The sequence below is a fragment of the Vicugna pacos genome, unplaced genomic scaffold, assembly GCF_048564905.1.
Source record: "Vicugna pacos unplaced genomic scaffold, VicPac4 scaffold_20, whole genome shotgun sequence".
In the NCBI taxonomy this organism is placed as follows: Eukaryota; Metazoa; Chordata; class Mammalia; order Artiodactyla; family Camelidae; genus Vicugna; species Vicugna pacos.
The window spans coordinates 41,616,696-41,688,115 of record NW_027328741.1 but is presented as its reverse complement, the minus strand read 5'-3'; the positions used below and the strand labels follow the sequence as shown (position 1 = coordinate 41,688,115).

General features: G+C 45.5%; 1 protein-coding gene and 1 long non-coding RNA gene across 2 annotated transcripts; one reads left to right on the top strand and one right to left on the bottom strand.

Annotated features, from left to right (window-relative positions):
* Positions 1 to 5,138: 5,138 nt before the first annotated feature.
* On the bottom strand, positions 5,139 to 7,359 carry LOC140694010 (uncharacterized). Its single transcript, XR_012069735.1, has 3 exons — positions 7,183 to 7,359; positions 5,542 to 5,792; positions 5,139 to 5,394 (listed from the first exon to the last, which is right to left on the bottom strand). It is a non-coding gene; the product is annotated as an uncharacterized lncRNA (long non-coding RNA).
* Positions 7,360 to 32,141: 24,782 nt separating this feature from the next.
* LOC140693985 (uncharacterized) lies at positions 32,142 to 66,177 on the top strand. Its single transcript, XM_072957485.1, has 9 exons — positions 32,142 to 32,281; positions 32,684 to 32,957; positions 35,354 to 36,238; positions 59,293 to 59,410; positions 59,947 to 60,070; positions 64,643 to 64,702; positions 64,868 to 64,958; positions 65,237 to 65,357; positions 66,068 to 66,177. Exons 2-8 carry the CDS (start codon positions 32,885 to 32,887, stop codon positions 65,329 to 65,331), a joined length of 1,446 nt encoding a protein of 481 aa, XP_072813586.1. The 5' UTR covers positions 32,142 to 32,281; positions 32,684 to 32,884; the 3' UTR covers positions 65,332 to 65,357; positions 66,068 to 66,177.
* The last annotated feature ends 5,243 nt before the right edge of the window (positions 66,178 to 71,420 follow it).

The following is a 71,420-nucleotide window of genomic DNA, read 5'->3' as shown; positions in this document are numbered from 1 at the left end:
ATATTATTTATTAAATAATACATAATAGTAGATATACTAGCATGTTATGTTCTGTTTATTTATTATCAGATAGTATATAATACATATGTAGTTATTTATATACATAATATATAATTCATGCATCTATATAATATATAACACATAACAATGTAGGATTATGAATATTATATTTTATAACAAGATTACATAACAATAATGATGTAATATTATCCATTGTATATCTTGGCTCATGACACATTCTCACCTTAGGTGCCTGTCAGAAGTATTTATGTATTAAAATTAATATTATAAGAAACAGTTGTGAACCTGTCACCCAGCACCAGAACAGGACTATTGACAGTGACATACTGTGTCCTATCCTGCCCTAGGCCTCTTCTCACAGGAAGTAACCAGCATCCTGAATCCTGGCTTACACTTGCCTTGTGTTACTTTCACACACACAACATTTAAGATCAGTTAAAACAAATGAACTGCAGGTACATGCAACGAAGTGGATGCATCATACACCCTATGTTAAATTGAAAAAGTAAGCCCAAGAAGGTAGCCTATAGTGTGCTAAGCTTTTAACTGTGTATATATATGTCAACTAAACTCACTAAATTAAGAACAACTACAGCTAGAGTCCAGGTGGGAGAGGGACAGATAAAAGGTGAGGTGAGCAGATTTGCTGCAGGTGAGCGAGTTCCCTTCAAGTCACATGTCATTCTCTCTGAAGCAGGAGGCAAGGCCATCTGCTGGGAGTCAGGGAAGAGACAGAGGGAAGCTTAGAGGTGTGCAGAGAGCATAGAATGTTGACACCACTGTGTGGCAAGTGGGGAAATGTGCTCACTAGAGAAATCCTGGAGGATTGCCTGGCAGTGGCAACATGCTGGGCATTGATTTGTAGTCTTAGAAATCTGTGCTGGGAGAGCCTGCTGCCTGCAGGCTCAGAACAAATAGAGCTGGGTGAACCGAGATGGAAGTCATCCTGGTGAGGAAATGAAAAGATCAAGGGTCAAGGGAGTTTTGTTTGTCATAAAGAGAGTGCTGACTGTGGATGCAGAGCTGGAAGGTGGGGAAGTGGAAGTCAGAGGAACGTGGACAGGTAGGAAAGCAGAGGAGTCAGTGCATGATGCCCCAGTGAGGGTGAAGGAGGGCCAACGAGGCTGGTGGAGAAGCAGCTGGATGGCTAGAGTTGGGCACATAAAGGAGAGAGGCTGGACCTGGGGTGGAGACACGCCCGGGTATGAGCCCGGGGGTAGGGTGAATGGGAGGTGTCTGGCTCAGGCTGACGGAGAAGAAGACCCTACAATGACCATACTGGGTGGTGGAGGGAGAATCAACATTGACGTCTTGATGGTAGGTGGTGAGGCAATACAGAGTTGGTGGTCCAGCTGCTCCTGACTGAGGCAGATGAGCAGGGAGGCCAGGGTGGCAGGCACTGCTAGGAATGGACTGGGTTTTCCAGGTGTTCCCAAGAGAGGAGGAGAAATCACCTCATGGGGGAAAGTGAGCACAAGGAGGTCAACCCAGGCTCCTGATCAAACGGAGAGTGTGAGGGGGCAAATCGTCAACTCCAGAGATGGTGGCCTAGGAAGCAGGGACCATGGGTGAAGTGAGGGGACACTCAGAGAAGAGAGAGAGATGAGTCTTCTGGGTGTAGGGGGAAGAGAGGCCCCAGGACAAAGGAGCACAGGGGCACAGTGATGAGGATGGACTGGCTCTGTTGTGACACTGCAGGAATGGCTGGATCTTTGTCCTGAGGGCTTAGTTTGGGGGGGCTACTGGCCTCATGAGGGCCCCCCTCTCAGCAGCCTGGACAGATGCTCCCGCTCCTGATAGCTCTGTGGCCACCACTGTTCCCGGAAGGTCTCTGCCTCCATCTTCTATCAGACATTCCTGCCCAGTCCCCGACTGCCAGCGAGGGAGCCTGGGCCTCAAAGCCGTTTGCCGTGGAGGGACACAGGCTCCTTGGAGAAGCAGGCTGATCTTATTTTTCTCCGTAACCCACGGCCTAGCAAAGCGCCAGCCTATGGGTGGGCCATTCAGGGGCTCGGATACTTCTTAAATTAACTCAAAGCAGTAGAATAGCAGAGCTGGAGGAAGTGACCACTGAGCTCACAGAGTTCACTGCCCACACCCCCATTCTACAGATGAAGAAACAGAGGCCAAGCAGCCAAGGTCATGCTGCTCTTTAATGCTGGCCTCTGTTGGGCATACCAAGTGATGAGCTGCACTGAAGGGCCTGAGAGGGGGCTCTGGGGTCAGACAGCTTGGGTTCAAGTCCCACCCCTGCCATTTACTAGCTGTGTGATTAATGACTGTCCTTCCTGTAAAGTGCCACCTCATTTGTTTGTCATGAACACAGAGTTCCTTCAACAGCAGGACAGAATTCTTTAAAGGTTTGCTGTTGCTTTTGTTACTATTATCACCAAGTGAACCCTGAAATGAAGAACAAAGACAGCAAGATATTTTATTTTAAAAGATTTTAAAATACGATGATGACTGTTTGATTTAATCTATTCAAGTTTGCATTTGACCATTATTAACAACTGCACAATGGATGACTTTTGAGGAAATGTTACTTCATGTCTTTAATTCTCACTAACTACACAGGCTATTCAACAGGAAGCAATTTTTTTTCCAGGAAGAGGGACAAAAAGTTAACAATATCTCTGTACCTCTCGGTTCCCAGTGAGTTGGTTGTGATCTGTCAACCCAACTTTGGGGAAATGCCCTCTCCTCCTGGGCTCGCTGCACTGCCACGTGGCCTCCAGGGGGCGATTTACCCCCACACGAATCCAGTATCTTGGTTCATATCTTTGCTTCAGATCCCTCAAGGACTGCCCATGCACCAGGGCCCCATCTGCCCCGCCAGTCTCACCTGCTGGCCTCCAGGAAACTATCCTGGGTCTCAACCATCCTCTGTTCCTATGCCCGCCCCACTACTCTTCATTTTGTCCTTCAAGTGTGGGCTCCTGTGGCTTGCCACCAAGCAGGGGTCTCCCAGTCCTCCACCTTGGGGAACTGCATCGTCCTGCACAGTGCCTAGCGAAACTGTGTGGAGGCCGGAAGAATACAGAACAACAGGTGCTCAGAGGGGCTGCCTTTCCCACTGCAGGGGCCCTGGAGAGCTTTCTCCCAGCTGGTTATTCACAGGCGCTGAAGCTGTGGAATCTCGATCTTACCAATTTAAAGGGCATCATCACTAATTACAAAAGAAATCATTTTTTCAGTAGCAAAAGGAAAAAGACTTTGTGCCCCATGCCCCCATCTTTCTTCCTCCGCCTTCAGAGGTGATTCTCACTCTCTGGGCAAGGGTAGAAAGCAACAAACAGAATATTATTTTTCAATGATTCTTCTTTCCCACTCTGAAGATTGCATCCCAAGACTGATGAAGGCTAGGATGGTTTGGCTTCCCTGTACTGAGTATTCAGAGGCTCAGGGTGGAGGGGGTTAGGGAGATAATTCAGCATTATGGAACCAAACAGAGACATTAAAAGGTTCTACTCTAAACAGAAAGGAAGCAGGATGCTATAGAAATGGGAAAACCATCATTGGAAATGAAATAACGAGTTACAAGACAATAAACATGAAGATGTAAAAAAGAAAATGTATATCAAAATACAAAAAGGTGGGAAAGGGAGACGGTAGCAAGAAAAGATAGATTTTTTTCTCTTTCTTTTTCCTTTTACTCATTATTCTTAGGATGTGTTGGAGCCTACGTGATTATCAGTCTAAAGGAAATAGATATGATAATGGGTTGATATACTTGAAAAATAGGGTAACCACAAATCGAAAGCATATAATAGAGTTGAAAAAAAAAAACAAAAAAGAAACAAACTCTAAATGGCTTAAAGACTTAAACATTAGACAAGACGCTAAAAAACTCTCAGAAGAAAACATAGGCAAAACATTATTTGACATATATCTCAGCAGTGTTTTCCTAGGGCAATCCACCCAAGCAACAGAAAGTAAAAGCCAAAATAAACAAATGGGACCTAGTTACACCTATCAGCTATTTCAAAGCAATAGAAACCATAAGCAAAATGAAAAGACAACCTATGGAATGTGAGAAAATATTTGCAAAAGATGAGACTGAACATGGCTTAACTTGTAGACTATAAAAATAGTTCATACAACTTAATAAGAAAAAAAAATAAACAACCCAATCCAAAAATGGGCAGAACAACTGAACAAGCAATTCTCCAATGAAGATATACAAATGGCCAATAGGCATATGAAAAAAAGGCACAATATCGCTAATTATCTTAGAAATGCAAATCAAAACTACAATAAGTTATCATCTCACACTACTCAGAATGGCCACCATTCAAACATCCACTCACCATAGATGCTGGAGAGGCTTGGAGAAAAGGGAACCCTCCTACATTATTGCTGGGAATGTAGTTTGGTGAAGCCAATGTGGAAAACAATATGGAGATACCTCAAAACACTAAAAAAAGACATCATTTGATCCAGCAATCCCACTCCTGGGCATATATCCAGAGGGAACCTTAATTTCAAAATATACCTGCACCCCAATGTTCACAGCAGCATTGTTTTCAATGACCAAGACATAGAAGCAACCTAAACGCCCACTGAGAAATGACTGGATAAAGATGTAGTATTTAGATATAAAAGAATATTACACAGTTGTAACAAAGAAGGAAATAATGCCATTTACAGCAACATGGATGGACTTGGAGATTATCACACTAAAGTGAAATAACTCAGACAGAGAAAGACAAGTAACATATGATACCACTTATATGTGGAATTTTTAAAAAAGATACAAATAAACTTATTTACAAAACAAAAACAGACTCACAGACTTAGGAAACAAACTTAGGAGTTTGGGATTAACAATTACAAACTACTATATGTAAAACAGACAAACAGCAAGGATTCACTGTAGAACACAGGGGAAAATGTTCAGTATCTTGCAACCTATAATGGAAAAGAACCTGAAAAAGAATAGACTATGTATATGTACAACTGAATCACTATGCTGTATACCTGAAACTAACAAAACAGCTGTATATCTGAAACTAACTAAACATTGTAAATCAACCACATTTCAATTAAAAAAAAAGATAAGCTCTAAATAGCTGTATTCAAAGAAAATCTTCAAATCTTACCTCCTACAAAAAGTAAAATGGGAAGCTTGAGCAGGACCAAATTATACTGAATGAGAGGTTACATACCTTCTCCAGCACGTGGCCCATGGTACACATACATCGTGTTTTCCTTCAGGTAAGAATGGCCCTTACTGCCCAGGGAGCGAGTCCTGCTGGGACAAGGCCTCTGTGGCAGTGGCCTCCTTGTCACCGCTCCATCTCACCAGAAGGCCAGGGTTTTCAGAGGGGAGGGAACACAGAGCTCATACACTTCAGATATATTTCCTGAGAAAAACTGTGGAAAGACCAAATTCACCTGCAGTGCAGGAAACATGAGCATGGCCCCTAAGCAGACTGACAAACCCGAAGCAAGACGGCCCGATGTTCACATCGGAACCAGAACAAAAACCGCCTCGCCCCAGTTAAACGATCACCATCTCACCTGCAATGAACTGTTCGTACTCATTGTCAGGGATGTTTCTGTTGAGACTTGAGAGATCAAAAAAGTCAGACCAGGGAATCCGGACCTGGTGGATGTCCAGGCTCTGCTAATGGTAGAGGCGGCCCCAAGGGGGTATCACCAGCACCGACTCTTCCATTTTCAGCAGGGTCTTCAGGAGGAAGGCGATGTGGATACAGACGCCCCTACGGAGGCTGAAGCCCTCCGGAGGGTTGACATAACACAGAAGGTACCTGGCAGGGAGCAAAGGAGAGCGGGTCTTCAGAGCCAGGTCTCTGCACAGGAATCCCGGCTTAGATAGAACAGATACAATGGGAATCTCTGCACAGCACATGGCCTAGACTCAAGACACGTTCAGCAGCTTCTGGTTTGTATAGTGGAGGCACTGCCCACCGATCTCTGTGTGGCCAATTATTTCGAGTCCGGGAGCACATGCAGAAGACATCTTGGCATCTGTCTATCAACGCTAAGCACCTGACTAGTACCTGAGCACCCGTTCTCCAGGGGATCTCAAACTTCTTGGCCTAAAGACCCCTGTACACTCTTAAATACTGAGGACTTCAAAAGGCTGCTGTTTATGTGGGTTAAATCTATCAATAGTTCCTGTGTTAGAAGTTAAATAAGAACTTTAAAAAATGCTTATGAGTTCACTTAAAAATAATAACAACCTACTACATGATACCATTAATACTCTTAAGCAAAAAATAAGTATATTTTTCTAAACAAAAATCATTAATGAGAGGAATAGCAGTGATTTTAATTTCTGAGAATCTCTTTTGGACTGGTGAGAGCTTAATTCTATCTGCCTCTACATTACCTGTTTTGTGATATCACAGACTAGGTTTTCCCTGGAAAACCCCACAGGAAACTCGGGAGTGCAAGAGTGTGCAAAAGGCAGGTGACTTCCCGGCGTTCCTACGAAAATAGTCTTGCATCTCAGGTGCCTCGGACTCACTTTGATAACTGCTGCCCTACCCTAGGCGAGACTCTCCTACACAAGAGCCAGGCAAGTGTCCTGGTTTCTTTAATGAGTTACCGCAGCAACACCACTCCCTTCTCTGTGTTAATGTTTCCCACAACCTCCATTACTGCAGATGAGGATGTAATCCTCAACTGAGGCCTCTAATCCCAGAAGACTACCAACCTTGAAAGGGAGGGCCCATCTACCATCTCTACACCCCGCACAGTCTATTTTGAGTCAAGCCCTAGATAACTGCTAATTGACACTGACCCTTGTCTTATTCCTGAGTTTTAGCGAAGGAGCCAACATCTGGATGGAACTGAAATTTCCCTGCTGATATACAAGGCTGATAAACCACCCTATTCCAACATCTGATTCTGGGGCTCTTCAAAACGCGGGTAAGGCCCCGCTTCATAAAAGACGGGTCCTCCACCTGCCCTTCCCAGGGGTTCTGGGAGGCCGCGGCCACGCAGGGCTACCCGGACTCGCGGTCCAAGCCCCAGAGCCCGAGGGGGAGGAAAGCCGGAGGCTGTGCCCCAGCCCTGTCCCCCCCGCCCCAACCCGCTCCCCGGCACCACAGCCCTCCCCGGCCGCCACACCAACCCGGATCCCACCCCGGTCCATGTCCACTGGCCCCGCCAACGGCGCTGCCGTACGTTTACCGTCTGTGAGACGCCGCCCCAGAAAGGATGTCGGCCGCCGACTGACGCGGCCAGAACTAGTGGCCCGGCCAAGCAAGCCGCCATCCCCAGCAGCAAACACCGCCATGGTCCCGGGCAGCTGCACACTTCCGGAGCCCGCTGCCTGCCCCAGAAGCGCACGCCGGCCCGCGAGGAGCGCGTCGTCTGTATCCATGGCAACGCCGCTGGGCCCTCCCCTAGCGCTTGCGTCTGCGTCCTCCCGAGGCTAGACGTGCGAGAGCAGAACTTTCGGAGCCAATGGGAGCCAGGGCGCGGCCAGGACGGGGGTGGGGGGAGGCTTATGGGGCATCTGGGTGGGGCCGGGGCGGGCGGGGCCGCGCGGAGGTCCTCAGCTGCAGGTGGCACCGGCCGGAGGCTGGGGCAATGCTGCCAACAGTGGGCGGGGTGGCGGGGCAGCGGGGCGGGGGCACCCTCACCTGTCTGTGTGCGGGGCTCAGCCTGGGCTCCGCGGCCTCCGCTTGCACCGGAAGTGGACCCAGGCTACCGGTGGGCAAGATAGAGGACTGAGCCCAGGCAGGCACGGCTGGCCAGGTAGGGCACCTGAAGTGCAGATCCGCCAGGCCGGCTGCCGGCCTTGAATACGCGCTGCTAGGCAGTTTCCAAGAAGACGGGATCTGTCCCAAGAGGGGAGGTAGGGCAGGGTGCCAGATGCCTGGTTGGGTGCGGTCTTACAGGAGAGCCTCGTTGAGAGGGTGCAGAGCAGCCCCTGTGTTGGCGGGGCTAGGAATTTGGGGTATAGGGTGGGGATGATGTGTGCCATTCCCTGTGGTCTCCCAAAGAACTCGCACCCCCAAGCAAAGGACCCTGCTCCCTCCACCCTTCACTGCATCCCCTGCCTTCCCCAGCACCACCGCCCCTGCCCCCGGAGTGTCCCATGACCTCTCCCCACACCAGGCACCGTCCCTGTTACAGGTACTTATCTCCTGGTGGTTCCAGCCCAAGGGTGGGGGCTGTATCTGACCAGTTAGGATGCCTGGAGCCTTTGTATGAAACCTCAGACTATAATGCAGGCGTGCACAGAGGCCCCTCAAACAGGATTCCCTGCATTCCCTCCCCACCACGCACCCACAGCGCAGCTGCCACACCAGGCCAAGCCTGCTGGAGGACCGCTGTTCCCTCTCCTCCTGTCCCTGATCAAGAGTGCACCGCCCACACTGCTGGGTATTTAGTGGGCCTTAGAAGAGCAGCTGGTATTTTCATGGACAAATATTTGCTCTTTTGGGAAGAGTTGAGTGCAAAGGGATGTAGGGTATGCCTTTTCTGTTGTCCTGGAACTGGTGACTAGGATGCAAACTTAAGTCAAAGCAGTTTTTAGAGAGAGCCGCAATATATCTTACCCAAAGATCACTGTTCCCCTACAAAGGCAACACCACCTGGCGGGTGGGGTCTTGGTCCCTCTTTCTGGAGGTTGGGCTTTGCACCCTCCAGCTGGGACAGAGCCCGAAACAGCTCTGAACACGCTCCAACAGGCTTTCCCAGCACAAACTGCCTTTATTTTGAATCTGGCTGAAGGAAGCAGCTGAGAAATCTGGGTAAATCTTCCTGGGTGTAACCATGCCTTTTGTGCTGAATGAAAGAGCGGCTCTCCACATGCTAACAGCTTAGAACTGAATGTGTGTCGAAGCCTTCATGCATGTAAAATGTTGGGAACAGCGTTTCATGGTGAGGGGAACTCTATAACTTACATGTGTATGGGGAAGCCCTCACTCCAACAGGGTTTTCCTGCACAAACTGCCTTTATTTCGAAATTGGCTCTTGCTGAGAAATCTTGGTAAGTGTTCTTAAGTGTAGCCATGCCCATTATGCAGGATGAAAGAGCGGCTCTACACTTTTTCACATCTCAGAAATGAATGTGTGTTGAAGCCGTCATTCATGTAGCGTGTTGGGAACACAGAATTTAGTGGTGAGAACTATGTAAATTACATGTCTATGATGAAGCACTCTCTCGAGCCGGGTATTCCAGTGCATACTGCCTTTATTTCGAAACTGGCTTCTCAGAAGCCTGTGGTCTCCACTGCAGGTCTGTCTCCAAACCCAGGGCCAGCATGGTAACTCTGCTCCCCCTGTCTATTCTGGAAGTTCTAGGTGTTCTCCATGGCCCTTCCACCATTATGTTTTTGGAAAACCCCGCAGATGGAATGGGCCTGAGAACAGGAGAGCTGGATGCCAGAAGCCACTGCCCAGTGTGAGGCTCCTGGGAGGGGCATCTCCTCTCCGTGGGCTCTGATCTAACCTCCCCTCTCCCCCACCCCCACCCCTCTCCTCCTGCATTTCCTGATTGATCCCTGGATAATGGTCCATACCAGGAATGACCTGGGAGAGGTTTTATGAGTCTTTAAGTGGAAAAAAAAAAAGAAATCTTTAGACAAGTTACTGAAAGTAACTTCCAGCTTTACCGGGAAAGACCTCATTCCAATGTTTAAGGCTAGTTGACAGGGTGTCAAATTGCTTAACCACTCACATCTGAGCAAGTGCTACCTCTCTGTCCAGCTCCCCGCAGCATCCACCTGTGGCAACTTGGCCAAAAGAAGGCAAGAAAGCTCTTTCCCCTCGCCAGCACCAGCGTGGCTTTGGAGTCAGTGGAGGCTGAGAGAAAGAGCCCCGCCCTGAGGTTTGAGGGGCCTCCAGCCACAGCCAGAGGAGCGGGGGTTTTCAGAGTGGCCCAGCAGGGAAACCAGGCAAGGCCACCTGGCCCAAGTCTTCCCTGCCCAGAGAGCCCCATGAACTGCTTTGGGCCACACTCCCCGTTTGGGCCCCCTGCAAAAAGTTACCACGGGAGCCACACCTGAGAAGGCAGAAGGACAGCCCTTTAGCCTGGGGTCCCAGCAGGTGTGTCCTGTGAGACCTGTGGCCACATAAGTTACTTGTCTCTCCAGGTCACTGAAGGGACTGTGCTGGGCATCTTGGTGGTCAGGGACATGGGAACACCTCTAAACTCTGAAGAAGGACAGAGAGACTCTTCCTGGAAGCAAGGATTCCAGGGAGACCCCTTGCCCAGAACTGGGGGACTGTGTCCTGAGTAGACCCCTGGGAGGCAATGTGGGGCTGTGGGGTCCTCTTCTGAGAAGGGAGCAGGTGAGATTTCCGGGGGTGGGGTCCTGCTTTGTCCAGACATGTCCTTGTGTAAGACTCATTTACAAACACCTCCAAGTCCACCTAGGGGTGGCCCCAGAGGTGGGGGTAGAGGAGGAGAGTGAAGGGTGCAGACTTAGGGCCCCCTGAGCCACCCAGGGAGCCAAGGGTCAGTGGGAACATCTTGGGAGTCTAGTGCAGGGGTGGAGGACGAGCACTAAGAACATGCCAAGTCATGCAATAAAGTGACCCATGACCACGAGACACAGGTGGCCGTACACCAAAAGAGGCAGATAGAAATTTAGACCCAGGATCTGAGAACCTTGAGAGGGGCTGGAGGGTCCCAGGAACCCTCAGGAACAGCTCTTCTAGGGGCACAGACATCCCAATACACACATTTCTCATGGAAGCTTTTTGGGGTGCAGAGTGAGTTACCAGGATCCTGAACTTAGTATGGAATCCCACCCCCTTGTTCATCATGGTACCTGGCAATAAATTGCTGTCATTTGTCCCTGGACATGCACAGGGGAGCTGACTGCTGTGGGGGTCAGTGCAGGACTAGAATCTTCTGGTGTCTGCTCTGTGAACACAGAAACCCAGGGGGATTTCTCAACGGGAGAACCTGGAGACCATGCCTGCAAGGACCACCCTCATGGGATGGCGAAGGAGCTCGTGGTACCCAGGTCACCAAGTGACGAAGTTGTGAGGTTGCCTGGGGTATCCTGGGGGCATGTAGATTTCTGAGGTCAGCACGTGGGCCCAGCACTGCTGGATGGTCTGCACAAAGAGGGGCCTGCCCTCCTGATGATGGCTCTTAACACCTGCAGGGAAACTGCTCCCAGGGCTCCTGGAGGTCCATATTGAGAGTGTCCTGCCAGCCTTGTGGGGTCACCTTCCCCTGATGCAGAAGCAGACCTCTCTCCCTTGAGGCCCAGGGGACACCTGGCTCAGGTGCCACCTGTGTGCCCTGGACACGCAGAGCCCCAGAGCTCTGGCACAGCCTGGGGTGTGGTGGTGTCCGGGCAAGAAAGGCCCTGGGAAGGGGGTCATTCAAGGGCAGAGGCCACTCTGCAGGGATGCTGGACCTGGCAGCAATGCACTGCTTCAGTACTCCCTTGGGTTGGGTCTCCAACCTGTGGGATGGAAGGGCCACTCCTTCCTGCGGTGCAGTCGGGGGAACTAGATCCATCTTCAAGGTCAGCCCTGAAAATGGAGGCTGCGCTACCTCCATTCCTGGAAAGAAAATCAGTCCCCTCCAGTCCAGGTGATTCAGAAAGTCATTCAGCAATGTTCGGGGCCCCCACTTTAGGCTTTGAATTAGAGCTGAGCGGCTTAGGAGGCCAGATCCCTGACCGTGGCTCCAGGAGCAGGCTTTCTGCTGGGGGACAGGATCCTCACAAACACCTGTGTCTTTGTGGGACACTCCCCTCTGACAAGCTGGGAGGCAGGGTGCAGTTGTGGGAAATCGTGTTTACATGAGCAGAGGGCCACCATGTGGTGGGGGCACAGGAGACTGTGAGAATGAGTCCCACAGCCTTTCTGGAATCAAAAAACTGGCAAATGTGAAAAAGTGCATAATTTGTTTTATTGAACAGGCTGCTTATGTACGTTTGGAGGACCAGGTTCAAGGACTCAGCATCCCTCCAGGACAATAGCCTCAAGAGAAGAACAGACAGAGCAGGAGGAGATCTGGGGTTTCTCCCAGGAATGAGGTGGAACAGGGATTTCTGCAGATTTGCAAGGAGTCCCCGACCACTGAGCATGGGGTTACAGCCCCACGAGCCCCTGTCATGTTTGGCTTGGGCTCTGGTTCTGGCCTGCTCATGTATTCTTCCAGCAGAGTTCCAGAAACTCAGAGGGTGGAATTAGAGGGGCTGCGTTTGGAACCTAGTGAGGAGGTGGAGGGTCCTTTATATTGAGTCCCTTCATCCTAATCACCGTAGCTGAAGCCCAACACCCCCCAGGCCCCCATGGTTGCCGTGGAGGGAGAACAAGCCTGGCAGGCGACCTAGGGGTCCCACTACTGTGTCCTTCCCTTGTCTTCGTTCCCTTTCACCCCGGAAGGTGTGATTGTCTCGTGTCATGGTGGCCTCCACAATGTCCCTCCCAGTAATCTCTCTTCTCCATCAGGTGGGGTTCCCAACCCCGCTCAGCCTTCTCTGCATGGATGCTGAAGGACCAGGCCCACCTGAAGTTCTGAGCTCGAGCAGTAAGGTGGAAACAAAGAAACCAATGGAAAAAAGAAGCAAGTGATTGTGGCAAAGCTCCCCACCACAGAGAAGCTGCCCTGAGTGGAAGGGAGAGTGTGGGCATGCCCGTTTGTTTCCTATCTCCCAGTGCTCTTAGCTTTCTTATTGCCTACCTGCATGGTTACAACAAAATGATCTGCAAAACTGAAAATATTTACTCTCTCGCTTTTACAGAAAAGGCTGGCCAGCCTCTGGTCCGGTACCAGGCAAGAGATTGGAGTTCCTTTCCAGTTTGGAAACATCTTGGCAGGCCCAGGTTTGCAAAGGTCTTTAAGAGTAGTTATGGAGTTTTGCTTTTAAACTTTTTTACGGCTGTATATACTTGTGAGATGTGGTTGTGATGTATAATTCTGAGTCGGGATTTTCTCAAACTGTTTCTCACTTCTTATACCAGACATTCCTAAATTCCAAGTGGAACTGCATATTAAGGAAGCCATGGAATTTAGCAAAAGGATACAGATCTCATTTCCTTTTAAGCATCGATGTACCTCCATCATGGCAGTATTTGTTATGTGTTATTGATAGGGGAACTAAGTAGTAAACAGATTAATAGAAAATAGGGGATTTTAGGTACACAGGTTCATCTTTTCAACATTGTTTGTAATATTTGCAGTTTAAGATGACCATTCCTGAGAAACAGGCAGCCTCTTAGAATGAAATAGCATTTCCTCTGAACCATAATTAATTTTTATTTTGTAGACAGCAGGAAGGGTAATAACACGTCACACATTTGGGGACGTCAAAGAGAAAATGTAACTTTCTGGGAGCGCACTCCCCCGCCTCCCCCTGCCCTTTTTACTGTCCCATTCTCCCTGGAAGGCTCTTTCTTATCTTCTGCTCATGGCTCCAGTAACTCTTTCTTCCTCCTTGTTCCTCAGCTGGTAAGGTTAGTTTTCTACTTTGAACAAGCAAACAAGCCAACAGAAGAGAAATTTCACAAGCAACTCCCAGCACATCCGCTCGCCTTCTGATGTCTGTGACCTCACTCTCGGTGCCCCACCGCTTATTAAAAGTGGCATCGATAGCCAGTTCCTCCAAAAGTCCCCGAGGCCCCATCCCTCCCATCTTCTCTGGGTTGTCACTCCCAAAACCATCCTCTCTTTCACTGCCTCATCTATTTTGTTCTCCTGCTAGTTGGCACCATCAGTATATAAACGTCCATCCTCTTAAACCAACAGCACTCCTTGACCCTAATTCACCCCCACCAATTGCCACCCTGTGTCTTTGCAGCAAATCTTTAAGGAGTTGTTTAAACTCACTGTCTGCATCTTCTCTTGAGCCATCCCCTTTTACACCCATTCTGGCTTTTCGCCTGATCCCTCGCTCTATGGAAACTGCCCTGTCAAGGCCATCAGTGACCCCATGTTGCTAAATATAGTGGTCAATTTTGACTCCTCATCATGCTTGGCCCCTCGGCAGCATTTGACCCAGCTCTTCCATCCCTCCTACCCCGTGTTCCTGCTTCACTCAACCTCCAGCCCATCTCTCTGTCTGTTTCTGCTTTTGGCCTGCTGGCTGGTCCTTTGCCAATGTCTCCTGTTTTTTCCAAACATATACTGTGGGTGTTAACCAGGGTGGGTTCCTGGGCCTCTCCTCTCTCTCTCTGCTATTCCTTTGGTGGAAGCAACCCAGCCTTGGAAATTGGCATGCCATCAATTTCTCGATTTCTCCAAAATTCCCTGATTTCCCCTTTCCATCTGAGCCTTTATCCCTGAGACTCACATCACATTCTTTTCCTTTCATCCACCTTGCTTTCACATTCATACATATGTTCTACTATGAAATTACTTTTCCAAATTTTGAATCAGTACATATATATCATGTAAAATGCTCAAATATGTATTATTTCCACTAAGATGCTAATTCTACCTTAGAACATTTCTGCACTTCTGTATTTATGTGAATAAAGCGAATAGTATTTCTACAAGCCTCATAGTTAAACACTGTTAGTTTGGGGCTATTATGTAACATGAAATAATGGTACATCAACATAGTCGTTTTTCATTTATTTTTATGTAACACCGAGATGAGGTTTTTGCCCTGAAGACTGGTTTTATTGAAATTTTACCTACGTTACGGACAGTCAGTTTATGTGAAAGCCCTCATTTCTCCCCTTTTTGATATATGCTCCATTTGGCTATATATAACATATAACTTGGCATGAAACAAAATTCCCAAATCATTCACATAATACAATTAATATGTTTAATTATATTTTTTAAATGTTAAAAAGAAAAAGAAAACAGATTCCTCTACCTATTAGGCACTTCTGTGGCAATATGTAACACACCCCTTAACCATGACATTGAAGAACTGAGCTGATACCAGCCCCTTTCCACCTGCTCAGCCCCACCTTTTCCCATCCCCTTTCCCATCCGGAGAGGACATCCCTCCCATTGTCCAGGCCCAGATGTTGGAACCATGTCCTTTCTCTCTCTTTCTTTTACACTCACAGACAGCAAATCCAGCTTGTTAGAAAATTCTGGATATTCTGTCTTAATTAAATACCTGCTCTCTGCTCCCCGCCCTCCTAAGAGCCACCTTCAGCCTTTCCTGGATACCAATAGCCTTCTGTTTCCATCTTTGCTTTCCTACAATCTCTCATCCACACAGAGTCAGAGGGAGCCTGTAAAAACATACATTGGGGGTGGTGGGTGTTGCTCAGTGGTAGGGCGCATGCTTAGCATGCTTGAGATCCTGGGTTCAATCACCAGCACATTCATTAAAATAAATAAATTACTTCCCCCCAAAAAACACAAACACAAAAGCATAAGTTGGACTACATCACCCCTCCCCTCAAAACTCACTAAACGGGTCACCATGTCATTAGGAGCCAAAGTCGTCACAAAGGCCTCAGGACCCAGCGTGCTCTGCCTCTCTGCCCACACTCTCCCCCTCACTCTGGGGGCCTCTGGCTCCGGCTCTTCCTTCTTCCTCCGGATCTATTCTGCTTCAAGTTCATTACTCCGTGAGATCTGCCAGGATTGCCTTATTCTCTCCTGCCTGCCTCCCACCCCACCGCCATCACCCGAGTTTGCTCCTATCACTCTTTTTTAAAAATTTATCCAAACTCTTGCTACCCCAACATGCTGCCTGTTTCCTCTGCTAAAATTCTGAGCCCCCAGTGATGGGGAGTCATGTCTATTTTGTTGACTGATAAAGCCCGAGAGCCTTGGGAACGGTCTAGTTAGGAGATTCCCGTATGTAGTAGGAGCTTATACACATTTGCTGAATGAATGTAGATGCCCTGGTCCAATCCGATGGAGCACTTCTGTGACGTGCTCAAAGAATAACTCTCCTTTCCACCTGAGAGGGGGTGACAACTTCCCTGGTGATTAAAGGCAAGAATTTTTTGCTTTATGCTGTTAACCTTAGGCGGGGAGACTGGGGGATCTTCATATATATTTTTAAATTTGGTTCACTCTGCAGTTGGTCTTTGGTCTCTGTATAATTTTGAGAAACTCTTTATGAGTGATCATTCTTTGATCAGATTGAACAGGTTCCAGGGGGAAGGACCAAGCCTGTCCCATCAGCCATTCTATGTGTCTTGTCCTGGGACCCAGTGGATGCTCAGCATGTAAGTGAACCGACAGGAGTGAGTGAAGAGATGGGAGCATCTCATTATTGTGGCGGATCTCTGTCCAATGCCTTGAGATTTGGGGAAGGGTTTACGAGTGCAGAAGGGAGAGGTCAGGTCCTCTGTGCTTTTCCTGAGTGCCCTGGCCTTACCCATTCCCCCAGCCCCCTCTGGGCAGCCAAGCCAAGGAGCTGGGCCACCAGGGGTTGTGCTGATCAATAATCCACCTTCACCCCAATTCCGGGGGTAGGTACACATGGTTGTAGACACTGGAGTCAGGTCCTTGGAGGAATTCCTCACCGAACTATGTTTTGGACCTTTTATTTTTCTCTAGAACCTCCAGCTGAAGAAGATTGTTTTAGACACATGAAAGTTGAGGACACCTTCTGTCCCCTCGCAACCCAGGCGGGGCTGGGAGTCTGCTGTTTCTATAGCCGGTGGGCTCGTGTTGATTTGGGCATCCCTGTGCCTGAATTCCTGCAGTACACTCGGTGGTAAGGTTGGGGGTGCCTGGCAGGGAGGGAAGCGGGTTGGGAGACTGTACAGCTGGGCTGATGTTAACCTGGGGTGAGCGGGAGCTTGCTGATGCATGGCATCTCGGGGCAGGGAACTCTCCACACTCAAGAGGGGTTCCCACTCCCGCAGGGTCCCTTTGATCAGGGTGCTGGGCTGTCAGGGGACCACAGGGGTCCCAGTGAGGATTAGGGTGCCTTCAGGCAATGGGAAGTGTGGGGTCCAGTGGCAATTGAATTAACGGTGCACCCAAACCCAGCCCCCACCTCTTTCAGCCTGTTTCCTAATCTGCAAAACTGGAATGTTATTAAACATCTCACGGGGTCATTGATGGGCTGGGACAGACTAGACAGTCAGGAGCTGGAATTCCTCTGTCCCCTGATTGTTTGCCTTCTTTCTGACTATTTGCTCTCACAAGCTCAGTCTCTCTGTCTCTCGCTCTTTCACTTCTAAGTGTCTCTCATGCTCTGGTTTCATTTGATTTCCAACCACCACCCCTCCCCTCCGCCAAACTCCAGATGAGTGAACTTGATTTCTATGTATCAGTTCCAAATTCCCAGGAAAGATGCTCTGTCACCCTCTGGATCTGCTGTCCAACCCATGAGTTGTGGCCAGAGGAGCGAGTCCTTCTGGGACCAGCAGAGGGTCTCTGCCGAGCCCCCAGCCACCACTGTGGGAGCACATAGCTCTCCGTGGAGGAAGTACTGGCTGTGACCTTGTGTCACTAAGTGTGAATTTATGTCTTCTCTTGAACCACCTTCATCCTCCTAAACAAAGATGAAAATTAAACACTCCCGGGATTTGTGTCATGGAACACTCAGGGTGGGGGCTAATGGGGCTGGAATTTCTGCTGTATTTAAGGGGCTACACTGAATCCCCAACGAGAGCCTACAAAGGGAACAGCACCGGCCCCACCCGGCACTTAGGGCGCTGAGTCTGCGTGACGGTGAGCCAGGCTTCTGACCACAGCTCAGGGGTCTGGTCTGACCAATTAGCCTTTGAAACCAACCAGCTTTGGATTCCTCAATCCCACCCTGAGGTTTTACCTGAACCATCAGCTTCTGTATCTCTGAAGACAGATGCTGAGGACCCTTCACGTAAGCCGTTCGCACAGCCCTGTTCAGGCCTTTGTGCTGCACGGTCTGCCCGGCGAGCTGACCGAGGTTGGTATTTTACTGATGTTAGAAGTAGTCTGGTTTCCCGATGTACTGTTTCACTGAACAAGCAACAGAAGCCACTTCTCGCTGATAAAAGCAGAAAAGGGACATAATGAAAAGATACTGGGAGGGTGTGTGGAGTGGCCAGGATCGGAGCCAACCCAGGAGCTGTAGGAGGTGTTAGGGAGCCCCAGGCACCAGGCTGGAAGGGGTGCTACCGGGCCCCCTGCCACCCCAGAAGGGACCCCACTCCACCCGACCCTCCACCTCACTCACTGCAGGTTCATGTCCCGGCAGGGCCAGGTCACACTGAAGCACACACCTCAGTGGGGGAGCTGGCCCCGTCTGAGCTGCGGGCGTGCCTGGTGTGGGGAGAGGCCCAGTTAGAGGAAGGCAGTTCCCCTACTGTTCCGAGTTAAGGTGCAAGTCAGTGCCCATCACTCAGGAGAGCCGGGCTGGACGGACCTCATTGTGGTGACTAGGCTGTCTGAGTTCACTTATTACTTTCTACGTTTGAAGGCCCTGGAGGGAGAAAAAGTGAAGGTTCTAGTACTTATTTTGTGTTTCCCACGTACCAGGTGTGGTAAACAAGCCACTTCAGACAAGGCCCGGAGCAACCACGTAAATAGGGCACGGAGCAAGTCGTGCAGTCAGGCCTCTGTGGTCCCGAAACCCGTGTCCCCATCGGCTCCATAGTTACCAGTGGAAACTAGGGGGATTTATGGGACTGTGTGCTCCTGTGAGGGCTGGGATATGTGTGTTTAAGTCCACATCTTCAGAAACTCGGCTAGAACCACAGCCACTGATTGCACGGTGGCAGAGGAAGGGAGGATTCCAGCCTCTGGTCCAGCTCGTGTGGAGCTCAGAAATTCTTCCTCCTGTCCTGAAAATAACACCAAATCTGAGGGAGCTGCAAACCCACTGCTCTTCTTAGATCCCAGAAGACTGAGGGGGAAAGCTGCTTCCAACCCAGAGAGGTTGCAAAGGGAACAGCGGGCAGGCTTGGAGAGTCACAGCTCCCAAGGCAGAACCTGCTTTTGTAAGAACCCCGGGGGCAGGCAGATTTAACAGGTCCTTGAGGCCAGCAGGAGGCTCAGTGTGGGGAAATCAGAGTGTGACAACTCCAGGGGGCCAGTCAGAGGGGCCCCATGCTCTTTTTCATGTATTTTACATCCAGGACCGTGTCCTGTTCTCAGAATGAAGGCCAGAGGATAACTCCTCATGATTCCTGCCTGGAGAGGAGAAAATAACTGTATTGAAATACACCCAGAACATTCTGTTTCATTGGGGGAAGTTGTTTTTTGTTTGTTTTTTTAATGAGAAATTATTTTACCAGAGCCTAACCAACCTGGGAGAAGGGAAATCCCTTCTGTGTCACCCAAATTGGGGTGGGGGGAAAGAGACACACTTGTGGAGGTCACAGCTCAGGGCACAGGCTCAATGAGAACTAATCACAGGACTGCAGATGCCCTGCTCTGTCCCGCTCCCCCAACACCTTACCTCCATGTCAGTAGGGCCCGTGTGTAATAACAGGAATAATACTAACAGAAGTAAATGTCTCAGGAGTGTCTAGGGAAAACCCAAAGACAGTGGGGAGATGAAAACAAGGACACACAGGCTGTTTTAGCCTCTCACACCAATAGCTGTAGCAAACTACACACAGCCCAGCCCCAGTAGATAAACAGACAACCTCACAGAAGAAATTATTTATTTTGGTTCTCTTACCCAGTGCATTCCATGGTGCATCCTCGCCTAGAATTGAGTGGAAGCAAGTCCATCTCAGAAGGGACATAACTGAAGAGGGATGGCTTCCCAGACTCTGAGGGGCAGAGAGAGCACCAGCCTGGGTTAGAGAAAGGTGAGGGGTGGGGTAGGGTGTGGGCTGCCTTCTTCCCCATATAAGGAACCTTCCTGAGGCCAGCACAGTAGGAGGGAGGGCCATGGGGTGGAAGCAGCCAGACTTCATCCTGAGAACTGTTGGGATGCCTCAAAGGGACCATTCAGGTGCCCAAACTGGGCCCTGATTGAGGGAGCCAGTCGGTCTGACTCAGAGCCCAGGACTGAGGTGGGCTCACAGCAGGCCGGTATTACTTGGCCGGATCCATTTCACTTCTCCGAAGCCCTGTGTAAAACATGAAGCGTGGACGGCCTGGTGAGCACAGCTCTGCCCTCAAGACCGGTTTCAACTCCTCTCTTCCCAGAGAACAGCATCTCTGAACCCGTCCTGGGTGACCTCACAGAGATCACCCTAGTGGCCCAGGCTAGTGACCGGGAACATGTACCTTCCTGCAGGCAACCCCTGACGTCCACTGATGCATCATATACTGGCAAAGAGTGAGTCACTGTGCATTGGTCTAACAGCAGAGACTCTGCCAAAGGCCCAAGAGGTGGTGTGTGGGACATGCAGGGGTGCAGGAGTGTAAGCAGCGCAAAAGTGTAACTGGTGACAGGGGTGCAGGGGCTGTGGAGGGCGCAGGCATTTCAGGGGATGTGGGGGTGGAGGGATGCAGAATTGCAGAGAGTAGCAGGGGTGCAGAGGTGCAGGGAGTGTAGGGATGCAGGGAGGTGCTCAGGGACCTGGCCAGGATAAGAAGGCAAGTGCACATCCTTGCAGTCAGCCTGACCCCGGTAGGCTATTGCAATGCTTTTGGGCGGCGGTGGCGGCGGTGGCGGTTGGGAGGCTGCCCGGGCAAGCCGATCGATATCTTCTCTTCCCTGCAGCCTGGCCTGGGGTGGGGCTTGGCCGCCGGAGATTCGCCAGATGTTGCACTCCAGGTAAGCTTGCTCCTGGTAGGTGGGGCGGTTAGGTCAGAGGGCGGTGGCAGCGGCAGAGGGGCGGAGCGGGTCTAACCCTGGTGAACGGGTGGAATAGCTGCCTTGTCCAGGCTGCTGGGCCTGGGAGCGGCCTCTTCTTCCCCAGGTCGCCGGACACTCCTGTCCCACTCAGCTTGCTGAGTGCGGAGTGGGGGCGGGGCCGTTAAGGTACGGGACCCACGGGGGGAGGCAGGCTGCCGCGGGGGAGCCGATCAATTCGCTCCGCTCTCCCCGGAGGCGGAGCCAGGGGCGGCTTCTGCTGCCCTAGAGGCGGGACGCGGGTCTCCAGATGAACTTGCTCCTGGGAGGCGGCGGCGGAGGCGGCAGGGGCAGGGGATGTGTTCCAGGGAGTTGCTCCATTTCTTCTCTCCCCCACGGCCTGGCTTGGGGGCAACGTCTGCCGCCGGAGATTTGCCTGAGGTCCGACTCCAGGTGAGCTTGCTCCTGGGAGATGGGTGCGGTGCGGTCAGGGGGCTGTTAAGGTGGTGGCTGCAGGCATAGGGAGGCTGCCCCGGAGGAGATTGTGGATTAGCTCCATGTCTGCACCGCGTGGCCTGAAGGCGGCCTCTGCTGCTCCAGGTCCCGGGACACCCCTGTCCCACTTTGCCTGCTGGGGGCGGGAGGCAGGGTAGTCAGGGTGCAGGGGTGGCGGTGGTCGGGGGCCTGCAGCGGGGGAGCGGACCATTTGCTCCCATCTTCCCCGCGTCTTGTCCTGGGGGCGGTCGCTGTTGCCCTGTGTTATGAGACGCGTGTATCCTAGTCGGCCTGACCCCGGGAGTTGGACTTGGTACTTTGGGGGTGGTGGCAGCAGCGGCAGGTTTTCCCATGGAACTTGTCCATTTGCTCCCACTTCCCCCCATGATTTGCCCTGGGGGCGGTCCCTGTTGTCCCAAGTTCGTCGGACGTCCATCTCCAGGTCAGCCTGCTCCCTAGAGAAGGCCACTGTGAGGTCATGGGCAAGAGTGGTGGCTGCTGCGGGGGTAGGGGCTGCCTTGGGGAGCTGGTGGATTAGCTCCCGTCTCCCCGATGGCCTGGTGTGGGAGTGGCCTCTCCTGCCCCAGGTCACCAGACGCACCTGTCCCACTCAGCCTGCTGGGGGAGGGGCGCCCTGGGCGGTGCCTTTAAGGTGCGGGGGTGGCGATGGCGGGGGTAGAAGACCTGCAGCGCGGAGCCTGTCAATTTGCTCTCCTCTTCCCCGTGACCAATCCTGGGGGCGTCCTCTGCTGCCCAAGAAGCCGGATGCCCGTCTCCAGGTCAGCTTGCTCCTGGGAGACGGGCCCGATGTGGTCGAGGGGCAGAGGCAGTTGCGACGGCCGGCTGCCCCGCCTAATGGGGCCACTTCTTCTCCTCTCCCCTGACCTGGCCTGGGGACGTCCTCTCTGGCGCAAGATTCGCCTGACACCCCACACCTGGTCTGATTGCTCCTGGAAGGTGGGCGCGGTGAGATCAGGAGGTGGAGAGGACAGGGGCTGCCCCTGGAGAGCTGGAGGATAAGCTCCAATCTCTCTGCAGGCCTGACGTGGGGGCGGCCTCTGCTGCCCCTCGTTCCCAGGTCACACTTCTTCGGGTCATATTTCCCCGGGGTTGTGGTAGGGTGCGGGGGCGTCGGGGTGTTGGCAGGGGTATGGAGCCTGCCGCTCGGGAGCTGGGGGTTTAGCTCCCATCTTTTCCGCAGATTGGCCTGAGGGCAGCCTCTGTTGCTCCAGGTCGCAAAGCAATTTCTCTGACAGCTTAGCCACCGGAGGTGGGCAGGATGGGCTGAGAGGGCTGAGGCAGCCGCCAAGGCAGCGACGGAGGGGGCTGTCCCTGGCCAGCTGGTCAATTTGTTCCCATCTCAACCTTTGCTGCCGCAGTTTCGCAGAACGCCCTTCTCCAGTTTATTCTTCTCCAGGGAGGTGGGCGCAGTGCATGCAGCCCGAGGTCTGGGCTCTCCCTTGGGAGGGGCAGAACTCTCTTGTTCTCCTTTGTCTTTATTCTTCAGCGAAGTGGTTACTGGACGCAATTCTTAATTCTGAGAAAGTGTAGCCTGTGTTATGGAAGAGCTGCTGGACAGTGAGGTTTCTGGGTGGATTTTCACATCAGCTGATGCCCCAGGCAGGCAGGAAAGCTATTACTCAGAGCTTCTTAGTCTGGGGTTGGGGATGGCCCCGCCATCCTCACCATGCTTTTTAAAAATGTGTTACTCCCCTCTTTTTCCTAGGTGACATTTTAGGTTATTGGGTCTCAGATTGCTGGCACACTCATCCCTGTTCTCAGACATCTTTTAAACTTGGGTGAAGTGATAAGTAGGGGAAGATGATTTACTGAAAGGTAAGAATACTTAAATTCGCATTAAAGCTACATTCTGTCAATCTTTCTAAAATGATTTTCCTCTGATTCTAAATCCACGACCTAGTGAATGTTGTACTCCTGTGTAAATTATTGATCTTCACATCACATTTGTTGAGTGGTCAACGAGATTTGTTAATTAGATTATTCCTGAAAGGAAAAGTTCAGGCTTTTCAGAATTCCTTGTCTGATGTCACCCAGGCAGTCACAGTAGAAGACAGAGCTGATATAAAAATCCCTCAGCTGCCTGAACTGCAAAGCTTTTGGGATTACTGATCCCTGAAATGCAGGTGACTCTTGATGATAATCTGGGGGATGGTTTAAATGATCAGATTCTTCCAGTCCTATAAATGGGTTCCGTGGCCCCAGCCCCGGGAGAACTGGACATAAGGGCCATATCGTGTGTGGTGGGATGGGAAGGCAAGGTGTAAGAGCTGGAATCACTGAGATTCCACACTCGCTAAACACAGACTCCAGAGCCTAATTGTTGTCAGGTTCTGTTCTGGATTTGAGAGTGTGTTCATACATGATTCTTGCCCTTCTGGAGTCACTGCCTGGGTGGAAGTAACCTTTACATAGATCTGTGGAGGATGACATTTAAGTAGATGGGCTGTTATGGTTCTCAATGTGCCCAGGCTTGCTCTTCCAGGCACTCGTGGGACTAACGCGAGTCATGTTATTCACTCATTCACTGATTTATTACCCTTGAATTGATCACTCGTCCCACAGTAAGTGAAACAAGGTAACAGGAAGCTGAGTTTTGTCCCCTCTCCTATCACTGATTGTTTTTCAGTCGGGCGCCCTGCGTATGCATTGTGAAACGGTGGTATTTCGTGCCCAATGGGGCAGCACTGTCAGTTCTGAGAATCAGGGGAGACACATGGGTAGGACAGCACCCTGACACACATGGCACCCCCCATCCCGTGAGACAGAATTGTCGATGCTCAGGTGACCCGATGTAGACTGCGGTGCTAAACCTGAGCATGTTTAGTTATCCTGGTGGCTATGAAAATACAGACTACCAGTCGCTACCTCTGGAGACTCTGAGGGTGTGCACCCCAGAATTCTGCATTTTAAGAAGCACTTTAACGAATCCTGATGAAGAGATCTGAGTGTCCCACGGAGAAACACTGGTGTGCGAGGCACCAATATTGAGGATTCTCAGGGAACGATGTCTTTTTAGGATGGTCCATGGGCCCTCACTTTAGACTTTTGCCTTGGGTTTAATTGTATGTGTTCAGAAGTGATGTCTTTCAATTCCAGTGCATGTCAGCATGCTCTGTGCAGGGATTTACTCTCAGTAGATGGCAAAAACTATGATTCTTCAGGTCACCGAGCTACACTGTGAACGATATTTTATTTTGGTTTTCTTTGTAGCAATGCAGAGTCTCCCGAGAAGAGATTTAGACTCAACAGCTTTGTGTCAGACTTTGGAAGACCGCTGCTGCCCAAGGTGTTCTCTGGCAGTGCAATGACGAATCTAGGTCCCTCTTTCACTGCTACATCAATGAAGTGGACCACTTGGACAAGGCCAAAGCTGGTATCCCTACCATAGCCCTTTACAGTGTTATTCGGCTCCAGGAAGCCATCAGATGCAGCAGGTGGCCAGAGGAGGAGCCGAACAGACTCATGAAATGTGACATCCCCAACTTTATCAACACGGACCAGAACTCTGCCTTTGTGGAAGATGATTTCCTGATTTTGTAACTACCGATTGTTCTAGAAAATAAGCCAGTTGCCCAGAACTCACACAAAGACTTGAATTGAGAAACGTGCTTTCTCAGGTATCTTTCTGAAGATGTGAAGTCTGTCTTTGTATGGAAGGAAGTCCCCTTTCACAAAACTGAATGTGTTTGTGTCTGAGAGAGGGAAATGGAGACAGAAAGACGAAGAAGCAGAAGAGAGCCCCCTCAGAAGAGATCTAGTTAAGGTGAGTTTTTGTGCCTTTAAAAAACATTTGGGGTTTTAGGGGGAACAAAGTATTTACACTGTCTTATTCTCCTCATTGGAAACCTTGGCCCCGTCGTCAGAGTCAGCGGCCTTGAACGGGGGTTGCACGCTGCGTTTCATCTGGCACTGCGACTTCCACGCTCTGCCTTTAGCACGTTGCTTTGCCTGTCAAGGTTGCCACCCTTTTAACTGTAAGGTGAGGAGTCTGGAGTAGATGATCCACCCCAGCTCTGCTGTTTTGCAAATTTCTGATTTCGTATTCGGATGAGTCTGGGATACACCCAGAGCAGTATAAACCAGGCCCTACCTCCTGCCTATTGCTGGGGCATCCCTCAGGTCTGTGCCTTCTACTCAACCCTTTACTGAGCCCAGCTTTTGTCAGGAGCCCAAGTGCCTACCGGGATGGCAGGGGACTTGTTTTCGTGGTCACGGTGGCCAAGAATTCTATTGGTGTGCTGAAACAACTCTTCTGAGATCTTCCACCCACCCCTGCTCAAACCTAATGACAGCACTACGGTTCCTTTCCTAGGAGGGGAATCAATCCATGGTGCATTTTATGACAATCCTGTCCCCAGGGATGCACGGAAGTTTAACAGCTGAGTGAGGGGAGGTGCCTCTGTGTCCCTGTATCTCTGTCTGCTCACAGTTCGCTGCCACCGGCTACTGAACAAGAAAAGTGCTATTCACCATGTTGTGTGTTTTCCAAATGTGTAGGTGATGGTCTTGTGGCTCGTGCGTGGGCTTTGATTTGGGATGGTGAAGGGCTTATAAATACCTCATCAACATGTATTCGAGGTGGCCTGGTGCCACACAGATTTGATTCATGAAGGCATCAAGCCTGCACACTGGTTTGGAAACAACTTGGTTTTGATCATTCACACTGCATGCATGACTCGCTGCTAATTTCTGGGTGGTTTTTTCATTTCAGATTTATTCACCCCATGTCTTGCTTAAGCTGAAAAATACATTTATTTCACCAGAATATTCTCTGATTCTTTGTTTACACACATCCAGTTTTTTTAATTCCTTTAAAAATGATTCTGTGTTTATAATGCCTCCTAATGTCTATCATCTCTATGTTGCCAGTGGCCTGAGACATGCACCAGATTTGATGCCGGAACAGTTCCACCAAAAGAAATCCCTTTGCCGTAATATCTTTTGAGAAAAATATTATTCTTTAAGGCTCTAACAGTAAATCGTAGAAGAAAGCATGGAACATTTCTTGTAGTTAATACATGTTCATGCGAAAAGAAATGATATTTTCATTAAACAATGTTGATTTTAATAACTTTTACAAATGTGAACATTATTATTCATAATTTAAGTAACCAGATAAAACCACAGTTATTTATTATGAAGATTGAAAACTATTTACACGGTCTCTTAATTAGAAGTAGCTTTATTAGAAGACTGAAGGGTATTTAAAAGATGGAAAAATACCCATGATGACACCATCATTTTTATTAACTAAATATCAAGAACTGTGCAGGGATAAGATTTAACCCTCTGCAAACTGCCAAGTTAGCATGAGGTAGTTTGTGGATGCTGCCAGAGGACAGGACACTCCCCCAGGATCAGAGACAAAGGACTTCCTGCCAGCACAGCAGGCAGCCTGTGGTTCAAGTTCATATTGGTTCCTGAGTTCCTTTCCTATTGCTGTTGTAACAAAGGACCACAGACTCAGTGGCTTAAAGCAATACACATTCATCTTCTCACTGTTCTAGGGTGCAGTAGTGCAAAGTCAATGTCAGTGGGCTAAAACCAACGAGTGGCCAAGGCTAAGTTCCACACCGAGGCTCTTGGGAGGGATTCGTCATCCTACCTTTCCCAGCTTGCAGAGGTGCTCACACTCCTTGGCCCAGGGCCCTGTGTCACTGTGACCTCTGCTGCCACTTTACATCTCTGTCTCTGACTATATAGATATAGAGGAAGAGTCTTCTACATCTGGTATGGACCCTTTTTCCTACATGGACATTGTATCCCTATTTATGTGCAGATGAAAACCCCTTCCCTCCAGGGTGCGGTGGCATCAGCTCACAAGATGACCACTCTGGGCTTTAAGTGTCCTCTTTGTATTGTCATCAGGGAACTTCTCTCTCCATAGTTAGCTCTGTGTTAATTTGTTGTTATATTTTACCCAGAATTACTGAAAGTTTTACTTAAAAGGGATCCTAATTAGCTCTGTTTACCTGTTTCCAGAGCTGAAAGCTTCAGTTCTAGAGTATCAGTTTGATTTTTCCTAAAAATACATTCCAGTATATTTCTCTGGTGAAAGTCTCTACCCTGTTATCTATTGTCCCATCATTTCCTTATTTTCTTGAATATATTAAAAGTATTTTATAGCCTTTATTGGTAACTCTGATGCCTACATCACCTGGGGTTTGCATCCTTTGTCTAATGCTCCTTATTCTCATGTTATCTGTCATATAGTCTGGACATGTTGCATGTCTAGAAATTCTTTATTACATGGCAGACATTGCAAATGAAAAATCCATGTTATCTTCCGTGAGAGCTTTTCTACCTTCCCGTTAGGCAGACAGTGGGAGGGACTGATCATGTCACTCCAATCAGGCGCTGAGGTGGATCAGGACTAAAGTGCCTTTTTTCTTAAAACAGCTTTGAGGTATACTTGGCAAAATAATTTTCACACGTTTAAAGTGTACAGCTTAATACGTTTTGACGTAAGTATATCCCCAAGGAACCATGACCACACTCAAGACAGTGAACATACCCATCACCCACAAAGCTTCTCTCCTGACTTTTGTTGTCCCTCCCTCCCTCCCCGTCTCTTCCCCTGGGAACCATTGATCTGCTTTCTATCACAACATATTGGTTTGCATTTTCAAGATCCTTATATGAATGGATTCATGCAGTATCTACTCTATGTTGTCTGACTTCTTTCATTCAGTGTAATTATTTTGAGAATCATCTGTGTTGCTGTATTAATAGCTTGTTTGTCTTATAGTAGAGTATTGTTTAGTGCTGAGTTTTTACTGAAGAGTTTATTGTGAGCAGTGTTTGTATAGACCATCATTTCTTTCTGCATTTACTTCTTGATGGATGCATGGGTTATTTACAACTTGTGCTATTATAAATAAAATAGCAGTGAATATTTGGTTACAAGTCTTTGTATGGACATATGCTTTTCCTTTCTAAAGCACCAGATGAGGAATGTCTGGATTATATGGTACACAGGTGTTTACCTTTTTAAAAGAATCTGTTAAAGACTTTTCCAAAATGGTTGTACTATTGTAAATTCCTCGTGGTGTGTATCAGTTCTGGTTGCTCTACTTCCTTGCCAGCACCTTGTAAGGTCAGTCTTTCTAACTGTATTCATTCTAGTATGTATGTGAACTAGTATCTCACTGTGGTTTTTAAAAGTATTTCTCTAATGACTAATGACACCTTTAATCAGCATCTTTTCATATGCTTATTATCCATCTGGATATCTTTACTGAAGTGTGTTTTCTGGCCTCATTCATTCAGGTGTTTGAATTATTATTGAATTTTGAGACCTCTTTATTCTGGATCAGATACAAAGAGAGACCTTTATCAGATATATGATCTGCAAATAGCTTCTGTCTATGGCTTGTCTTTTCATTTGCTTAGCAGTGTTTAGAAGAGCATTGAAGAGTCTTCATGTTCATAAAGTTCACTCTATCAGTTTCTTTTTAAAATAGATGATACTTTTGGTGTCATAGCAAAGAAAAATTTGCCAAACCCAAGGCCATAAACCTTAAGCCTATGCTTGTTCTCCTAGCTGTTTTATAGTTTTAGATTTCCTATTAAGATCTATGATCCATTTTGAGGTAAATTTTGTATATTTTGTGAGGTGTGGATCAAAGTTCATTTTTTTTTTTTTGCGTATCACGATCTAATTGTTCCAGCACTACATGCTGAAAAGATCCTTTCTCCACAGCATCCTTTTTGAGAATCAATTGTCTGTATAAGTCTTGGTTTAGTTCTGAACATTCTATTGTGTTCCATTATTCTATTTTCCTGTTTTACACCAACACCATAATTTCTGATTACTGTAGCTTTATAAAAAAAGTTTGAAAATCAGATAGTGCAAGTCTTCCAACTTTGTTTTTCTTGTTCAAAGTTGTTTTGGATTTTTGGGATCCTTTGAATTTTTATATGAATTATAGAATAAGTTTTTAAATTCCTTACATCCTGTTCTGCCAAAATTCCACCCATGTCTTTGGCCGTCTCCAAAGCCACATTTTCTGAAGAAGTCTCTCTAGATCCCAGGTGAAAGGAATTTCTCTTTCGTCTGTGCTCAAATCACATTTGATATTATTTGATTACATTTAATCATATTTGCCTGTATGTACTTGTCTGACCTTTCCAGCCATTTAGTAAATCTCAAAAGATTAAGAATCTTGACTTGGTTCCCTCTGTGTGCTGAGAAACTAGTTCTATGCTTTGCAGGAGTGAGCCCTGCAGTAAGAGGTATCTGCAGCACACATCTAGCTCATTGCTTGAATATTGTCAAGGAATTCTGCAGATTTAGAATTGTTTATTGATTGTTGTCTCCAAGACGGCTCAGTCTTTTTTATTTCTATTGCTACTGCTGCAGTTTCAAAGAACAATGGGCTAGTTATTTTCCAAATATCAAATCATACTCTAATTGTGTTGTCACGCAAATTATGTGCTGCTGTGTCTTAACAACCTGCTTAGTGTTCACAGGCTCCTTCACTCATGGAAAATTTGGGAGAATGTCATATCCTTAGAGATAGCAATGCTGTCTTTGGCGACCTGAGCAGCAGTATCTGAATTCACTCCTGCTGTTTTTCCAGTGTCCCCTCTAGACCTCCTCCAGCCATCCATGGGGGGCCCTGCAGTTCTGCCCTAGAAAAGCCTGTTGCTTCTCAGGAAGACTTCCCTATGAAACATAACCATGTCCTTCTTGTGGGGACATTCAGTCCAGAGACCTGAAAGCAGGGGAAAATATTTAGCCTGCTTTTGGTAGAACCTAAATTCTTCCATACTTGTTAGAAGCAATTTCAATGAGGAAACTGTTTTGGCATCTAACAAATCAGCATAAATGACTGATGAGGAAGATCAGCTTCCCCATCCCACTCAGTCGTCATGTTGATGTGACACACACATTGGCAAACATTTTCTCCTGTGAGCAACATAAAGTTCAAGACGTTATGAATGGCTTTTTGTTTTTATTTCTTAGTCTTTCCACATTCACTGTGTCTCGTGAGATTATATGAATCCTGCTTATTTTCAGCCCAGCACTAAACTTTTTAAAAGGATCACGTGTTTAAAAGGCTAGTGGGCAATTTTTTAGAAGACAGAAATCCTTAGATTTTGGTCCCAGAGTTGAATCTTGGTTAGTGGTGAATGAAAATTCCCGTTAAAATTTTAAATTCAGTGATATAAAGTCTTAAAAATAGTTAAATATTAGTCAATTTCATTAAACACTATAAGAGTTATTTACCTTTAAGCCTGTTTCTGGGGCAATTTTGCAATGATTCCCTCCCTTTATCGATTCCCTCTTTATCAGAATCCTTTAGAGGCCCCTGTCATCATTGTCAGTATCATCATCATCATCATGGAACTGATTCTTCTGGAAGATTCTAGGAAAATAAAGAGATGGACGGGATTATGTGTAGGTCAGTGTGTGCATATACAATAAGAACAGCTGTCAGACATTAGATGCAAGATACCCATTTCATTTAGGGGAGAATGTGGTCATGAAATCCTGATGTGGTGAATGAAGGAAGCGGTGGGAACAGGATAGTCAATGGAAAGGAGGAGGAAGTGAGTGAATTGGAGAGCATAGATCCTTGGTTAGTTGATCAGCACATTGGTGAGAATGAGGGGAGTGTGATGGCAGAATCATGTCCCTCCCCGGCCACAGGGTAGCCACCTGTGACATGTTACTGTACATGGCAAAAGGGATGACAGATATTTTAGGATTAAAAATCTTAGAGGATTTCTGTCTCCTAAATTGTCTATTAGTTAGCCTTTAAACCCATGATACATTATTATAGATTAGTGCAGGGGCACAAATAAAAAGGATTCATATAATCTCACCAGACAAACTGAATGTAGAAAGGATAAGGAAGAAAAACAAAAAGTCACTTATAAGTGCCTTGAACCATAAATTGCTCATGAGGAAATGTTACACAAGGTGAATGTCACAGCCACATACATACTGCCAGAGTGGGATGGGACAAGGGGATCCTGAGATGAGACAATAGGGTGAGTAGTCTGGATTGTCCAGGTGGGCTGAATGTAATCACAGGGGTCCTTAAAATGGAGGATATTTCCCAGCTGAGTTTAAAATCAGAGGGAGGTGTAGCAATGGAGCAATGTTCAGAAAGGCTGCTGACCATGAAAATGGAGGAAGTTGAGGGGCACAAGCTAAGGAAGGTGGGTGACCTCTGTAAACTGGAAAAAAAAAGGAAACATTCTCTTCTAGACCCTCTAGAAGGAAGGAACCCTGCTGGTATCTTGAATTTATCCCAATGAGAACTGTGTTGGATCTCTGACATCCACAGCCATAAGCTAATAATTCTGTGCTGGTTTAAGCTATTAAGCTTATGGGAATTTGTTACAGTGGTAATAGGAAAATAACATAGTGAGTGGTAGTGTAAGGGATTAAAGTCTAGGATGGGGTGTGGAGAGAATTCTGACATTTACACCTAAAAACAACCAGGTGAATTGGGAAGGTGTTTTAAGGAAGACCTACCTGGCAGGGCTGTCAAGCAGACTGGAGTGAGCGAATCCTTGGAGTTAGAGGAATCAATTAAACCTCACAAGGAAAATAAGAAATAAAATGTAGCAGGGCTTCAGTGTTAGTAGATGTAGGAATGGAAATGGGCAGAGAGATATAAACATTATTTTGAAATTAGCTACAGGTTTGATGACTGCATGTTTGGGAGAGTTAGCCGATGTGTGGACTGAATGCATCCCCTCAAAATCCATATGTCGAAACCTCATCTCCCAGGGTGATGATATAGTGATGCGGGGCCTTTGGGAGGTGATTAGTAGGCTAAAATGAGGTCATGAGAGTAGAGCCCTCATGAATGGTATTAGTGTTCTTATACAGGGCCCCAAAGTGCTTGCTTCTCTCTCCTCTCTGGGCCATGAAGATAGTGGGAAGACAGCCATCTTCGAGCTGGCAATCCTCTCCCAGATACATTGAACTTGAAAGCCTCAGCCTCCAAACCATAAGGAATATGCTGGTTGTTTAAGCCACCCGACACACGGTAATTTGTTACAGAATCCCAGACTGACGAAGACAGTGGAGAATGCCACTGTGTTTTGCACTGATTGCCTGGAGAATGCTGAAACCCAGGGAAGTGGGCAGCACAGACATTTACTCATTTAATCCTGCCAACACTGTAGGGGATAGAGTCTACATTTTCCTCGCTATTTAAAAGGTAAGGAAAAAGAGGCACAAATAATAACAATGACAACGACAACAACAACAACAACAGCAACAATAATTTGTCCAAGATTCACACAGAACTCCCTGGAGGGAGAGTGAGAATTAATACTAATGCAGGCTGGCCCCAGAGCCCCTGCTCATAACTACTAAGTCAGATCACCTTGCTTATTTAATCAGTTTTTTTCAACTGTGATATGAGTGTACTGTGTCCAGTAACTTATAATTTCAAAATACCTCACTGTAAGGGAAACATTAGTCGCAGGCATTACAACCCACAGAAAGCTAGACATACAAAAATAACTTGTTAGGGCAAGATAACCAATAATGTTTTTAAATACTATACCTGCTGACCCTTTGCAATAAAGTGTTTATTTATAATTCTGTCTGGCTACAGAATAACATCATAATCCTGCATGTGGCTGGTGGCTCCCGTGTTGGACAGCACGGGTCTAGAGAATTTAAATGACTTGCCCAGCCTTGCCCAGGAAGCTCGTGGTGGGATCAGAGCTATAGTCTGGGACTGTTCCTTCCTATCCAAGTCCCTCATGGAAGTTTAGAAGCTTCTCCTTTGGTGCCCAGCTGTCTATCCGTACTTATGACATCTTGTCAGGTGCCCCGGCCTGCTCCTGAACATCAGCCAGAACCCACTTCTGCTCTTTTTTGGCCAGGTAATACCTTCTAGCAACTTCCATTGCCTTCTTGGCATCAGTTTTTACATGGAAGGGTAGTGGCTAGAGAAGGAAATGTGTCCACATGACAGGTTTTTCATAAATAAAGTAGGAGTGGTCAAGAGAAGAAAACCTCAGGAATACGAGTGGAAGCAGGTCATTTAATATACCAAATGCGTACTTTCAATGTATGTTTGTGTTTCCGAGTCCACGCTTGTTCTACTCGTGCATTATAGGCCAACACATCAGGAGACAAGGATTTGGGGCAAGAAATAGCGGCTTTAATTTGTAAAGCCAGTGGAGAAGATGGTAGACCAATGTCCTGGAGAACCATCATCCCAAGTCAGAATTCAGGCTCTTCTTATATTAAAAAGGGGAAGCGGGAATGCTTGGTTGATGCAAACTTGGTGTATGAATTCTTTGTTTTTAGAATCCTTTGTTCTTGCAGCTCTTCACCTGGGTCAGATCCGTGTAAACCTCCAACAAGCAAATGTTATTTTCTATTCTGTATCTTGTTATCTTTATACGAATGGAAAAGTGATAATATCCTTCAAAGTCAGAGCCTTGAGAATAGGGTCTCCTGTATATTTCAGGATCTAGGCAACATTGTTTCACAAAAGGTGCAGAAACAGCAAGACTAAGCCTAGGAAACAGGGCACAGGTTTAAAGTCAAAGGAACAGATCTAATATGGAGTCAGATTTGTTCTTTCCTATTTCAGTAGTGCCATGGAGAAGGCACTGTGGGCAGCTTTCTGTAGGGTCCTGGAGGCTTTCTCTCTCAGCCTCTGTGCGCCTCTATTGAAAACCCGTCATCGCTATCTGGCCTGCTGGAAAACCAGTCCGCCTGTTTTGCCCTGCAGTTGTGTTCTGTTTATAACTCATCTCTACTCCTTGGAAAACAACTCAATAAAAACTCAGTTGGTTTCCCACCAGCCCTGAGCAGGGGTGAGGGATAGCATGTTATTATTTTATAAAAAAAATATATAAAAAAGTTTTAAAACAGCACTGGGCACATAGGAGAGAGACAATCGATGCTTCCTGGCTTAAATCGAAAATGATGACTCAGTGAGTCTATGGCTGCTGTATTTGCTGAACTAGTTACTCCTTTGCTCTATTACACATTTATTTTAACTGAAAAAGAAATATATGCATATGGTTAAAAAAATTCAAACAGAGCAAAAAATACTCAAGTGAAAGAAGTTTTCCCTCATCCTCTGTTCTTACACGCCTCCCTGGAGATGCCAATGTTTACAATCCTTTGTGTGCTTTTCCAGATATGCTATGCAAGTTCCCACCAATGTATGTAAATTCCTTTAAAGTTTTACTTATTTTTAACTTTAAGGGATTTAAATCCTCAAGTGGCTTCTGCCACAGTAATAGAAAAGAAGAAATCTGACTCCATATTAGATCTGTTCCTTTGACTTTAACCCTGTGCTCTGTCTCCTAGGCTTCTTCTTGCTTGTAAAACAATGTTGCCTAGAGCCCAAAATATACAGGAGAGCCTATTCTGAAGGCTCTGACCTTTAAGGGTATTTAACACTTTTCCAATCATATAAAGATAACACGTTGCAGAATAGAAAATAACGTTTGTTTTGTTGGAGGTTTACAGGGATCTGACCCAGGGAGATAGCTGCAAGAACAAAGGATTCTAACAAGAAGGAATTCCTACACCAAGAAGTTTGCAAAAACCAAGCACATAGGAAAGCAGCCTGAATTCTGACTTGGGGAGATGGTTTTCCAGGACATTAGTTTGCCATCTAGGTCTACAGAAACTTGCTATTCCATGCCCCAACACTTGGTCTCCCAACTTACTGGCCTGTCCTGCACTGAGGAGAATGAATTTGGACTCAATAACACTTCTACCTACCTAGCAAGTTGGACACTGGGACTGAGGGCAGCTCTCCCACACACAGGGGCCTACGGTGAGCCCTTGATTATTCCCCGAGGTTGGGGTGTGGTTTACCCAGGAGGGATGGGGACTCTACACCAACACTCAGGCAGTCTGCTCCTTCTGGGGCTCTGACATTTTACCTCCCGCTCCCTGCCAGCCCAACATTTGGGACAGTGGAGCTAAGGCAGAGATCGTGCCTGCCTGTTTCCCAGCGTGTAAAAGGGGAATATGTACTCTTCCCAAGGTAGTTCTGAGAAACAACACCTGCGGGTGCTTGGTTCCCTGAGCAACAGTAAACCTAGCTCCTTGTGGGGGCAACGGGTATGATACCCGTAGGGTTTCTGCAGAGACCTTAGCTGGAGGGCTGGGCCAGGGACGTAAAATATGAGCTGTGGGCAATGACGGGTAAGAGAAGGGTGTATAGGCAGGACTGCTGCCTCCTTCGGGGTGCCACAAGAGGTAAAACGCTTTCTCCCCATCTCTGTTACTCCCCTCCCAATTCCAGGTAACTGCCTTCCCTCTGCTCCTCCTGTCCATGTGTCTCCCTCCACTTTTCCCCGCCTCCCCTCCTCCTCCCCTATTCTCCCTCCCTCGGTTCCCCTTCTCTCTCAGGAACCAGAGCGGATCGCTGGCCCTCCTGCGCATGCGCAGTTGCTGCCAGCTGGACCGCGGGTTGGAAGCTCCAGCTCCGAGCCGGGGATCGGCCCCAATGGCTTCTCAGCTCTGTCGCCCTGTAGGCCTTTGGCTACTGCCTGGGGCCGGGGCCTCTGGCTGTGGAAGTGCAAGGTGAGGGGATATCGGGAAAGGGGTGAGGCGGCTGCGGGAGGGCGGTCGGCGTGTCACAGCCCCCCAGGGCGCCAGTCAGCGTGTGTTCAGCTGGATTGCTCCGGCCAGACCCCTCTGCCCGCGCCACCTGCCCCGGCGCCCCGGCCACAGCTGTCCAGGGCCAGGTGTGCCCCTGCGCCTCTTGGCCCAGCCGGGCTCCCCTCAGTCCGCGGCTGGCGTCCGCTTCCCCTCTCCCGCCCGCGAGTCCTCCCCTCCCGGGCTTCCTCTCCTAGGCCGCCGACCCGTCCCCACCACTGGGCGGGCTGTGTCCCGGGCGGGCGGGGTCTGCACACCCGGACGGGGCGGAAGGCTTGGGCTGGGGCTGGGGCTGGCCTCCGAGCGGGGCTGCAGCCCGCGTCCCCCACCCCGCTCTCCCTGCCCCGCGACCCCGGGGCTGCCTTCCTCTCCCTTTCCCGATCCCTGAGGTCCAGATTAGCGGCGTGGGCGCTGCTCCCCAGGCTGAGAGCCCGCGGCTGTAACTCCCAGCTTCTCCTGGTGGAGTCGGGAAAAGGGAGCGGCAGTGCTGAGGGAGCTTCTGTCTCCTTGATCAGGATTTCTGCCCCAGGTAAGTGCCTTGAACACTTTCAGGTGTTATGATGGCGGTGCTTGTTGATGTCACATGTTTTTATACTGAGAGGGATTACAGTGGTGAAAGCAGGGCTTGGTTCAGTTAAAAATGAGCTGAAGGCATGAGGCTGTCTCATCCTCCATCATTCACTCTCCCAGGGTGAAACGTGAGACCGTCGATCTTAAAAAGATACTTATAGTCCCTAACTAGTCCAGCCCAGCTATTGTGTGTTAACAGGAACAGCACAACCTGAGGCGTTGGAGACCCAGGGACATTGCACTCCTAAAGAGCTCCTGGCAAAATCTGGTTTGTTTTGTTTTTTTTGTTTGTTTGTTTTACTTAAATTGTGGGACAGACTAGTAGTATAGAGGGAAAAATAATTGGCAAGAAGGATTTTTTCATATAACAGCTTTATTGTGATATTGTTCACACACCATGAAGTCCACCCACTTGAATGTTACAATTCAGCAGCTTTTAGCATATTCACATTTGTGCAACCACTATTATTCCAGAACGTTTTCATCACATCAGAAAGACCAGTTGAAATGCATGACCTATCCACCCCTTCCCAGTGGTGGTTCTAAAGAAGTTTCTTGGCTGTTCCTGACCATAAATTAACTTGTTACATTCCATGAAATATCTGGGAGGAATTCTAATCAGAATTGCAATGAATCTGTCTATCAAAGCAGGAAGAATTAATGTCTTTATGGCATAAACTTCTTCTACACATGAATATATCTGGGACCCTATCTTTTCATCTGTCCAGAGCCAGGCCTATGGGAAATCCTCATTAATTCTTGGGTTTGTGAATGATGAGATTCAATACATCATTAGATGCAACTGTAGCCTTTCACTGAAGAGAAAAGTAACCTCGTAGAAGCCAAGTGATTCTCTGATGGTTAGAATGAGTGACCACCAGTGCTGGAGTATTCGAGTGAACTTGGTGCTTGCAGAGTTCTCCACCACCTACAGCTAAGGGGATTACCGTGTTCTTTTACTTTTTTTTTTATGGCGTTGCTTTTATTTTTACTTATTATATAAAATTATTTTTTATTGAAGTGTTGTAAATTTACCATGTTAGCTTCAGATGTACAGCAGAGATTCAGTTATAAGCTTATGCATATGTATATAAATGTTTTTCAGATTGTTTTTAGTACAACTCATTACAAGAAATTGAAAATAGTACCCTGTGCTATATAGTAGGTCCTTGTCATTTATTTTATATTTATTAATGTGTATCTGTTAATCCTCCCTTTCCTGCCTGCTAACAACAGTTTGCTTTCTATGTCCATGAGTCTATTTCTAGCAGCACCGTTTTTGCTAGCAATATATGCTGGTTGGCTCTTTTCTGTTTCAGTAGTTCCATCTTATGTGTGGGCGTTTTTCTTCTGGTGGGCCTGTGTGTGGTTTGCACACGTGATAATAGAGATCTGTATTTGGGAGAACTCCAGGCCTCGTGTAGTCCCTCGTATGGAGCGCCCACTGAACTGATGCTTGAACTTGGAAAAAAACAGTAAATGTTGGAATTTCCACTATGGTTGAGACTTCCAGGTTTCTATAACCTCTTTAGCCCACCTAAATTTTGGCTGCACCCAATACTGGATAATTTGGTGGAACTTCATGGTATGGTGGTGTAGAGACAGGGCCTTGTATGCTTCTTCTCTTTCCTTTTTCTAACAATCATTTTCCTGGGCCTTCCAGGTACTCCCCCAGAAGGGCCCAGGGCTGGCTTGGTGCTGCACTGAGACAATATTTGTTAATAAGTCCCTTTCCTCATCTCTTCTGAGCCTCCATTTCCTTCTCTGCACAATGAGGGCTTAGACTAGATAAGTGCTTTTCAGTTTCTTTTAAAGCCATGTTTCCTTTGAGAAACAGAAAATTCAAATCTCTCCTCCCATCACAACCCTTTAGATTTTGACACGTCCTCCAAGGAGTCACATAGCTCTTTGTGGTAAATTGATGTGATTGTGATTCCACGTGGCACAGAAAAGACTCTTCAGAGATTTATTGCAGGGAGAGGGCAGGAAAGGGGCAGTATGTCACACTTTCTTGTGTGAGCACTGGAGCAAAGGCTTGGGTTTAAATACAGTGTCTGATGTGGCAACTCTCTAATCTTGTACAATGTGATAAACCTCTATCCCTAGTTTCTTAATGTGTCAAGTTGGGGTGGTAATGTTTTAAGGCTTTTGTGAAACATTATACACATAAGCCATTTGTGTCTCGGTAGATACAAGACCTGCTAGAGAGTCGGAATTTCTTTAAAAATACATATATATTGTCCACATCACTCTGTCTGTGTGTATTTTGAAGTTCCTGGAGGGTGAGGGTTGAGTGTAATGTCCATCGTGGGACAGGTGGCCCATGGGTCTGTGTGCCTCAGATTGCCCCCTCCTCCCTCCCCAGTCCTCTTCCTCTCAGTCCAGGATGAAGTTCCCTAGTAGATTTACACAGAGGTCTTGTGGAAATGGCTTTTCATTTTATTGTTTCACCAAGGAGGGTTGCCATCATGATCTCTGTGGTCAGGTTTTGGTGACCTGAAGGCTATGCAATTGGGGATTTCTATTTTATAAAAAGAAAAAAATTACAAATACAAAATTAGACCTAGGTTGGTGGCAGGGGCTTTTGAAAGTGGGGACCATTAGCTTTTTTAGCTTCAGGTGCAGTGGCCTCTGGCCACGAGGACACATCCTCATGCTCTGAATTTGGAGGGACCAGTGGGTTCAGTGGGAATATTTACTGAGTGCATCTCATGGGCTGCGCATTCTCTTATTTGTACTGTGTGTTCCTTATTTGAGACGGTGAGCTGATTTAAACTCAATAGCCTCTTTAAAATAATAGACTTTTTATTTTTAGATGTAATGTAGATTCCCATGTAGTTGTAAGAGATAATATGGAGAGGGCCTATGGACTCTTTGCCCAATTTTCTTTAATAGTTCCATCTTGCAAAGTTGGGGTACTATTCATTCGTGACTCACTAACCCTTTTAGGTTTGTGTTATTGCCCTCATTTCTATTTATGAATAAACTGGTGTTGAGAGAAGCACACAGGTCTGCCCAGGTCACCCACGTGGTTAGTGAAGATTTGGGTGGAACGTGGGCTTGGCATTTCTAAGCAGTACCATTATGATGGTCTGTGGCAGGGAGCAGCATTCACTTTGCTTGTTTATTCATTCATTCAACAAACATTTATTGAATAAACTCTGTGGGTCAGATGCTTTCATAGGGTTATCTGATTCTTCAGCAGTATGGAGAATCAGGTAATGTTTTCTTTTTCTTTTTTTTTTTAATATGAGAAAAATATCTCTGAGAGGTTATAATCTCCCCAAAGGAAAAATAGCTCATAAATGAGGGATAGTACATTTGTACAGTTCCTTCTTCTTATGCAGGTGGTACCCTAGGCATTTTACATTTGCAAACTTCCATAATCCAGATATATTCTTGTAAGGCAAGAAGTTTTTTTTTAATTGAAGTATAGTCAAGTTTACAATGTTGTGTCAATTGCAAGGTGGGTTTTTTTGAATTTTGAATGGAGAAAATATTTTTTGAGGGGGTTAATTAAGTCTATTTATTTGTTTCATTTTTCTAAAATGAGGTACTGAGGATTGAGCCTAGGTCCTTGAACATGCTAAGCACGTGCTCTACCACTGAACTGTACCCTCCTCCCCAAAGCAAGTTTTCTTACCCATTATTCTGCACCTTAGGAGTTCAAATAAATTGGCGTTGAAATCCAGATATTTTGATCCTACTATGGTTCTTTGCATTATATCCTGCTGAGGGGTGGGGAAGCAGTTCCTTTATTCATTCATTTATTCAGCAGTTTTGAGCACCGACTTTGCATCAGGGCCTGCCTAGGTGCTTGGAAACAGAAAACAAGAAATGATCCTTTTCTGCAGGGGATGGAAGCCTAGACCAAAATCTGGGTAATGTGATCTGAGCTTCAGTAGCCATGTGCAGACGCTGAGGACAAAATTATCCCCGATTTGCTTGGACTTCCCTTGCCTTCTGGCTGGTGCACACCAGGTCGCCTCATCCCAGTGAGGCCCGCAGCCCACAGCACAGTGTGTACATCGATTTACCCTCCCTTCTCGGCAGGGCCTGCAACATGAACGCCCCTGACTACGTGCAGTGCGCTGAGGACCACCAGACTCTCCCGATTGTGGTCCAACCCGTGGGGATCATCTTAGAGAATTTCTTTTGCATCTATAATGGAATCTCCTTGGTGAGCCAGATCAGACCGTGCGGCTCCCAGTGGGCACTCTGTATCTACTATAGGTATCTCTATGCGCCCGAGAATGGATGGAGTGACTTCCAGACCCACCGCAATGTCATGGGCCTTGTCACCATTACTGACTGCCTCTTGGCCAAGACCTTCTAGAAGCTCCACGCACAGAGGAGCTGTATGGCACCACGCTCTACGACTCTCAGCTCTTTGTCTTTGTGCTGTATGGGGAGGTGGCCGAGCAGCCGCACACCGACGTGGCCTTCAATCTACGAGGACTGCAGGGTGGTGGAGAAGAGGATCGACGACTTCACTGAGTCACTCTTCATCTTGCCCAAGTCCAAGTGGCTGGATGGGGACCCCGAAAATTCTGGGGAGAAGACCCCCCTCCTCTACATCCTATTTGAGAAGGAGGACTTCGTGGGACTGGACACAGACAGCAGGCAAGTCAACCTGAAGGCCGGGCCACCCTGGCTGTGTGACAGATTGCTTCCCTACATCCAGAATGGGATCATCAAGGAGGAGGGCTTTCTTGTAGCCAAGGCGGGAAGGAGGTGTAGCCCGCCGGTTTTCAGACGTTTAAAACTAAATCCGCCTTTGTTTCAGAGAGATCCTTTTAGGGTTAGTGTGGACACTTACTCCCCCTTTTCAGCCAGGACACTTGGGGGGACCCCTGGAGTTGCTGTCCAATAGAGTAGCCACAGCTACTGTTGTTAGTAGTGCTGGGGAGGAGGCCGGTCTGAGCTGAGATGTGCTGTAGGTCAAATGCACATCAGACGCTGAAACTTGTCTAGTAAAAAGAATATAAACTATCTTGTTACTTTCTATATTGATTACACGTCAAAATGATAGTATTTTACATACAGTAGAATAAGTAAGGTCTGTTCTTAAAATCAGTTACTTGGTTTTTTTTGGGTACATTTTAAACGTGGCAACTGGGAAACGTTATTTACATGACTCTCATTTCATTCCTGTTGAACAGCCTGTCCTGGGACAGTTTCATCCCTTTGCTTATAAATGAGACTCTGAATCCCGAGACGCAGAACGAGGTGCTGGTTGAGCTCAGGGTGGAGCCGATGTCTCCTGCCTCCCAGGCCCAGCACCAGCACGGCTCAGGCCCTCTCCCCTGCCTGACAGCCACCATGCCAAGTTAGGACATCAGAAACACTGCCAGGGGCTTCCGAATTAGCTCCTTACGCAGGGAAAGGCGTGTCACGGTGTATGGGACACAGCAGGGAAAAATTCGTCCTCACTTTGTCCCTGTGATTAGGTCAAAGGCCCCACTCTGCCTTGGAAGTGCAGACGATCACTTCTGGGCTGCCTAACCCCTCACCCTCTACTATGTTTCCCTGTGTATCTTTCAAGCTGTCCCTCGGGCAGAAGAGGGTGAGACGTCTTTGCCGAGAGGTGGTCCCCCTTTACTGGGGAGAGTGAGGTGAGCTGTGTCCCCCCGGCCTACGGCCTCGGGCCTTGAGTCTGGAGAGCGCTCATGGCGGTCCCACAGGTGACGGTCGGAGGACATGGCACGTGCTGCCGGGCCCGCTGTGCAGGAGGGGCTCTGTGATTCTCTGTGATTCTAAGGTCAGATTCTACTTTCTTGTTGTTGGTAAGATGGAGGAGAAGATGCCAGAGAATTGATAAAAAGAAAATCCACACCAGTCCTGTGAATGACAGACACAGGGGATCCGTGTCCCACCTGCGTGTGGTGCCTGGCGGGCTCTGGAATAATTTTCACTTCCTCCCCGGACATTCCTCTATGGCTTAAGGAAGGGGAGAGGCATGTCGTGGCCATGATCTGTACTTGTCCTCACAGGGCCCTGTGATCTACATGCCCACACTACACTTCTGCTCCTTGGAGATGAGGTGTCAGGTTTAGGAAACTGGGCACTGCTGAGGGCATAGCTGCCAGAACCGTGCTACACCAAGGCTGGCTCCGTTCACCTCACCTGTCACCTCCTGTTGAGTCCTAAGGCGTCATTCAAGGTAGGTGCATCGGTGCAATGAAAGCAGGGACCTCCTTCACCCCCTGGACAGACTGGTGGGTGATCAGTGGAAGCCTGGAGCCCTGCCCCAGCCCCACGCCAGTGCCTCCTATTTTGTCATAGGAGGCACTGGTGACATTTTTGCTCAGCAACTGCTTGGCTCTGATTCTGCAGAGCCAACAGAGAATGCCAGCTTGTTTTTGCCTTTTGAAGTCTGCCCTTGGGATTTGGCGGAGTAGCTGGATGTGTGCTTAGCCCATAGTGGTTGACACTTTCACCATTGTTTACCCAGAACCTCGTGTACCAGGCATGGCTGCCGGCATCAAAATACAGCAGCGCATTAAACCTCCCTCCTGGTGGGTCTGTCTGTTCTGGTACCATAAGGGCTCAGCCAGCATCTGAACGTCAGTGAGATAACGTGGCCAGTGAGCTCGGGTCAAGCACGTTCTCCTCCAGTGACTTTTACTCCATTGTTGCTTTTACACAGTCATTAATTTTTTAAACAATGCTTTGGTTCAGGAGCAGAACCTAATTCTCCCCTGTTCCTCTTGGTGGGAGTGAGTAAAGTTGTCCAGCTTGAAATGCGACCACATTTTGTAGCTCAAAAGCTGTCTACACGCATCTAGGTGAAGTTTTGGTTTGGGGCGCTGACCACGTTGGGGTCCCCCGGCAGCATCGCTCCCCTCAGGCCCCTGCCTTCCCTGGATCAGGAGGTGAGGGTGGGTCTCACCGTCCCTGCATCCCTGTCCTCATCACACTGACGTAATTTCTTGTAAATGCTGTCAAAGTCATTTTTGTTCTCGTGTGTTTCTAATTTTGGCTGTTCCTCTATTCCTTTTTCTATTTTCCTTTTTCCCTTATACCACCCCGTGAGCATGTTGTTGGGTCTGAAAATCTGGGCTGTGCACACCCTGCATTGGAATAGCCAGATCGCCCTCTGTGCCGTCTCCATCACTATAAAAAGCAAAAACTTAACAGTTGCCATGATTCGTATATTATCCTAGTCATCTTATTTTCTACTTTTTTGGAATTTTTGCTATGTTAGCACATCACCCACTGGAGTTTGATATCTGTTAAAGTCCTTGCTTTGAGGAACCTGTTAGTTTGTCCTTATATTTGGTAACAAATGCTCTCTTACTAATTTTGTTTATTTGTTTTGAAGAAGTGAGATGCGAATTGATTTAGGCGGCTGCTGAGGGATTTTTTTCATGGAGTATTTAAACTTGGAAAGTCAAATTCTGCAGCACCTTGCTTGATTCTGGCTTTTACACAAACGTGCTCGGCACATGGTTCCTGGCTGTCGCTGTATGACGTGCGTGACGGCGCTTCCTGGCCGGCGGTCACTGGTGAGGAAGTGGCCGGCTCGGGGGTGAGCAGCTGCAGGGGACGCTGTTGGAGGAAGCAGTCACCGGTTTTTTGTTTTTTGGTTTTATTTTTTTGCATTCACCTTCCCAGTGCCATTTACTTTACTTTGCATTCATAGAGGGGCAGGAGCGGGCCTAAAACCATGCCACTCTTTTGTTCCCTTTATGAGGCTGGTTTTTCTAAGTATCAGGAAAACATTGCCTTGTCCTAAGTAACTGGTTCACTTGGATCTGGTGGACACAGGGACCGCTAAAGGGGACCGTAGCTTCCTCTCTGCTTCAGCCAGTGGGCATTCAGAGCCGGGTCTGTGGTTTGCCTCAGCAGCCGTGCAGGCCTCCCTGCACCGGCCTTTACTTTTACCCCTTTTTGGCAGAAAATAGCTGACTCTGTGTCTGTTGCAGCTGATGTCCACCACTGACGGCCGTGTCGTTATTTTGCGGTAGTGAGTCTCCAACACCCCTGTCAGCCGTGAAGGGACCTTGCATTCTCACCCCGACCCTGGTTCATCTCACCCAGGGAAAGGGCTTGGCCACCACCGTCATGCTGGACATGAGGCCTTGTTTCTCCTTTCATGCTCTGGTCCAAATGTGGACACTTCATCCTTCATTGACTTGGTCTCGCTTGAGACAGTCCAGACTTTCTGAAAGAGTCCATCACATTCTGGGGGGGAACAGAACAGAAGTAAGAGTCGCAAGTAGGAGTCTAGGCTGTCTGGGTTGGCAAATGCAGGCTGGGATCTGTGATGGCCGGTCTGTGCCCTGGAAACTGGCCTTTCCCGTGGCTCCTGAGAGAAAAGGGGTCGGAGCGAGAACAGACTTGCCTGGGTTCCTACCATCCTCATCTGCTCACTGACAGGAGTGTCAGCTAACTAGGAGCTCCCCCAGACCTCGGGCCCTTCAAACCTCAGATCACGGGAGATCCTTGAGTCCCTTCTTCTGGTCCTTCTTTGTGAGAATCCAGTGCCTTCTGAGGTGACTGGCAGCAGGAGATGCCTCCCCCTCCAGGGAACTCCCTTCGGAGGACTGTGACTCAGTGCACCTTGCTGTGAGCTTGTGGGTTTCCATCGTGCTCCCTGCAGAACCAGACTTGAGACTGGCTTAGTGACAGAAATAACAAGACTGATTCCAGGGCAGGGCCAGGTGGAGGGAACAGTGGAAATTGAATGTGACCTCAAACACCTAGGTGGGTGCTGGGGCTGTTACTAAAATGGGGAGCCTGGGAGGTACCTGCCAGGAATCGAAGTCTAGAGTAAATGGTGGACATAAGGCCTTTTTTTTTGACATATGGCATTTTTAAGATGCCATTTGTCATCCAAGTTAGGACTTCCAAGAGGCACTCGTGTCTATGAGCCTGGGGCTCAGGTGAAGGAGCCGGACTAGAGATACACATTGGGATTCGTCATTCTTAGCTGGTGTTCACAGCCGTGCAAGTGGATCAGCTCATCTCAAGAGGTGCAGACTGTGTCTGAGGGGGGGCAGGGCTGTGCCTGGTTTGGAGGAAAGCCCGGACCATGCAGCTTTGGTGTGTCAGTCAGCGGCGTTTGTGATTTTCAGAGCAATGGCATTTATCCTTAAGGTTCTGGGGGGTGGGCAGGGCCACACAGGAAGAAATCTGAAGAGAGGGTTTTGGCCACGTGTGCGCGTCTTGGGACGATCCAGAGGCTGCAGGGTCCAGAAGGGGAAACTCCTCAGAAGCTGGAGTCGGAGTGGGGAGTTGGGAGAATGTAGTCACACTCTCCTGTGATGAAGGGAGGGAGGCCTAGGGAGTCCGCACCCTAGCGGACTCTCTTTCCCACGAACAAAAGGCAATCAGACAGAAGATTTGAGGTAAGAAGGGATGGGCGTTGGGAGAGGAGCCAACCTGGAGAACGGTGGTTGAACAATTCTTGAATAGTCTCCCTGAAACATAGAGTTAAAAAAACCCAGACTCTTAAGAATATTGATAGTGACTGGGGAGGAGGCAGTTGTTTTTCTGACCTCCTAAGGGTAAGGTATGTATCCGGGGATATACAGAAGAATCGGGCAGTCTGTTCCTGGGGCTTCACCCTTACCAGGGGGAACAGTGCAAGTTTAAAGGGGCAGAAGGGCAGCGGAGGGAAACTAGCCAGGTCCCGTGTCACGTACCAGTCGGCCGCCCTACTTGCGTGTTGCATTCACATCCATGCCTCCCAAGTGGGCGGTGGCAGCCCCGTTTTGAAGATTGGGAAGCCTCCTCAGAGGTTTAAGGAATTGGTTCATTTAGCAGCTAGTAAATGCTGTAGCAGGAATCCAGCAGGGCCTTGTCAGACTTCAAGGGCATGTTCTCTCTACTAATTCCGGTTGTACCTGAAATGGTGAAGTGAGTCAGTTTCGGAGCCTTTCAGAGAAAGTACGCTTTAAGTGCCTCAGGACTGTTGCACAAAGCTCAGTGTTCTTTCATGGTTCGGAACCACCGCAGTGCTTTTTGCCCCACAGATGTAAGGTCTTACTCCTTTGACGATGGCGTGGTTGTAAATGACATACAGGTGCAAAACCACACTTAGCAGCTTCTGAAGGGAAACTCTCCTGTTCTCCCTTGATCGGCTTTCTTCCACGGGATGTAACTGTGCTGCAGCTAAGGCCTGAGCTTTCCGTATGGAGTGAGGGTTTGATATCCAAATTTAACATAAAACAGTCAGATGGAGAAAATCGAAGATGACAATATATTTTGGGGTTTCATTAGACAAGACATACTATCTGTTAATGGCTCATAAAGCTAATGAAATTGAGTACAGAACATTGCATTTCTTACTTTCTACTGAGAGCTGTCTTCCAACATAAGGTTCTCTGCTTTGGAACTTCAGCTCAGCCACTAGGGCGCCTGTCATTGTGTTGGTGTGATTGCATTTACACAGTGCATGTAATCTGGGCTTCCTTAGCCCCAAACACTCCAGTGCAGAATCATAGGCTGTAGCCATCACTTAGTTATACAAATACTTCTAAAACTATATGATACCAAAAAAATAAATAAATAAAAATAAAGAGAGAGAGGGAGATTGCCTTTATCAAAGTTCCTTTGGATTTTAACTGCAAAGTGTTTTTGAGCAGCTCTGGTTTCCTTTGGATATGAATATATACATTTCTTTGCATGTAACTTGGATTTCAGGCTTGAACACCAAGCTCTTGTTTTCCATGAGCCACAAAAATCATAGCCAAATGACACATGTATGAAACAGTTTATTCTTTTTATCTGAGACAGAATCCTTGAATTTGGGACTTGAGCTGCGACTTTCCTGTTTGCTCTTCCCACCCCTCTTGTCACCTCACTCCTTTTTCCCACGTGGCCTCCAAGAGGTCATGGTCTCATAGGAGCAGGTGGACAAATACCAGTTGGTCGCCAAGCAGTGCTGCTGTAGATGGAGCCCAGCCAAGAGCTAAAGGACATCATCAGGGAGGACTTCCTGGAAGAAATTGGCTCTACATTCAGTTCTGGGGACAGAGTAAGAGTCAGCCAGGGGAAGGAATCAAGAGGGTGACTCAGGTGGCAGGAGCAGCCCGGGTAGAGGCCTGGAGGCTTGTGGGGTGGGGACTCGGGGAGACTGCCCTGTGTGGTCCAGGGTGGTGGGTGACCCTGCTTTGAAGGACACTGGAGAGGGCCTAGGGGTGGAGGGCTTTGGAGGAGCTTGGTTTTTACTAGAACTGACACAGAAGAGGCAGTGAAGGGTGTCAGCAGGAAGTGACCCTTAGGAGAGCAGCTCTGCCTGTCCTTTTGAGTCCCACCCCTTCATTCTTTTATTCACAACACACGCAATTCTGAGTGTCTAGGGGAGAGGGGGTGGACCCACAGTAGTAAGCAAAATGTACTTGCTTCTTGAGAGCTTAGCAGTGTCAGAAGTTGACTTAGATTAAAATGTTTTATTAACACAGCAGGGCACCTAATCCAAAGTGCGGAGGTTGGAGGGAAGGAAGACTTCCTTGACAAACAGTTAAAATGAGCCTGGAGGCTAGTGGGAAGTAGCAGCAGGTCACGGGGCCCCTGAGGTCACTGGGGACCTGGTACTGAGGTGAGGATGGACAAGCAGGGTCGGGGGTGGGGCTAGAACTCTACCAGGGAGCCTCTGATGGGTTTGAAGTGGGGAGATGTAATCAAATTTGTGATTTGGGAAGGCTGCCTTGGCTGTGTGTGTGTGTGTGTGTGTGTGTGTGTGTAGCGGGGAAGAGGGGGAGAGTGTCACCAACTGGGAGGGTCATTAGAAGACCATTCACAGGCTCGGAGGCCACCAGTGGGAGAGGGGCGTCGGGGCTGCTTGGGGACCGCAGGGGCAGAGTGGATGCCGGGTTTCCTTATGTGGAGGGCTTGTTAGCGGGGTCGCTCTAGCGACACCTTGTGGCTGGAAGTAAACAGATGGAGGCCGCCAGGTGGACTTACCTCTTCTCTCCTTCCCTGCCTTGTGTGATGATCTTAGCTCTGCCAACATATGGAACAGAAGAGCTAAGTTCCAGAGTAGCCCAGGACTTTGCTGGGCTCGTTCAAGTGAGAGCAGATAGGATTTAGGCTTGTGTTGAGATCTGTAAGTTAACTTAGCTAGAAACGTCCTGTCTTTTGGATTTTCATAGGGGTAGTAATTCTTGATAAAGATTGCTTTCTTGGTGAGAGGAAATTTAATACAACTGATGTCTTTCTCAAAAAATATCTTATCTTTTAAGAAATTTAATATTCAAAATAATAGGAATATTTTAAAATGATAAACTAAGGCTTTCGTGTAGTTTCTTTGGTTTCTGAGTTGATGTGTAGGTAGACCCTTTGCATTACATAATAGCACATCTTTGACAGTATTTAAAGAGCTGTTAGTGAGCGCCCCCAATTTGAAAGCATCATTAAAGCTTGCTCTGAAATAGTGAAGTCATATAGGTCTTGTTTGCAGAAGCCAGATATTTGGTTTATAATCTGCAGCATAGCTCCCTTTATAAAATAATAATAGATTCAAAATTAACAAAGTGGAAAATAATTGTTTTTTTTTAAAAATGAAACATAAACTTCCTTGTGCTATTGTTGCAACTGGAAATTTTGAAAAGAAAAATCCTATTGTAATATCATCTAAGTGAAATACATATATGTCTGTCACATTTGAATAGTAACTGCACAGTGGTTTTTGAAGTCAGGATCATTCCAGCTCAGATACTGGCAGTGATGGTTGCTGGTTTTCAATGGAAGAGCCTAAATTTGCTTTCTTAGCTTTATTCTTTTCTTTTCTTATATTTTCTTTTCTTTTCTTTTCTTCTCTTTTCTTTCTCTCTTTTTTTTTTTTTTTTGGGTAGTGCGAGGGTTGAGTAGTGCTGTGCCAGCATGATTTGGGGGCAATTTGTGGGCAGATGTCGTGCAGCAGCAGTGAGATATTTCCATGCATTTTACTTTCCGGACATCACCAGGGAACATGTGTGGTTTGTGCCTGCAGGATGGGATGCTGCAGGACTCCCTGGTCCATCAATGTTATGTCTTGGAGCTGCTCCGGTCAGTGAATGATTTTCTGTGGCTTGGAGCTAATGTGGTCTGATGCAGATGATCAGATGTGTAACTAAAGTACTGTTACTTGAAATAAGAGAAAAGCTAGCAAAAATGTCTCTAAAATACAGGATGAGGGAGGAGAATTGGCTGAGCTGCTTGCAGTGGGGAATATTCTCAGGTGACTCCCTCACTGTGTCTCCTGTCACTATCCCCCACAGCCCTGCATGGCAATCCTACTGAAGCAACCATGCACTTTCTCAGAAACGCGCTGAATTTCCTTGTGCCTCTGATTGTTCACTTTTTTTTTTGAAAGCACATCTTGCCCTTTGCTTAAATGCCATCCCTGCTAGCCACCACTTACACTCATTCTTCTGGACCTCGTCCATATATAGCTGCTGAATGAAAGAACAAAATGTAGTATCTCCATTTAGTGGAATATTATTCAGACATAAGAGTGAATAAAAAAGAAAAAATAAATAAAGGGGAATATGAAAAAAGCCATCTGCTCTGGGTAGTCCACCCTGACTGCTCAACCCGGACTTTTCCCTTTGAAACCCCACCCCTTATACCCCACTCTACTATTTTTGATAGTATTTACCACCTTCTAATAAAGTTTAACATTTTCAAAAAAAAAGAGACATGCTGATACCACTTCAACATGGGAAAGCCTTGATAACAGCACGTTAACTGAAAGGAACCAGACACAAACGGCCACATATTGTTGATTTCAGTGATCTTAGAAATGCCCAGAATTGGCTCATGCAGTGGCAGAGAGCAGATGATGGTTGCAAGGGGCTGGGTGGAGGGGGGTTGTGGAGTGACTGCTAGTGACAGGGGTGTTCTATTGGGGTGATGAAGTGTTCTGGAAATAGATGGTGGTGAGGGCTGCACAACCGTGAGTGTGCAGAAGACTGCTGAGCGCTGTCTCTGGGAGTGCTTGTTGTTGGGGCGGCTTTATTTTGTTCTCATCCTGTAATGTGAAGGGTCATCTTGTGCTGAGACCATTCAACTCCTGTGAGTGGTAAGGCTAAGAGACTTTGCAGAGTCATGTTTCTTTTTTCCCCCTTGCTGAGTGTAGGCAAAAATGGTTTAAGCCTGAGAAAGTGCTCCATATGCAGAAATGTCTTTCAGTTTTGGCTGGTGTAAAAATCTTGTGAGCTTTTTAATCATTTAGGACAGTCTGTAGGGGGAAACAGCCTGTGAAGCCTGGGTGAGACTTGGAAGAGCCACGCTACCCTCCCAGACACGGGTGGGGATTTCACCCCCATTCAGGCAGTGAAGGGCCAAGACCCGTGAGAGGAGTTGACAGTCATGAATATTTATGTGTATCCGCTGCTTCATCTTGGATATTAATTTCTAGCTGAGTCATTTTGTGGCGGCAGCCTCATCCTACATCAGGAATTTATAGTATCTGCTCTTTGAGGTGAAGAGCTGACAGACTTGATTTTTTAACAGTCTATCTTGTATTGATATCTCAGATTCCTTTGTCAATCGCAAAACAGCAGAAATACAGACGTCCTTTAATGCCGATGTGACCTGGAGCAGGTTTAGTTTCTGTACCTCAGTGACCTTATCTGCGTGTGGGGAAGATGATAACAGTGCTTCCCTCAGAGGGGCTGGTGAGAGGAGACTGAGAAGCACAAATGGAAGACTTACACGAGATGCTCATGAATGACAAAATTTAGTGCTCTCAGCCTGGTGAGGCCTCAGGGGCAGAGATGTCAGAACAGAGCAGTCCTAGCCGGAGTTCGATCCGCATTGGCAGGTTTTATGATCACTACCACCACTGTGGGTTATCAGGTAGTTTTAAGACTTGGTAATATGAATTCATGAATAATGTTAAAGACTAGACAACTCAGATCCGGTTTACATAGTTCTCAAGATTTCCTGTGAGAAATGGATATTTTTTCCCCATCTTAAATCTGAGTGGATTCTCTAAAAAAGTTCTGTAGTCCTCCATCTTTTTCCTTTAATTCTCCTTTTTTTTAAATAAAAGTTTTTAAATGGAGTTACTGGGGACTGAACTGAGGGCCTCATGCGTGCTGAGCACATACTCTCTCAACTGAGGTATACTCTCCCCCATAATTTTTTTAAACTTTACTTTCTTAGTATTCAGAGGTTAGAGGCCTCTAATTCTTTTTTTGGAGACTTGTCCATAAACCGGTAAATCTAAAATTAATGGACAAAATTTGGTTTATTAAAAAAATCATTAGAACTTTTATCAATCCATTCAAAAGGAAATGCTTATTGAGTTAAAATGTTTCTCCTTTATGGTGATTTCTAATTTTTGGTCTAGCTTAACTTATTAAAAGTAATCCTCATCATCATAATGACCAAGCTTGCTGTGAGTGGACACCTACCAAAGGCTAAACTGTTTTTCTCATGTTTTACTTCAAAGCAGGTGTTTGACGGTAGGTATCAATGTCTCCTTTTTGCAGCTGAGGGATTGAGAGGTGGGCAGCTTGTCCCAAATCAAACGCAGCTGGCGGTGCCTAGCTCGGTGCTGGAACCCAGGCTGCACAGGATGCATTCTCAATTTCTCCTCTGATCAGCCTCCCGTTGAGTGGTTTCCCGAACTCCTGTGAGTCCATAAATGACCGATTTTGGCGATCTCAGCCTGATGAGGCCTTCAAAGGAGAGACACCAGTGAGAATGTGAGACAGAGTGGCATAAATTAAAATTGTACATTTTCACAAATGTTGCATTCTCAGGTAATGACTTAAATAGTTTATGTTTTCTTTATATTAGTGCTATGTAAGCACTAAAAACAAAACATTAAAAATGATTATAGTGCAAAATAGGAGTGGGCTTTGAAAGTCCAATCATTGCTAATGATGTTGCTTGTTTTTCTCTAGTGGTGCTTATTGACAGAATAATTTACAATGACTGAATTTGTTTTATGTATGTAGTCTTAGTATGGAGGAAAAGTTTGTCAGTGCATATTGAAAGTAAAATCTTTACTCTTTTCTTTCCTGATGATAAATATGTACGTTGTTTCCATGGCTTAAGTATATTTCCTCATTTGTGAAATTTGAGTGATGCCGTTTACCATGTCTGACTGTGAGAGGTAGACGCCTTGTATACAAAGCATCCAAGAGCTGCTTAGTAAAAATGTGCTGTCACAATGACAGATAGTTTAGAAGGATCAACTGTGAATACTAAAGAGGGTGGCTTGTTTCTGATGCATATTCAATATGGATATATATGAATATGGCTTAAAGTAACAAGGATTCAGGGTTTTGTGTGTGTGTGTGCGTGCAGTATGAAGTTTTAATGAAATCTGTATCATTCTATTGAGACAGGGACTAGTTAAATTGACTTAAGCAGACGACCTTGAAGATTATTTACACAGAATGTGTATTGTTACAACTCAGTGTTCATGCTGCCGTGTAACTATACACTCAGACATTTAAATTCGTAGGAATCTGACCAGAAGCATTAAGTTTAGAAAAATCCACATTGATCATTTTCAGGGAATAAGCTTCTCTCTTTTGTGATTAAAGAAAATTTTGATTTATTTTTCTGCACTCTTAATAGGTTTTAAAATATCAAAACATTGATTTGACATGTCAGCTTTTTTAATAGAAAAAAGCTCATGCTGTTTTAATATGTAAATAAATGTTTTTGTATTTCAATACACTTCTATGATTTCCTGGCTCTTTGAGAAGTATTTTGCAAGATACTTAGATTACCTCCTGTTGGAAAAATACAGACATGACTTTTATGAATATAGGCCTAGTACAGGTCTGTTGGTTTTTGCTACAGTGCAAGACATGAGGACTAGGAGAGCAGTATGTGCTACATAAGCTTTTAGTTATCTGATTCTTGTTTCTGATCCACAGGCAATTTTTGTGTTGCACCTTTCCAGGCAACCAGGAAGGCCTTTTAAGCCATAGGTGGCGCTGTTACACCTTCTTACAGTCTTAACTTTCCTGTTTGTAAAGGAAGTCTTAAACAACGTTTTTTTTTTTTTTTGATTCCTTTGCTTAGTGCTTCAGGGTAGCACAATGTCCATTATGTCTGACTACCTGGAACTATTATTCTGCTTATGTCTTAGTTTTATTCTATCATCTCGCTGTGAACATTTCAGACTTCCTGTGCAAACAGTTGCAACATCGGACTTTTCTTGCAGTGTTAGAAACCAGTGAGCCGGGATTTTATAAAAGAGCTAGAAGCGGCCTCTGGAGCACCTTAAAGCTGAAAAGTGTACTGAGTTCCCTAAGTATTATCCCCACCGCTGTGTGTCAATGGGTGGTAGGAGATTTGGTACATATACAAAGGGGTGTGGTGTTTTGACTTGGGTTTGCATGCACGCGCTGCCACTGAGCTACGTGATCCTGAGTCAGTTCTTTCTGAGTTTTTCCCTCGTCTGTGAGATGGGGACACTCATTTCTGCTTTGTAGAATTGTGAGAATTAGAAATTATGTAAAGTGTTTAGCACAGTGTGTATGACAAGAGGGCTCATAATCTTAACTGCTGTTTGGTGTGAAGCCATCATTTGATAGTCTTTGGCAATTACTGAGAAACAGGAAAATAAGAAAAGCTGGTTTTATGATGAAAGATATTTGAGGAGGTTCCATAGTTCCTATACACATAATTTAGCATCAGCAGAGTCAGGACAGTTACACAGTCGCCCTGAACCAATGTTAAGCCACAGAATTTTTGTTACTTCATATATGTTGGGGCTTAAGGGGACCCAATACTTATACACATGTTGTGTCCAGCAGCCAACTGAGAGATGACAAAGAAGAACAGGCAGGCGATAAATGTCTCCTTTATTACTGATGAAGCCACGTTCTCCATGAAATTCAGGGCTGTGGGAGAGTGAGTGTCATGACACTATGTCCCAGAATTAGAGACTTACGCAGTCCCAGGTAACTCTGGTCCACAGCGAGCATTCCCTTGAGAGATTCTGACCCATAATGCACAGGACTGTCTTGCCATGGAACTGAGCATCCCGGCTGCTTCCTAAGGGTGGCCAACACTGGAGGGGAAGGAAAGCTTTCATATGCCCTGCTTGTCTCCCCGGACTCACAGCTCAATCTGTTAGTGTGAGGAGGGCTAGCCGTGGGCCAGTGGTCAGGGGTGTGAAGGGAGAAGCAGTCTCCCATGGACCAGAGGAGTGGGGAGGAGGGAATCCCCCCTCAGTTTAAACAGGTGGTGGCTTGAAACAGAAGGGTGCTCCTCAAGAGTTTATAAGAGGGGAAATAAGGATTTCCTTTGGAACTCAGAATAGTCATGAAACACAGAAGATGATTAGATGGGAGACTTGTAAATCACTTTCTTATTAAATTGAAATTTGTTGGGCACCAAAAATGTGCTACATTCTTTTCTGAGAGTTTTACAGAAATGAATCCCCCAATTTTCACAACAAGTGAGTAAGAAAGATTTGATTTTTATCCCAGGTTTACAGTGTGGAAATTGAGGCACACAGAGGGTAAGTAATTTGGCCAAGGTAACAGAGCTAGTAAGTGGCAGAGCTGGGATTTAAATCCTGGCTATCTGGTTTCCAGGCTCCCAGGGATGGGCTTTGGGTGTTTACAGGTATCTGCATCCCTGGATCTCTGTACCTCTGCATCAGTTAGACCAGAAAGGACAGGGAAAGTGGAGTTATACAGGTGCTCACAGTCGTGTCTCAGCCACTGTCCATGGAGTGTGCCCCGTGATTGGCATTAATTGTTTTCCAGGCAGTAGATCTGTTCTTATAACAGAAATTTAGTCCATTGAGTTAATCTAGAAACCCTTCCTGCTCTGCTTCTGTCCACGCTTGCCATGTGACTGCCTGCCCGAGATTGGGCCGTGGAGGAGAATCTGTACTCATGGTTGAACTCTGATATTTCAATCTGGTTTGTAGTTTCACATCTCCTGTTACATTAATAAATTAAATTTCTGGTTTTCTTGCATCAGTGTGTCATAAGTTTGCTTAATGTGAAACCAGTCCATGGGAGCCGAGGGGTGCTGACGGTATAATTTCTGAGCATGTGGCATTTCTACCCATGCAGAAATGGCTGGAGGATGTCCACCTTCCTCACTGATTTCTCCCAGCAGCAGGGTCCTCTCCCACCCCCGGATGTGAGGATGGGATCTCTCTGAGTAGGCCATTCAGAGGCCGAGTCCACCAATCAGATGAAGTACCTGGAAGTGGGTTTAATAGAAGAAAAGGGCTTCCAGGTAGTCCGATGGGCTGTTTGAGTCCGTTTGGTGAAAAGATGTCCACTGTCTGTGGTTGAGCTGCTACTTTGCTGTTTAAAAGTCTGTATTACATGAAGGGATTTTAAAAAGCAGAAAGGTGTGATTTCAGGTGGTACATCCGCACCGGTGAGTAGTGCTGGATGACCGCCTGTGTGAGGAATAGACAGTCTTACAAACTTCATAAAACAGCTTTTAAAGCTCTTCCATCTGAGTGCACTTCGTATGGGGTCCGGTTCATGACTGGTCGCACTGAGAGGGCACATAACTGATGATGGCAGAAAGGACATGGAGGCATCAAAAAGGTCCCAGACATGTTCTGTGTTTAGAGGATGGGGCACAGAGTAATATATTTGAGCTGGTTTTTCATTGAACACTTTTGAGTATTTTCTAGGACTCCCCAATCCCCCATGGTTCCATGCAGCTGGGTGTCCCCTCAGTGCAGCTCTGTCAGCGCTTGCCCTGGGCTGACGCAGTGTCACGGGGAGCAGGACGGTCAGTGTCCCCGGCTCCTCCGAGCTCCGTCTCCTCATCCGCAGAGCCGGGTTTCTCATCCGTGTCTACTTAGTAGGATTGCTGAGAATCACACGTGATGGTTGTCAGGTGTGATTTGTGGTTGTCTCTGTGATTGGCGTATAGTCAATATTTAATAGAAACACTTGTTTTTTATTATAATTGTGGCTCCTAGATTGCAGTGGTTTTTAGTCTGCATTTATTTTTTTATATAAATTTATTCTTATTTTTAAGTAAGCACTTGTATTTATTTATTTTCATGAAGGTACTGGGGATTGAAGCCAGGAACATGTGCGTGCACAACAGGTGCTCTACAATGGAGTAATACCCACCCTCCTTGTCTGCACTTAAAAATAAATATTTCAATACACAAAATATTTCTTAAACACCATCATGGGTCCTATTTTCTGCATAGACAATTGAATACATATGCCATCTCAATAAGAATAAATGTCATAGGGACATACCTTTCTAAATCTGTTTACGTGTTTTAAAACGATCATAGCTAGTGAAAAACACGAGTCTTGGATCCACTACTTCTTAGGGTCTGCTTTGCCATCATGGGGAATTACATTCTACAGAGAAGGCTAATTGGATCTCATTGATATTTGGATGATTTTGCAATGTTCAAGGCTTTCAAAAGCTGACCGTTTTGTATTTTAAACTAACTACAAAGTTATCTTCTAGAAGTTGTAAGTCCTTAGCTTGTGAAGTGCCCAGTAATTCAGTTTGTATATGTCTGTGTCTCTGTGAACGTGTATGTGTGTGATTTCAGGAATGTAGCAATAAGTTCCATATAGCCTTCTGAAATCTTTCTCCTCCAGTTCAAGGTGTAGGTATATATTTACACAAATAAATTGATACTCTTTTGTGATTTGGCATATTGGTGGGAATAAGAGGTTCTCGTAATTGTTTCAGAAGGGTTGGGGAGCATGAGCTTAGAAAATGGGAGGAGATAGAGGCAGGGAGGTTCTTTAAACTTTGTGCAAGATGAGAAACAGTAGCTTTTCTTTTTTCTTCTAAAGCAAACTGGCACTGAATTGTAACATACTAATACTCAGAATTGCTTTTCTGATCAGAGACAAGTTCCTCAGATTTTTCAAGGCAACATGAATGATGAAATGTGTTTTAGCAGTTATCTTTAAAAGTAGTTTTATTTTTCAAGTATAAGTCTATAGACTGTTCTTTTTTTCCAGCTGTACAAGAATTTCTCATTGATCCAGGTACGTGATCAATGTGTTTAGTTTCTTTGGGTTATTTATTTTTAAGTGCTTGATTCATTCTGGTGTGAATGAATGTTTAAAATTTCTGGATTTTGATCTTTAAAACTTGCTGATTTATCAGAACTGCAAAAAACCTGATGTTTGTTCCTTGTTTGGTGGGGCAACCTATTGATTTATGTTGTCTGTTATAGAGGGAAATTCTTCCTCTAGCCTGTAGATAATTAAGTGAATGGTTTGCAGTGTGCCTTAAAAATTATTTGAATGCATTGAGCATGTTTGTCCAGTGAATTTTGGATTGAGTCATAATAATGACTTTGCTTTGATTCTGTGGCTTTTGTCCTCTCCACAAGAATTTGAATTCTCTGTTGCATTTTGTATTCGTGTTCTTAACAGGGGAAGGAATTTTGCATTTTTTACAGAGGTGGGTTTTCCTATCCCCTCTGAATTCCTTCTGTAATTGATACAGCGAAAATCTGTTATTGCAGTGCTTAATTATTTCATAAAAAATTTTTTGGCTTAATCAGAAACAATGACAAAGAATGATAATAAAAAATACGAAAACCTTCCTTCCTTTGAAGAATAGAAATGAGGTGGTCAGGCTCACACATGCTTTGTACCTGACACACTTACTCTCATGTCATTGTGTATCATGAGTCGGAGATGGAGTTGCTTCAGGTTTATAGATTTTTGTTTTAACATTTGTGTTGAATTCATTCTCTAGGCATGATGATTCCTGTTGCCTTTGTGGAAAGTGTAGATGAAGGGAAACAAATGCTTTGTTTTGTTTTCAGGAGGCCTGAGATGCTGATGAGAAAAGAGTAGAGGGTGGGCTGAGGAAAATAGTGACAGACCCTCACCTCCAGGCTGAAATTGATGAACAAAGAAATCAATTAAGTGTATTGGTATTTGACTAATAGAAGTCAGACAGCCCAGACTGTCTAGTTATGCCCAAAGGAAAGTACTGAATTCACCTGCAGAATTAGGTGCTTTACCATGTAGAAGCAGCTTAGAGCAATCAGAAAAATCAGTCTTATGATGAGATATAAAAAGAATATAATATGTTTTATTTCTGAAACTTTTCTACATTAAGTTGTGTAGAGCTAAAATTAAGTTTCAAGCACCAGGAGTTAAGAGTTTAGGTGGTTCTGTGGGATCGTTATTCAGGGATGTGTCTAGACCCTGCTGGAGTGGCCGAAGCTGGCAGGAAAAGATCCAGAGCCAGGATTTGTCATCCTAGGATGTCCTCCATAATGGTTCCATGTGGGAGCCCATGATTGAGTTAACAAGTTGTAACACATCCCAGCCGCCTGTCAACTTTAAGAAGAAAAAATGTGCTTATTAACTGCTTTAAAGCAAACACCTGTGCATCCTCACTCCTGTCTCCTTGCCATAAAAAGCAGAGACAATGCCTTGCTTGCATATTTGAGGTTATAGATAGCACACTGCTTATTGCACAGCAATGACCCAGGCCCTCAGCTATAAACGCCAGGCCTGCGTGGTGTTAGATAGTCTATTATCCCCAAAACAGGGACCAGGCTGGTCTGGTGGTCTGCTTTGTAATGAACATGTCTAAAAAATGTATCTTGTTCCCCTCAGCCCATGACTTCCCTAAAGGTAAACTAAGCCTTAGTACTCATGGTGGAGTCTACAATCTCTGTCTCATCCCTTCTTTCCCCAAGTTCCTGCCTACTATCTCACAACTGTTATTGACTTTTTACTTTGATTATACACAATAAATATGGGAGCATTTGAGAGACTCGTGGATTTGGCTCCCTAATCCCTCTCGCTTTCTTTCCTTTTTCCGCAGTCTTGAGAAATTCATTCCATGTCGGTAAGACTTCCGCCAGCCAGAACCCACAGTTCCAGGTGAGAATGATGCAGGCTTTATCCCTTCTACCCGAGGGAGAGAGAGGAGATAATTGAGATATGCTCCCCTGTGGTCCCTTCCTGCCCCAGGGCCACTCCAGTTCACCTGCAGCCTTCTGGGCTCTGCTCACAGGGCCTCTGTCCCAGGATTGACCGCAGCCTTTTATTCCCTTGTCAACATTCCCTGTGCCTTTCAGAGGTTGCTCTCTTCTCTGCAATTCAACCCTGGCAGATGTGATGGTGGTCAGCGTGCTGATGGGCAGTTACTTGGGGACTCCCAGGAGCCATGCTGATTCTCCTGAGTCATTCGGGGTTACAGAACTGTCAAGCACTGCAGGAAGCCCATTCACGTGAGTTCAACACAGCATTACATCACTTTCATTTTATTTTTGAATTTTCAGTGGAGAAATTATTTGTAGCACACTGTTCCAGATTTTAGGCCGCCTGCTTTCCTCACCACCATTTCCTTGTTGGCTCTGGTGCTTGTTTTAAGAACCAGGTTTCTTCTCTGGTCATTTGTAGCAGCTGGGCTTGCCGAATCCTTGATTTGCATTTGAAGCAGAATGCTTCTTCGTGATGTCAAACTGATTTTCCTTGTCATGTCTGAATATTTCTTGTACACTCAGCAACAGTTTCAAGTGAAATGCTCTTGTCCAATTTCGGTTAACTAATATTTGCTGATCTCCTGCTTTCATGCTGAGGGCAGTTTCTTCTTCCTGTAATAAATGTTAGCAATTTGCATTTACTATGGAAGGTACTAATCCGAGGTGCTTTTGTTCTTAACAGTTTTAATACAAATCACCCATTAAAATGTACAGCGGATTTTACTCTACGCCCAGAAATGTGCATCCCAGTCAATCTTAGAATATTTTCTTCCCCCCAACAGGAAACCCAGTACGCATAAGCAGACATTATCAACTTCCCCATCCTCCCCAAGCCCCAGGGAGCCACTCTTCTGTCTCTGTGGATTTGCCTGTGCTGAACATTTCATGCAAATCGAGTCACTTCATGTAAGTGGAACCGTCTATTTTGACTGACTTCTTTCACACTGAGTAACGTTTTCAATGTTTGTCCACGTTGTGGCCTGGGTCAGTACTCTATGCTTTGCTATTGCTGAATAATATTTCACTGTATGGCTGGGCCCCTTTGTTTACCCATTCATCACGTGATAGACATTTGGGTTGTTTCTGTTTCTTGGCTCTGAAAATTAATGGCGAAAAGTAATGGTGAATATTCCTGTAGGAGTTTTTATGTTAACATTTGTTTTCAGTTCTCTTACTTGTGTGCCCAGGAAGCAGAATTGCTGGATCATTCAGAAGCCAAATGTTCAACTCTCTGAGGACGTGCCAGGATGTTTTCCAAAGTGGTCACGCTGTGTTACATCCTCACCAGCAATGGCTGCGGGCTCCGCTTCCTCTGTGTCCTCATTAGTGCTTGTTAATCTTTTTTTGATTTTTAACCTATTGTAGTGAATGTGAAGCGGTTTCTCCTAGTTGTTTTGACTTGATTTCCTTTAGGGCTAATGTTATTGAACACCGTTTCATTGTGCTTATTGGCCATTTGTATATTTTCCTTGAAAAATATCTTTTCAGATTCTTTTTTCATTTTTTAATTGAGTTGCCTTTTTATTGTTGAGCTGTGGAATTTTTTTTTTGATACACAAATTCCTTATCAGATAAATGATTTGAAAAAATTTTCTCCTGAGCGTTGTTTTTTCACTTTCTGGATGGTGTCTTTTGAAGCAAAGTTTTAAAGTTTAATGAACTCCAATTTATCTCTGTTTTCATTTTTCCTTGTGCTTTTGGGGTAATATTTAATATCTGATGTATTTTATTAAAACTTGTATATATAAAATAACTTAATTCTTAGGACCGTTCTAGGAGATGGGTGCGGTTGTTGTCCCCAGTCTATGCATCGGAGACTGAGATGCAGAGAATTTGACTGACATATTAGTGTCAAAGCTACCCAGTGCTGTGGGAATTCAGACCCTCATGTTTTTCCCTAGCATCTGAGCTCAACACCACCATGCTCCAATCTTTCCAGGAAACGTTAATGAAAAAATCTTTACTTTTTTGATTTCTTGTTAGATTTTTTTCTTATTGGGGACCTCAAATTCTCATTTTCTTTTTGGATATCAGTGTCGATTTATTTTAGGTCTCATGTAGGGAGAAGCATTGCTATCAGTTAACTTCTTTATTACTCACTCTCCAGTGATGATTGTTGCTAGTTGATCTAATCAAGTCATGCTTAAGTCTTTCCTGCTCATGACACTAACAGCAGAGTCATGACTTATAGAATGCTCAAAGAAGAAAGTACTTGATTGATTTTATTTTGCCAACCAATCAAACCAATCAAATAAAACCCTGGTGTTGACACAGACTATAAGCCCTCCAAAATAGGGTCACTGTCTTCATTGTGTTTCATTTGTTGGGTCACAGTGTCTGGATAGTGCCTTGCTGTCCAGCAGTTTTGTGAGGATACAGTGCTCGTGAATCACTGTAAGGACAGAATTTTGACAACAGACTGTGTTGTTCATTTCACGACGGAAAAGGTAATATAGAATTACTGTTCAGATCTGTTTTAAAATTAAGCTTTGAATTTTGAGAATAGTTCAAGAAGCCATACAAAGCTCTTTTTCACTAATTTTAGATCTATCTTAGACACATTATGTTTACATAGCAGAGTAACTTATCAAGTAGATTTGACAAAAGGAGTGTTATATTGATTATTTGTTTTAGTTGAAATATTCTACCAGGGATAAAGTCATAAGTGCCCATAAATGAACAAATATATTTGTATTTAAATGCAACATGGGAGCAGACTACATATGTTTCTATATAATATATATGACTGTGTGTTTTAATCTTTCTGTCAGTGTTTTAATAGTTTTTCAGCAATTTTGTAACTTTAGAATTCTTCTAAAAAAATCACCCCCAATTCTAGTGCAGTTTGTACTGTGTATCCTGTCTTATGCATGGGATTCCACTGTCCCCTCAGTGAGGAATTTCCTCTCCTATTGTGTTAGGAGCAGAGTTAAAGGAACTGTGATTTCTAGGCCTTTACTCTCCATGTGTTTGCAGTTGGCTCTCAGTCACGATTTTCCCTTTCCAGAGTTTTCATTGTTAAATTAGAATTTCTGAAAATAACTATTAATATGTTGCATTGGTCTCCCTAGAAACTTGACGTCTTTGTGCTTTTCAGTTTTCAATTTATGAAAAATGCAAATGCACTCTTGTTTTTAAGTTGTCCTTTTTCAATAGATATTTATCTCTTAATTGATAGAATAATTTTTTCCCAATGAATGAATCAGTGTGCATGTTTTAAAGGATAACTTACTTTTTATTTTTCTTATAGTAACAGTAATATTCATTGTAGAGAATTTAGTAAATAAGGATTAACACAGTAATAACTTCACAATGGCCTCTAATCTCACCTGGAGGTACAGTTGTAAGGTTTGAAATTGAGAATTATAAGTCCTCTCAAATTTTTCTTTTTCAAGTACGTATTGGTTACTGAGATCCTCGAATTCCCATATGAATTGTAGCAGCAGATAGTCAGTTTCTGCAGAGGAGCCCGCTGGGATTGTGATCGAGACCACGTTGAATATACGGATCGCTCTGGGGAGCACTGCCATTCCAAGAGCACTTTCTTTTGATAGGGGAATGTGTGTGGAGTGTCTGTCCTGGTATTTAGGTCTTCTTTAACTTTTTTTTTCAACAATGCTTTGAGTTTACAGAGTATTATTTTACTTTAATTATCTTTGCCTTTATATTGAGGACAAGTGTGCAAGGTACCGGGATCAGAAGTGTATTTGAGCCCCGCAACTTGCTGCCACCATGGACGCTGCGCTCTTGCTTCACCCGCTGTACAATCTTGCACAGAATACGACCTCAGTAACTCTCTCTTGAATGAATGATTATATGATTGTTGGATGATGCTTGAGGGTCCTTGTGATGATTTTTTCCCCCAGCCTTTCCCCAGTTCTTAACTATGCCCTTTCTCTTCCTAAACTCCAGCCTGGGTTTCAGCCTGCCTGTGGCATTGATTTTCCTTGTCTGTGGACTCTTCCTTTCACTGGTTCCCGATAATGTTACATGTGGGCTGTGGAAACTTGCTAGATGTCAAGAAAGAGCTAATCCATTGTAGGCCAGTATTTTTAGAGTTTGTTATTGTTTTACTGATTGAAATTAAATGAGGCTGCCCCCGAGCCCTCCCGTGAGCACTTTTGACCTTCCTACAGCTGATACTGCTCTAGTTGCTGCATGTGCCCTTTCCCCAGCCTTGATTTTGTAATTGAATAAGTCACCATCACTGGAGCCCTCTCTTTAAAAGATAAAGAGAACATTTGCTCCTTTTCCCTGTTTGGGGACTTCGATGAGATGAGATCCCAGATAAAGAATGGAGCCCCACCTCTTTCTGACCCCCGCTGTTTCCGTTCCTTTCTTTAGGGGAAAAGAGTACTATTCAACAGTATAAAGATTGATTGTGAGCTAATGAGATAGACAAGACAACCGATCATTTATTAAATAACTTTTCATGATAGAAACAAATGTATTATACACACAAACAGCACACAAAGCACTGTAGTACCATGGTTACAATCGTGGGTCCGAGTTCGTGTCCTGCTCTGGAGAGACCAGTCCTGTGAGATGGAGAACTGGTAAGTCGGATTAGCCTCTCCAGAACTGGTTTTCTGTCCTGCAGAGACGGGGCTCGCTAGGCGTCCCCCCCGTAGAGGTGCTGTGGGGTGTAAATGACGCGCGTGGGCAGCCTGAGCACAGCTGCTCATTCCTCATAAGTGCAGGGTAGCATAGCTTTTGCGGTGATGGCTTTATGACCGCCCCATGTAGACTGTCAGTGCTCTGAAGGGATGCCTTGTGGTTTGGAGATGGGATTCTCACTTCTGTAAATACCCAAGTATAGTGTTATTGGGTCCTGCTGATTTCAGTCTATTCTTTAGAAAGTACATATTGTAGATATATTTTTCAAGCATGCGTGCTTTTTTTCTTTTACTATTTAAAGTTCTACCCTCTCATCTCTTGGTGTTACTTTTCATGGAATCCAGGAAACAGTCCTAAGCTACCTGCCTCTTCACACTTTTCCGTGGTGGTTTCCTTCCCTGATTAGAAGAGGGTTTTGCATAGGAAATTTTATTTGTTCCCCCTTTCTTGGAGTCTCTCTCTCTGTCTGCCCATCTCTCACCTCTCAATCTGTCCATTTCTCAACCCACTGCTTCTTCTGACATGTTCCAAAACGCATTTCAGGTAGCTTACAGAAGAACAGATACCAAATAAACAGGTGAGAAAATGGGGCCCAGTTCAGACAGTGAGGCTAGGAGGCGAGCCTGTGTGAGGGTTGCAGGCGTGAGACACATGCCTCTGCCATGTGACTTATAAGATCGACAGCAGCAGTGTGCTTCAAGCTCCCAGCAGACACAGGGAAGCAGGATTTGAGGGAGATGCTTACTGGCTGTGAAATAAATAAGTGACTTAGGAGAAGCCCAGCCTTTCCAGCTACTAAGGCTTAGGAGAATATTTTGAGTGTCTTCCAAAATCAGAGTATGGCATCTTTTCTTTTTTCAGAGTTCTATGTATAGTTGGTTACATTCTATACCTGGAAATTTCTCCAAAACTGCTTCCCACGTGAGTCCCATGGCTTGGGAATTGGGTGGTTCTGCTCATTGATGGGGGTTGGCCAGAAACAGAAAATGAGAGCCTCAAAGGGGCCTGGGATTTGTCAGTTATGTTTTGTCAGTGCTGTAGGGTTCAAGAAATGCTTTCACCATTTCTCTCCATCTGAGGCGGCAGCGTGCTCTCTTACCAGCATCAGGAGCTCAGGGCCACGGGATGGTGGGGGCTGACTGCACTGCCGTCAAGACAGCTGAGCTAGTCACTGCAGGTGTGGTTCTTTTACATACTGCATTTCATGTTCTTTACTAGAATGTTTCAACAGGGAGTTAATTAACTGAGTTAATTAACATTTAATAAATATGATCTTTGTTGAAAAGACAGTTATAGGCAGAATATAAGCTGTGAAGTCTTTAAAAACGGTTTCATTACTGAAATTTCATTTGGGGAGATACACGGTTTATCTTATATATGGCTCTCTTTTAAAGTAACAAAGAAACAAGACAGAAAAGGCAGAGGATGATTTCTGTTCTTCCTCTCGGCTTGCAGGTTCCCTCACCCCCAGGAGCATCAATCAAGACACCAGCACTGACACTGGCCGTGCTCAGAACTGCCTCAGCCCTGAAGACACTGCTGACAAATAGAAGGGGGGCACGCCCTGTTACAGCAGGTGCTCTCACTTTGTGGGTCCTTATGTAACTGCGTGGTGTTAATCAGGATCGCCCGTCCTACATTGTGTGATGCTGCTGCTTTGTCTCCTAGTTACTTGTTTCTCTAAGTATTCTTGTATTATTCTCCAATGCATAGTACTACACACCTAAAAATGCTTTTTTCAGATGAAAAGGAATGTGCATTTAAAATAATAACTCTGAAAAATGGGGCAAAAGAGGCTATCCTTGTCCCGCTATTCAAAGATAATAATTAACACGTTAACATATATTTTCATCAGTGTGGATCACCTCTGTCATAAAAAACCAGAGAGCACTCTGTGACTGTTTACTGTGTGGACACCTCCATTTTCCATTCGGCTTTTTATATGTTTTTCTACAATATTCTATCTCCTCTGGCATGATTTTTGATGACCAGTATAGCATTCTGTCTTGTGGAGGCATTGTCCATTTTACTTCGGACTTAAATAAACTTTTAAATTCCAAGTATAATTAACTGAAATACTGAAAAGAGAACTGTGGTGGTACAGGAAGGCCCTACCTCCCTTCCCCTTATTTCCGAAGAGTAAAAACTGTTGAAAATTTGATATATATGTTTCATGACCTTTATGCCTATGACATACATATATACACACATATGAGAATTCCATGTATACGTGTGTGTATATATGCTTTATTTAAAAATGAGACCATACTATATGTTTTTCTGCAGCTCGCTTTAATCACTCAGGTGTATATCATAGACGTCCTCCCACTCCAGACTCACACGGTCCTTTCAGATAGAGTGGAGGGGTCTCCTGATTTGCGGGTGTGGTCTCTTTCCCACGCACACCTTTGGTGAGAGAATGCTGTGGACAAAGCCCTGGACCACGGCGAAACGCCGGCTCCCTCATTGCTCGCAGCTCGTCGTGATTTACCGCATCATTGTCTTGATGGTGGATAGTTAAGTTTTCTCCATTTTCCACTGTCAGAAAGGATATTTGACTGGCATCCTTCTTGTACAGATATTCCTGTGATCTTTTATGAGTATTCCTTTAGTTAAGGCTTCTGGAAATTTAGTCCCTGGATGTGACATTTACATTCATCACAGACTCCATTCAAGTAACTCTAGAAATTCCTTCCATAGGGGAATGAAAAGATGCACAATTACTTATGTAACCAATTCTCTATTGCTGGATATGATTTCACTTCAGTTTTTCTTCCCACCATTGTAAACAGTGCTGTGTAAATGCCCTGATGGGTACATCTTTTTGGACTAAATTTGTTTTTTCCTAAAGGAAACGATTCCTAGAAGTGGTGTTGAGTCAGTGTGTACGTACGTTTTTCAGAGTTTACATATCCATTGACATGTCGTCCTCTGAAAATGTCGCTCATGGTTTCTTCTCCCACAGATGGACACTAGATAGAATATCTTTTAAAAATATTTGCCAATATGATGAGCAAAAGTGCTTTTTCATTGTTTTAGTTTGCATTTGATGACCAGTGAGGTATTGAGCATTTTTCACTCATTAGCCATTTGACTTTTTTAAAATGAATGATTCCTTTTATCCTTTGCACACATTTAAGTGGGGGAGCTTCTTGTTGCTTTGTGACAGCTCATTGTATGTTATGAACATTAACTTCTTGTCTTCAACAACATGTATCACAGAGCTTTTTCTTGTCATTTCTTGCCTTTCATTTTGTTTAGGAGGATTTTAATTTTGGTAGTGTCTCAAAATATTCTTATGATAATAAATGTATTCCTTATGTGTTTTATCTTTGAAATTATTCTTAAAAATAATTTCTTATACTGGAATAAATCTCCTCTGTAGGTTTTTTTTAATCTCTAAGATGGAGATGATAATAGTACTTGTTAATGTAAGGGTAAGTTGAGTTAATAAGAGCAAAGTGTTGTATTTGCTGTTATTAGTACTTTTTTATATTTACATCACTGTCTGTAAATTATCTTGTGGTCCTTATGAGAGGAATAGTATTTATTCTTTCTAGGTGATTGTCTGATTGTCTCAGGACAATTACTGAAGTCATACTTTTCTCTTTGATTTGAAATCCCACCTTTACAAAATACTTATGTACACTAGAGTCTCTTTTTGAGCTCATGGTTCCCTTCTGTCAATCTGCCTTTCTTACTCCAGCACCATAACTTACATATTGTAAAAATTTATTTAATAATTGGCAGTCTGAATTTTTTTTCATTCTTTTCTTCCATCCCAAATTTTCTTGTCTAGTATTATGATTTTATTATTCCTGAAGAATTCCAAAATATTTTGTTCAAGTTAAAAAAAAATCAGATTGGAGTTGTCATGGGAGTTTTCAGTAAGTTTTGAATTATTCTGATGAGAACTTACATCTTTACAAAACTGCTTTCCTCCATGCAATTTGTTGATGTCTCTACATTCTCACCTCTTACTTTACCCCTCAGTACAGCCCTGAAGTTTCTCCATTTAGAACATGGGCATTATTTTTTAACTTATTCCAGATTATTGTTTATGTTTTTGTCAATTTTGTAAGTGAAAATTTTTTGCTATTATATTTTTAAACGCTTAAAACTGAAATTTAGAAAGGAAGATTCGGTTTGTAAATACTCACTTTGTAATTTGTCATTTAAAATTGTAAGTATTAAGTAGTTGTTCCAGAATCCTTTCTTTTTTGTTTTTAAAAATTTGTGTCGAAGATTCTCAAAATGTTCATAGCTAAGTAGTATAGGTGGGGAGACAGATGGAGAGAGGTAGTGTGGCTCATGTACAAACTGTGAGCAGTTTCATGGCTGCCTTTAGGCTGGAGAAACCACAGAAGAGCCCAGGTTAGACAAGGAATGGCTTTGTATGCACTTGAAAGCCAGCTTTCCTGCCTGTATGGTGAAGCCTGGTGGGCGTGGCAGGTAGATGATCAAGGTCTGATCAAGGTCATTTGCTGCACAGAGCGCTGTGTCTGTGAGAAATGGTGACCATTGCCATGGCAAATGCTTGGTGCCAGGAACAATGCAGGGGAGCTGGGGAGCCTGTGTTAAGGATTTTCCAGCCCTGGGAGTGGGAAGATCAGACTCTGCATTCAGATCTGAGTTTGAATTAATCCTCTTTAGTTTACTGGACCTCTGACTTTTGTCAAGTTATGCATCCTGTTTGAACTCCTGCTTTGTTGTCTCTCAAAACAGAAGAATTACAGCCTGCTGCTAGAGTGTTTGATCAGGGTAAATGATTTGTGTCTATAAGATGCCACGTACAGTCACAAGCTCAGTGAGCAATGAGCTGTCCCCTCTTCTCCTGCAACTCAGTGCTCGATAAGTCATCAGCAGAAAGCGAGTCCCTAATTTGTATGTGGTGCAAGGAAGAACAAAACTAACGTCTTGCCTTTCCCTGGCAGTATTCTTACTTCTTTGCTTCATGTACCTCTTTCCTCCTTCACTCTCCCCTTTCACCTCCTCCACCAAGAGCCCGAGACTCTCTCAGAACACTAGATTCAAATTATTTAAATGTTGGCTCATTCCCATGAAATGACAGTGACTTAAAAAAACTGTACACATCCCAGAATTCATTGTATTTGATTTACACACACACACACGTGCACACACACACACATCAGGCTACCTCCCATTTGCTGAGGGAGAAGGGCCACTTTTTCTGAGTTTTCATTTACTCAGCGTGAGAGCAGTCTCTTAAGCAGAATTTCACCTGGCTTCGTGCATGGTTTTTTAAATTGGATTTCTGCTTTTTGTCCATAAAAATATTCTCCTATTAGAAGACAGGAAGTGGAGACATAGATATTCTGCTGAGATATTGGTGTTATCATATTTGAGTTTTATTGGACATAAGGCGGCATAGAGTCATACATTATTATGGATGAGAATCCATGATGATGTAACTTGGACAAGAATCTGGGTCTCCTGCCATCGTGTCCACGCGGGTGAAGAGGCAACTGGGTGGGGGATGGCAGGGAACCTTCTTGCTTGAGTTCCAGGTTCTTGTTAGTTTTCATTGCTCAGCTGCCTTTAGTTTATGTCCATGAGGCCTCTCATGGGAAGTTCACTATGTCCTGAGAGACTGAGTTACTAATCAGCAGAAAGCTCTGGACCCACTCATATTTTCCAGAGTTTTTCTGCTGACCTGCTGACACTTTATATAAATGAGACCTAACAAACTACTGGATATAAAATCCTTATTGTTATCAATTGCCCTCGGGTTCCATAGGAATGGGGTGCTGTCTCAGGCTGTCTAAGGCTAGATCTAAACAAAGATAGGGTGATAGGCTCTGCTGCTGGACCCTCCCCAGTCGAATGGGATTTCCACCTTAGTTTTTAGAATCAGGCAGATGAGTTCAAATCTTGTCTTTACCAGTTATTAGCTTTGTGACCTTGGGGAAATAACTACTTTTTTGGTTCCAATTTTCTTTATCTGTAAATAAGTTCAGTATTTATTTTAGGGTTTTTGTTTTAGAATTGAATGTGCTAATTCCCTAATTTATTCCTAAAATACTGATCACATGGTTCTATGCTGGTGCCTTAGTAGTTGATTGCTAAGGGAGTCAACAGTGAGAATGGGGGTGGGGCCCCCTGGATCATACAGCTTATATTCCAGGATATGCTTGTAAAAGACAAGATTGCAGTGGATTTTTAGTAAATGTCCATTCCTTTCCTAATCCCCATTGATTGTGTATATATCTTTATACTAATATATGAACAATTTTTTTTGCAGTTTAAATCTCTTTGTAGTATTTAAAGAATGTAGCTATAACAAAAATACGTGAAATAAAATGACTTGACTTTTATTTTCCTTTCAATTAGCAAAACAAAATAAAATAGAAAAGAAAAGAAAAAGTATTGAAGGAGTAGAAATAATTTTATTTCCGTGGAATCAACTCCCTATGTTAGGTTTTTCCATTGTGTTTTTCAACATCATATAAAATTGACAGGTTGTGGCTTCAGTGTTGATAGCTAGGTGAGTATAGTTTCTTTTTGTGGTTGTCTTTGATGAATTATTTGCACTAGATCATAAATGATGTGCATGTTACATATTGGAAACGAGGAAACATTGGAGACATACTACCTCCAATGCAGTCATTTTGTTACCGAGTCCAAACTCGTTCTGCTCGCCGCATGACAGGCCAATAAACCGGGAGATGAGGTGTTGGAGCAAGGAATAGTGACTTCACTTGCAATGCTGGCAGACCCAGAAGACGGCAGACTGATGTCCTGGAGAACTATCTTCCTCAAGTAAGAATTCAGTCTCCTTTTATACTAAAAAGGGGGGGTTGTGGTTGGTTGTTGCATACTTCTTGCTTTATGAATTGTTTGTCCTTTGAATCCGCTGTTCTTGCAGCTGTCCATGTGGATCAAATCATGGTACCCCTGTAAAACCTCCAAAAAAACAAAGGCTATTCTCTATTATGCAACTTGCCATCTCTACAGAAGTGCAGATGAGCTAACATTTTTAAAGATCAGGGCCAGGAGAATAGGCTTTCCTGCAGATTTCAGGCTAAAGGCAACTTTCTTTTTCAAATGGTGCAGAGCTACCAAGTCTGAGCCTAGGAAACAGGGCACAGGTTTAAACTCAAAGGAACAGATTTAACATAGGGTAAAAACTGTTACATTTTATTACAATTCCGTTTCCAGCTTCATAGATAATATTAGTAAGAAATATGAGCAATTTTGTATTTTTGCTTCTTAATAACCGATAAGTGTACCAACTATATTTTGTGAGCAGGGATGCTGTGCAGGCATTGGGGTGACAGCAAACTCTTGTAGGGGGTGGCCGACCCTGCAACATCTCTGATGCCCCGTGAGTGTTGGTGAGGGTCCCCGTAGCCAGGGGCTCTCTTCAGGAACCAGCATATGGGCATTGACCTCTGGAGACCTCTTTTTCGGCTGCAGGAATTTTTTCAGATATTGAGATTGAAAAATCACTCCAGCTGGGAATAATTAGGGAAAAAAAAGAAAAGGAAAAGGGTTTGGAGTAGAGTAGAAGAGTAGGACATAAGATCACGGAGCCTGAGTGCTTGGCAGCGGGGCCTCGGGAGAGAGGGGAGCAGAGGTGGGGAGGGGCCTGGCTCCGGAACCAGCTCCTGTAATTGAC

Bases quoted from the DNA above. Each gene is read 5' to 3' on its own strand.
- LOC140693985 (XM_072957485.1), top strand. From the start codon at position 32,885: ATGACATCTTGTCAGGTGCCCCGGCCTGCTCCTGAACATCAGCCAGAA. The intron at 36,239-59,292 runs GTAAGTGCCTTG...CAACCCTGGCAG, and splicing joins GATCAGGATTTCTGCCCCAG to ATGTGATGGTGGTCAGCGTG. The intron at 64,703-64,867 runs GTGAGTCCCATG...CTGAGGCGGCAG, and splicing joins TCTCCAAAACTGCTTCCCAC to CGTGCTCTCTTACCAGCATC.